The following is a 72,089-nucleotide window of genomic DNA, read 5'->3' on the forward strand; positions in this document are numbered from 1 at the left end:
TCAATTACAGTAGAGCTACATCAACTGTACTTAAAATGAAATAAAAAATTCTAATTTTGAAAACTGAATTACAGTAGAGCTACATCAAGACTGTACTTAAATGTAATAAAAATTTCTAAATTGAAAACTCAATTACATAGAGCTACATCAAGACTGTACTTAGGTTGTTAATAAATTTCTAAATTTTGAAAACCGACTACACATGAGAGAGCTACATCAAGACTGTACTTAAAATGTATAAAATTTCTAAATTTAAAACTCAATTACAGTAGAGCTACATCAAGACTGTACTTAGGTTGTAATAAAAATTTCTAAATTTTGAAAACCCGACTACACATGAGAGAGCTACATCAAGACTGTACTTAAAATGTAATAAAAATTTCTAAAATTTGAAAACTCAATTACAGTAGAGCTACATCAAGACTGTACTTAAAATGTAATAAAAATTTCTAAATTTTGAAAACTCAATTACAGTAGAGCTACATCAAGACTGTACTTTATTTGTTATAAAAATTTCTAAATTTTGAAAACTGAATTACATGAGAGTGCTACACATCAAGACTGTTCTTAAAATGAAGTAAGAATTTCTAAATTTTGAAAACTCAATTACAGTAGAGCTACATCAAGACTGTACTTAAGGTGTAATAAAATTTCTAAATTTTGAAAACCCGACTACACATGAGAGAGCTACATCAAGACTGTACTTAAAATGTAATAAAAATCTCTAAGTTTTGAAAACTCAATTACAGTAGAGCTACATCAAGACTGTACTTAAAATGTAATAAAAATTTCTAAATTTGAAAACTCAATTACAGTAGAGCTACATCAAGACTGTACTTAGTTGTAATAAAATTTCTAAATTTTGAAAACCAACTACACATGAAGAGCTACCTCAAGACTGTACTTAAAATGTAATAAAAATTTCTAAATTTTGAAAACTCAATTACAGTAGAGCTACATCAAGACTGTACTTAAATGTAATAAAAATTCTAAATTTGAAAACTCAATTACAGAGAGCTACATCAAGACTGTACTTAAAATGAAGTAAGAATTTCTAATTTTGAAAACTGAATTACAGTAGAGCTACATCAAGACTGTACTTAAAATGTAATAAATTTCTAAATTTTGAAAACTCAATTAGAGTAGAGCTACCTCAAGACTGTACTTAGGTTGTAATAAAAATTTCTAAATTTTGAAAACCCGACTACACATGAGAGAGCTACATCAAGACTGTACTTAAAATGTAATAAAGTTTCTAAATTTGAAAACTCAATTACAGTAGAGCTACATCAAGACTGTACTTAAAATGAAGTAAGAATTTCTATTTTGAAAACTGAATTACAGTAGAGCTACATCAAGACTGTACTTAAAATGTAATAAAATTTCTAAATTTGAAAACTCAATTAGAGTAGAGCTACCTCAAGACTGTACTTAGGTTGTAATAAAAATTTCTAAATTTTGAAAACCCGACTACACATGAGAGAGCTACATCAAGACTGTACTTAAAATTTAATAAAAATTTCTAAATTTTGAAAACTCAATTAGAGTAGAGCTACCTCAAGACTGTACTTAAAATGTAATAAAAATCTCTAAGTTTTGAAAACTCAATTACAGTAGAGCTACATCAAGACTGTACTTAAAATGTAATAAAAATCTCTAAGTTTTGAAAACTCAATTACAGTAGAGCTACATCAAGACTGTACTTAAAATGTAATAAAAATCCCTAAGTTTTGAAAACTCAATTACAGTAGAGCTACATCAGACTGTACTTAAAATGTAATAAAATTTCTAAATTTTTAAAACTCAATTACAGTACAGCTACATCAAGACTGTACTTTCGATTGTTATAAAAATTCTAAATTTTTAAAACTCAATTACAGTACAGCTACATCAAGACTGTACTAAGTTGTTATAAAATTTCTAATATTGAAAACTGAATTACGTAGAGCCACATCAGACCTGTACTTAAAATGTAATAAAAATTTCTAAATTTTGAAAACTCAATTACAGTAGAGCTACATCAAGACTGTACTTAAAATGAAGTAAGAATTTCTAATTTTTGAAAACTCATTGCAGTAGAGCTACATCAAGACTGTACTTAAAATGTAATAAAATCTCTAAGTTTTGAAAACTCAATAACAGTAGAGCTACCTCAAGACTGTACTTAAAATGTAATAAAATCTCTAAGTTTTGAAACCCAATTACAGTAGAGCTACATCAAGACTGTTCTTAAAATGAAGTAAGAATTTCTAAGTTTGAAAATTGAATTACAGTAAGCTACCTCAAGACTGTACTTAAAATGTAATAAAAATTTCTAAATTTGAAAACTCAATTACAGGACAGCTACATAAGACTGTCCTTTATTGTTATAAAAAATTTCTAAATTTGAAAACTGAATTACATGAGGTGCTACATCAAGACTGTTCTTAAAATGAAGTAAGAATTTCTAATTTTGAAAACTCAATTACAGTAGAGCTACATCAAGACTGTACTAAGGTTGTAATAAAAATTTCTAAATTTTGAAAACCCGACTACACATGAGAGAGCTACATCAAGACTGTACTTAAAATGTAATAAAAATCTCTAAGTTTTGAAAACTCAATTACAGTAGAGTTACATCAAGACTGTACTTAAAATGTAATAAAAATTTCTAAATTTTTAAAACTCAATTACATTAGAGCTACCTCAAGACTGTACTTAAAATGTAATAAAAATTTCTAAATTTGAAAACTCAATTACAGTAGAGCTACATCAAGACTGTACTTTAGTTGTTATAAAAATTTCTAAATTTTAAAAACTGAATTACATGAGAGTGCTACATCAAGACTGTACTTAAAATAAAGTAAGAATTTTTAATTTTGAAAACTGAATTACAGTAGAGCTACATCAAGACTGTACTTAAAATGTAATAAAAATCTCTAAGTTTTGAAAACTCAATTACAGTAGAGCTACATCAAGACTGTACTTAAAATGTAATAAAAATCCCTAAGTTTTGAAAACTCAATTACAGTAGAGCTACATCAAGACTGTACTTAAAATGTAATAAAAATTTCTAAATTTTTAAAACTCAATTACAGTACAGCTACATCAAGACTGTACTTTAGTTGTTATAAAAATTTCTAAATTTTTAAAACTCAATTACAGTACAGCTACATCAAGACTGTACTTTAGTTGTTATAAAAATTTCTAAATATTGAAAACTGAATTACAGTAGAGCAACATCAAGACTGTACTTAAAATGTAATAAAAATTTCTAAATTTTGAAAACTCAATTACAGTAGAGCTACATCAAGACTGTACTTAAAATGAAGTAAGAATTTCTAATTTTGAAAACTGAATTGCAGTAGAGCTACATCAAGACTGTACTTAAAATGTAATAAAAATCTCTAAGTTTTGAAAACTCAATAACAGTAGAGCTACATCAAGACTGTACTTAAAATGTAATAAAAATCTCTAAGTTTTGAAAACTCAATTACAGTAGAGCTACATCAAGACTGTTCTTAAAATGAAGTAAGAATTTCTAATTTTGAAAATTGAATTACAGTAGAGCTACCTCAAGACTGTACTTAAAATGTAATAAAAATTTCTAAATTTGAAAAGTCAATTACAGGACAGCTACATCAAGACTGTCCTTTATTTGTTATAAAAATTTCTAAATTTTGAAAACTGAATTACATGAGAGTGCTACATCAAGACTGTTCTTAAAATGAAGTAAGAATTTCTAAATTTTGAAAACTCAATTACAGTAGAGCTACATCAAGACTGTACTAAGGTTGTAATAAAAATTTCTAAATTTTGAAAACCCGACTACACATGAGAGAGCTACATCAAGACTGTACTTAAAATGTAATAAAAATCTCTAAGTTTTGAAAACTCAATTACAGTAGAGTTACATCAAGACTGTACTTAAAATGTAATAAAAATTTCTAAATTTTTAAAACTCAATTACATTAGAGCTACCTCAAGACTGTACTTAAAATGTAATAAAAATTTCTAAATTTGAAAACTCAATTACAGTAGAGCTACATCAAGACTGTACTTTAGTTGTTATAAAAATTTCTAAATTTTAAAAACTGAATTACATGAGAGTGCTACATCAAGACTGTACTTAAAATAAAGTAAGAATTTTTAATTTTGAAAACTGAATTACAGTAGAGCTACAAAGACTGTTCTTAAAATGAAGTAAGAATTTCTAATTTTGAAAATTGAATTACAGTAGAGCTACATCAAGACTGTACTTTAGTTGTTATAAAAATTTCTAAATTTTGAAAACTGAATTACATGAGAGTGCTACATCAAGACTGTACTTAAAATAAAGTAAGAATTTTTAATTTTGAAAACTGAATTACAGTAGAGCTACATCAAGACTGTTCTTAAAATGAAGTAAGAATTTCTAATTTTGAAAATTGAATTACAGTAGAGCTACCTCAAGACTGTACTTAAAATGTAATAAAAATTTCTAAATTTGAAAAGTCAATTACAGTACAGCTACATCAAGACTGTACTTTATTTGTTATAAAAATTTCTAAATTTTGAAAACTGAATTACATGAGAGTGCTACATCAAGACTGTTCTTAAAATGAAGTAAGAATTTCTAAATTTTGAAAACTCAATTACAGTAGAGCTACATCAAGACTGTACTAAGGTTGTAATAAAAATTTCTAAATTTTGAAAACCCGACTACACATGAGAGAGCTACATCAAGACTGTACTTAAAATGTAATAAAAATCTCTATGTTTTGAAAACTCAATTACAGTAGAGTTACATCAAGACTGTACTTAAAATGTAATAAAAATTTCTAAATTTTTAAAACTCAATTACATTAGAGCTACCTCAAGACTGTACTTAAAATGTAATAAAAATTTCTAAATTTGAAAACTCAATTACAGTAGAGCTACATCAAGACTGTACTTTAGTTGTTATAAAAATTTCTAAATTTTAAAAACTGAATTACATGAGAGTGCTACATCAAGACTGTACTTAAAATAAAGTAAGAATTTTTAATTTTGAAAACTGAATTACAGTAGAGCTACATCAAGACTGTTCTTAAAATGAAGTAAGAATTTCTAATTTTGAAAACTGAATTACAGTAGAGCTACATCAAGACTGTACTTTAGTTGTTATAAAAATTTCTAAATTTTGAAAACTGAATTACATGAGAGTGCTACATCAAGACTGTTCTTAAAATGAAGTAAGAATTTCTAAATTTTGAAAACTCAATCACAGTAGAGCTACATCAAGACTGTTCTTAAAATGAAGTAAGAATTTCTAATTTTGAAAACTGAATTACAGTAGAGCTACATCAAGACTGTACTTTAGTTGTTATAAAAATTTCTAAATTTTGAAAACTGAATTACATGAGAGTGCTACATCAAGACTGTTCTTAAAATGAAGTAAGAATTTCTAAATTTTGAAAACTCAATTACAGTAGAGCTACATCAAGACTGTACTTAAAATGTAATAAAAATTTCTAAATTTGAAAACTCAATTAGAGTAGAGCTACCTCAAGAATGTACTTAGGTTTTAATATAAATTTCTAAATTTTGAAAACTCAATTACAGTAGAGCTACATCAAGACTGTACTTAAAATGAAGTAAGAATTTTTAATTTTGAAAACTCAATTACAGTAGAGCTACATCAAGACTGTACTTAAAATGAAGTAAGAATTTCTTATTTTGAAAACTCAATTACAGTAGAGCTACATCAAGACTGTACTTAGGTTGTAATAAAAATTTCTAAATTTTGAAAACCCGACTACACATGAGAGAGCTACATCAAGACTGTTCTTAAAATGAAGTAAGAATTTCTAAATTTTGAAAACTGAATTACAGTAGAGCTATCTCAAGATAGCTATCTATCCTATTTTCGGATAGATACCTACACTCTATGATAGGGAAATTGCAATGCTTGTTAGACAATGCTGAATCTCCGGTCACGACAGAGTTTTTGGTGTATAGACGACGATACTCGACTTACACGGTAGGACACCGCGCACCGTGCATCTTCACTGATGTGAGGTCAATTTCACCTGAATCTGTTGGTCGATTTCTTTCTATTTAATTTATATTTAAGCTCCCTGGTTCCTTGGCCCTTTGGCTCTTGGCTCTTTGGCCCTTTGGCTACTTGTCCCCTTGTCTTCTTGGCTCATTGGCTCCTTGGCTTCTTGGCTCCTTGGCTCCTTAACTATTTGGCGATTTGGCTTAGAAAATTATCGTATTATATTAAAAAATTGAATACGTAGCTATTGTTTTTATTTATTAGTATTGTAAACTCTAGTTGCAGCTTTAACAAAGTCTATAAATTGATCTGCATCTTTGTGTGTATACCTCCACATAAAATCGGCCAAGTGCGAAGAAAACAAGTATTTTTTGACACCAAAAGCCGGCAAATTCGTTTTAGCTTGACGCCAGTGGCGTTCTATCTTATTAATATGATCACCATTGCTGTTCACAAAATCAACTGAATGATTTTCCTTTAATAATAAATAAAAAAAAGCTTTGTTTTCACAATGACATATGTTATAAAAGATGTCATTTTCGCATCTGTTGTGCAACATGATATGCACCCAGACCACCTGATAAGTTACTTTCGATTTCAGACTTTTCACTTTCAACTTAGAATTCTTCGTTCTTTCTAAGCACTTCATTGGGATTCTTTTAAAGAACGAAGCATTGTTGTTATCAAAGTAAAACTTGTTGATCGTACCACAGCCTTTTTAGACCACGCTTATTAATGGATTAATTTTATAAAAACTTAATGGTCGTCTAACGAGATTTATAATTTTTGATTTGAATACAAGTTCACTTTCATCAAAATAACCCGTCAAATCTTTTTGAGCGCCTAATCAAACCGGGTGTTAAACCGACAGTTTTGCCTGGCAATGTTGTCGACCTGTTGAGCCGTGTATCTTGTCAGGCAGGGCCCCTAATGGTAACGTACTTCTGTTTTTCTAATTTCAAAATGAGAGCGTTTTTAATTGGTAAACTTAGAGAATGGGAACAATATGAACTTTAATTATAGCTTTTGTCAGGATATTTAAATCCAGAGGCATAAATACGCCACCCTGGATAACAACGAGCCAAAGTCAACTTGCAGAACTTATTTACCCATTCATCATTGTGTCTCATCAAAATAGAATTACAGCTTCCCAATTGCTTGAACGCGACATGTTATGCTTTTCCAAGCAAAAGGTACGTTCGATTGGTTTGCTTTAAAATTTCAAATTTCATTTAAATCAGATCGAGGTTTAATATAATGACTAGAAAAAGAATTTCGAACCTTCTTTCACCCTTTCAGTCCCATGCGACCGCACTGCGGTTCCTTTGGACCCGTCGTTTTTTCCCAGAGGACTGCATAGCGGTCCCTAATTTATTTTTTAAATTGTGATGTTTTGGCGGGAAATAAAGAGATGTCTTTAAACAGGTTTCAAAGAAGATAGGATAGCGCGTCGTGTGCAAAAAAACACGTAAAAAAAGCTTGTTCGAGTAAAAAGTTTTGTTTACAAAAGTATTTACAAAAATTTTTGCAAGCAAAATCTGTGAGGCCGAAAATGGGATTTTTTACAACTTCTATCAATCATTATGATTTTTCTATGAGGGCTAGTCAAACAATTCTTTTTTCAGTTAGTAGATACTGTTGCGCTTAACATTTATCAGAAGAATGAATGGGTTTAAATAATTTTTTCATAAAAAAAATTACCATTGAATGGCAAATAATTGCTGTTTTCAAATTTTTATTTGCCTTTCTCTGGTCACGTGACACGCTGATGACGTCATTTTGCAAATTTTTTTCTTTCAAAATGATCCTCATACTATAAGTGAAAAAGGGTGAAAACTTGAGAGGACTAAGTTTAGTGATTCCAGAGATATTGAAGAATGAGTGAATGCATTCAAAAACTCGTTTTACGGCTCTGGGAAAGTAGCTGTGAAAACTCTGGGACTGAAAGGGTTCACCAAGATAATCCAATTTTGAAACCTTTGAAATTTCAACGGATTCGTTCTTTATTTAAATCTGTCTATTTTTCTTACTAACAACACAGTCAGCGAAGCGTTATCGCCATCAGTGATGAAGAAGACAAAAAAGAGCAAATAAAAAAGACATCGTCAAAGAAGAAAATGATTACGTCCGTTGTCGAGGTTGAAATACAGTGCGACCCACGGACTAAAGTTTGTGTGAATGTAAAAACGATGGAGATAATAAAAGATAAATGTTTTTAAATATTTCCTGTCAGCTTCTTGTGTAATTCCCTTTTGGTCATTTGTAAGGTGTTTTAAAGTTTCAAATTTAGACCATTTTTGTGCGACTTAGAAGACTTTGAGTAATTTTCACTCATGTGACTTTGTCAGAGGCTATCCATTGTTGAATCTTGTATACTCATGATGAAGGAATTCCAGGAAACACAGTAAAAGTGAATACGTAGAAGCGAACTTCAGTTCTAAGAAATCTTCTGTAACTAGCATAAAAAACGTCTACCATATTAGATAAGAAAAACGTGGTGTAAAAAGACTAAGTTCTAACAAAATGACGTAATGTTCCGAAGTAAACAAATATGGCGGCTTTAAATATAAACAAAGTAGCGAGGCGAGCGTCATATAGCTCAACACCCCCACTTGACGCTAAGTCCGTTAACGTCCGAAAAGTTGTTGGTTGAAAGACTCCAATAGGTGCTTCTTTGGAGGCTTGGTGAAAACGTCGGCTACGTTTGAATTGGAAGGCACATAATCGATTGCAATACGATTGTCATTATAACAGTCACGTATGAAATGAAAACGAATATCTATGTGCTTTGATTTTGGTCGGTTGACAGGATTCTTGACGAGAGCGATAGCACCTTGGTTGTCACATTGAATAATTGTCGATTTCTTGATCTCGTCGATAGCTGATTGGTTTGCGCTTTTGATAATGGCAGAATTTGGTTCGTAGATTTCGCGTAGAATCTGTGTCAGGAAAATGGTTTCTTGGCACGTGATCGACATTGCCATGTACTCGGCTTCACATGTGGATAGCGCCACCGATGGTTGTTTCTTTGATTTCCAGCTTATGATTGGGCCATGTTCATTCAGGTTTGTACAGTAACCTGTGATACTTCGACGATCGTCGGTAGATGAAGCCCAATCAGCATCACTAAAAGCATTTAATCTCAGTCCCTTTTTGCTTTTGTGGAATTTCAGTTTATAGTCAACAGTTCCTTTGACATAACGAAATACATGTTTGAGCATGATCCAATCACCAGGAGTTGGATTAGAAAGATGTTGCGATAACTTGGTTATGCAGTAGCTGAGGTCTGGTCGGGTGCACGTCATTGCATAAATAAGGCTGCCTACCATCTGTCGGTATAGTTTGGTATCTTCCTCGTTGGATTCACCTTGGTTGTCGTTGTAGGCATTCGGGTTGGTTTCACAAGGAGTTTTTCTTGGTTTGCATTTCTCGAAATTAAACTTCTTGAGCATGTTAGTAAGGTATCTTGATTGTGACATTGTGATTGAATCTGGGTTGACTTCGAAATCGATACCAACAAAAGATGAGAGTTCACCCAGGTCCTTCATGTTGAACTTTGCGCTGAGTTGCGATTTGATCGATTTCATTGAGACTGCTGAACTGGAGGCGATGATGATATCGTCAACCCATACTAATAAAATGACTGTTTCGGATTTCTCGGTTTTGTAGAATAAACATGGGTCGGCAGATGACTGTTTGAAATTAAGTTCACTTAGGAATTCTTGGAGAAGACAGTTCCAGTTCCGTCCGCTTTGTTTCAATCCATAGAGCGATTTGTTAAGTTTCCACACTAGCTTCTCACCATTTACTTTGAAGCCTTCAGGTTGTTCAACATAAACATCACATTCGATTGGTGCATGCAGATAGGCACCTTTCACATCCATCTGGTGCATCATCCAATCATTCTGAATAGCTAATTGTGTCAAGATTCTAACAGATTCCATCCTTGCTGTTGGTGAGAATGTCTCTGCATAATCAATACCTTCTTTCTGGGTATAGCCTTTTGCTACGTAGCGAGCTTTGAAGATGGGTGTTTCTGGGTCCCCTTTGATCGTGTACACCCATTTACCTCCAACTGTTTGTTTGCCATCTGGTAACTCTGTAAGGGTGAAGGTTTCGTTCGATTTTAACGTTTGGATTTCTGCTTCCATGGCCGACTGCCATTGCTTTGACTGATTTCCGTTGATAGCCTCATGGAAGGTGGGTGGTCCATTGACATGGTTGATACAATCATAGAGATCTAAATGTTCAGAGTTCACAGGGTCTCCGTAACGCTCAGGTTGTTTTCTCTCACGGGTAGGGTATCGTTTTGGGGCTTCTTGGTTGTCCGTATTGGTTGTTGACTGGTCTTCCGGCTCTGGGTTGTTAAACAAATGGTTTGGTACGGTTGGTGGTTCTGATGTGCTGAACTGATCTGTGAATTTTACCACTCTGTACTTCTTCACAGTTCTGTCATCTGGAAAATATACGAGATAGGACGGGCTTTCTTTGTCATACCCGATGAAGTGACCCTTTTTCGAGCGAGGATCTAACTTTTTCTGTTCCGGTTGTAGAAATGCATAGCACACAGTACCGAAGATGTGCATCTTGGAAAGATTTGGCTTCGTTCCAGTGATAAGACCGAATGGGGTATTCTGGATTCGTTTGACGTAACAACGATTACGAATGTGGGTGGCTGTCATTATGGCGTACGTCCAGAGGTACTTGGGTAGATTGGACTCGATAAGCATGGATCTTCCCATTTCGAAAAGTGTGCGCCAATTGCGTTCAGCCGTTCCGTTTTGATGTGGGGAGTACGGTGCGGATAATTCATGCTTGATAGAGTGGTTAACTAGAATTTCACGAAGTTCCTTTGAAATATACTCTCCTCCGTTATCACTTCTCATTTTCTTGACGTCACCTACAGGAAATACATCTTCAAAAAAGTTCAAAGTTTTCACCTTACCGAAAGGTGCAATGTCAGCTAGAAATTTCTTAACTGCTTTTGGTGCATCAGACTTTGCTTTCAAGAAGTATGTAAAGAGGTTACCGGAAAAATCATCAGTAAATATTATGGCGTATCGATAACCATCCTTTGCTGCTGGTTCGATGGGGCCAGCAAGGTCTGTGTGGACCAATTCAAACGGTTCGGTTGCACGAATATCAGGTTCACGGTTTCTCTGGTTACATTGCTTGGCAAGGACGCATATTTCACAATCGAAAGTCTCATGATTGCAGATATGCATACCCGACACAACTTTCTCTAACTTTTCGATGTCGTGGGTATTACAATGGCCAAGAATTTTGTGCCACATTTCAAGGCTTTCTCGTCGGTTTTGGGATGAGTAAGATTTGTAGAGGTAATAGAGACGATTCCTCTCTTCGATTTGGAATACGGTACCGTCTGGAGTAATGAGTTCTGCATACTGTTCATAGAATCTCACTGATGCTCCGAATTTGGTTGCTGCTCTAACAGAAAATATATTTTGGGGGAATGAAGGTATGTAAAGTACATCTCTCAGTTGAACATTGACAGTTTCCCCTTCTTTCGTCACAAGTTTCACGATAACAGTTCCTCTCTTTAATGCAATGTTATTAACTCGACTTCCATCAGCAAGTTCGATGTGGTGGTTTGCTGGGTTGAAGGTGGGGTCCTCCTCAATGAAGCCATCATCATGGTTAATTATATGGGTAGTGGCTCCACAGTCTACTAAAAAGTTCTCACCACTAGCATACGTGTTTCGGTTATCGCTGGCTTTAAAAATGAATGAAAACGAATGTTCATTACCGTCATTGCTGGGTACGGACGCTGCAGTTTTGGAGTGGTCAGTTGTTGGTTTGGTTTCATTTTGTTGTTTCTTTCTACACGACTGGTTGGTATGGGATGATGATCTGCAGGTACTACACCATTTCTTTTTTGGTTTACGACATTCAAACGCTCTATGTCCCGCAATACCGCAATTGTAACAAGTGAACGTTTTTGAGTCCCTCGTTTTCAATACAGATTCTTTGGTACTCTTTTCGGTCGATGAACGAATTAACTCTATTTCCTCGAAATTTCTGAGGGTTTGCTTGAACTTGAGAAACGTATCAACTTTTTCTGATTGGGTGATAATGGCGACAAAAGGTTTGTATTCGTCAGATAAACCTTTCAAGACCATAGCAATTAACAAAGCATCACTTATCTGTTCATTAGCAGACCGCAATGACATGGCCGCTTTTTCTGCTCTCATAAGGTAATCTGTTATGTTCTCGGTAGTTCCTTTTTGTAACGTTGTTAATTGGTTGTACAATGTAATAACTCTTGGTTTGCTATCACCAGCATAAAATTCTCGAAGAATCTTGAACGCCTTTCGACCATTATCTTTTGCTTCCCTGATGACTAGGGAGAGAGATCGGTCATCCAAAAATTGGATAAGTTCTGAAAATGCTGTCTCGTTCTTGTCGGCATTAACATCATCATTTTCCCCAACAAGAATGTCTTTGAGTTTCCTTAACTTCATGTAGCCTAAAATCTTAGTTTCCCAGATTTCAAACTTTCTCTCATCTCCATCGAATGTAAGATTTTTCCATTGGGTACTGGGCCCATAACCTGTTGAATCTTGTATACTCATGATGAAGGAATTCCAGGAAACACAGTAAAAGTGAATACGTAGAAGCGAACTTCAGTTCTAAGAAATCTTCTGTAACTAGCATAAAAAACGTCTACCATATTAGATAAGAAAAACGTGGTGTAAAAAGACTAAGTTCTAACAAAATGACGTAATGTTCCGAAGTAAACAAATATGGCGGCTTTAAATATAAACAAAGTAGCGAGGCGAGCGTCATATAGCTCAACATCCATTTCTATCTTTGACTTGTTACTTCAATTAAAGAAGAAAAGGAAGCAACGTCTTCTACCACCGAAACGCCCTAATTTTAGTTAAGCCGTAAAAGACCTTAAGTCAGATCCTAAACCAATCCTTAAGAATTTTTTTTTTGCCTAAGAGATGTTGGCAAGCCGTTAAAACATCGGCCCCCCAACATCATTTTGGTGGGTGGAATGACGATTGAAAGTACTTTCGTTCTCAAAATTGGAAATTTTCACATGAAATAGAATACTTCGTTCATTTATAAGCATCCATTATGGAATTGTTTTTAAAGAACGAAGCATCATTCTGATGAAAAAAAATCGTCACACCTTTTTAAACCACGCCCATTTTGGTTTGAAGCCAACCTTTTAGATTTGGAACTTGCTCAATTAGGAAAAAGAAAATTAAGTAAGGCCTCTCTACCACCGAAACACTCTTATTCTAGTTAGGCTGCAATAGACCTTAAGCCAGAACCTAAACCGATCCTTAATCAAGATTTTTTGCCTAAGATAGGCCCGTAACCCACTAAGCCGTTATCGTTATGGATAAAAAGACAATTCAAAGTACTTTCGTTTTTGGACTTGGAAAGTTTCACATGAAACAGAATACTTCGTTCTTTATTAAGCACCCATTATGGAAATGTTCTTAAAGAACGAAGCATCATTCTAATAAAAAAATATTTTTTATCAACGTAGCCACACTTTTTTAGATCAAAACCAATTTTTTTAGCTACGAATACTTCGTTTTTTAAAAGCACATGAATCGTAATGTTCTTAAAGAACGAAGAATACTTGCATACAGAATTTATTCAAAATTGTAGACTTCATCCTCACCAGATCTCATTGGTGAATCTTTTATTTCATAACTTATACCATTAATTTTTACTGTTGTTAAATATATTATAAAATTTAAACACAAAATTTGTAATTATCAAAGTTAAAATATGGAAAATAATATTTCCCAGTACTCAACAAAAAGCAATGTCAATATACAACATTTTTATCTACTTAAATTTAGTCTATTGGAAACAGTTTCATTTTATTTCGGATGGTGCTTATTTTTCCTTCGTAATCCGGAAACGATTGTCGAAACGCATCGAAGGAAAACCATTTTGGTGGCAAACCAAGAATCAAGGTCACTGTCAGAAAATTTGGTTGGCAGCTTTCATTACCAGCCGAACCACTACATTCAACAAAAATCTTCGACAGTTCTCTCATCGTCAACAGTTCTTTTTCGACGTTCAGAAATTCGACGAGGCTTGAGTAGAAGTCTGCTAAAGATACTGCCGTTACAGGTACTGCCTCCAGTCTCAGAATCTTTGGTGTATTGATTACAATTGATTGAGCATCTTCAGCATGACGTTTACGATCTGAATGAGTAAAAGATAGAGAATCAAACGAATTAGAATCAATTCTATTAAAATATGAAAGTCTTGCCCTTGCCAATGCCACGAGAAATAAAATTCAACGTAAAATAGATTCACTTTAAAAATCTGAACTGGAGATCTTAACATAAAGCTGCTTGACCAAAGGCAATCTCACCGTGTGAAGATAATTGGAGTAAGGGTGTCAAGGGATTGATTACTGGTAACAATGGTGTTGGATGCTTGTCTAAAAGTGAAAACAAAACATATATACACTACAAGGAAAATTGATTTCGTAAACAAGTTCCTCTGAGCTATTTGATATATGAGATAATCCATAAATAACTAACCTTGCACGGTGAGTTGTTGTTCTATTGCAGATTGATCCATTGTCAAGGGTCCCAGCTGGCACACAACGTTCTTTTAACATTTATCTAACGTTCACAACGTCCATATAACGTTAGATGAACGTTAAAATAACGCTGTGTGCCAGTTGGGTACTATGGGTCTCCTCTCTGAAAAAAGAAATTGAAACCATGCCAACTTTGGATTTCAAACCTACGAGTTAAAATACCAATTGAGGAGAAAATACAGCGTTTTACTTGCCTTTGGGACTTTCAAAAGGTACTTAACAATTTACCAAGTATTGGAGGACATGTAAGCTGCAATGTTTCATTTTCGTTTTCGTTTTGGTCATTTGCTTCGTTGAATACGTTCGCTGAAAAAATAATAGACAACGACATTAAAAAATCTGAAATTTTAATATTTTAAAATCTTAAAAACCCAAGAAAGGCATACAGTTTGTTCACACTTGAAAATGTTTAGAAAGTAAACAAAAGGAGAAGGCATTTAAATCACGCCAAAAAGAGAACTAAATTTGCTTACCAGAAAGGGATTCTTCATTACTTGAAACGATGTTGACGTTGTTTCGTCTGGTGACTTTTGAATGAAATTGAATAATTTCCGAATCTGGTGAATCTGAATCTTGTAAAATAGAATAATTAAAACATTTTCAGTAGAGGGACAGAATCGAAATTTTACTTCTTAAAACAGAGGTTTAGGAATTATTTTCTTTGGCTAAAACAAATAACTTGACTGAAATGGAACTTACCATCAGCTGGACTCGGCCTAGAATTTTGGGAAGCATCGAAAAAGATGTCGTCGTCGGAATCTGAAGATAAAGATAAAATGATAAAGGTCATTAAAAGAAAAGTAGGTGTTCTTGCCTTGAAGAGATAATTCAAATTTTAACTAACAGAAGGGTAAATATGTTGGAAAATTACTTCTCTGGTATAAAAAACAAAAACTTACCATTCTTTACGCTGCTAGGGCTAGGCATCGGGGTCATTGGTGGCATGGGTGTTTTCATTGGGCTGAACGGAATTTGACTTGCTACAAGTGGAAATTTGGGCGTTGAACAAGAGGGAGTGTCGGTTGGTTGTGATTCGGAATGTTGACCTGTGAATTAGAAAGTAAGGAGAGTTTTCATTTAGTTTCAATGTCTATCCTAATTTGAACAAGTTTCTGAATAGACAAGTCTCATATTGTACAGTCATACCACTTAGCAATAAAGTTTTTGAAGCTCAGCATTCAAGTACACGAAAGGACATTAATTACTTGATTCAATTTCGTCATCTGTGTTTTCTTCAGAAGTCGAAGCTGTACAAGTGATTATAGCGTTGGCACTCTTTTCGTCGATGTCCAATTTAAGACGAGCTTTGGCGTCCACGCCAGGGGGTAACTCATAAAAGCGATCTTCTGGATCGATCAAGTTTTTGTTCTCGTTGATGACAGATATGATCCACATTAAACATTCGAAAGTGTGTTTCAAAATCCAATTTGGTGCACCAATCTCCTTCTCTGGCAGCTCTGAAGTTTCAAATTGGGAAAGTCTGCATTGAATGGACCTTTCGTCGTCCTGAAAGTCAGGCATTCTTTGGCACGTTATGTACATGCTACCGTTCATTTGGGTTGTTCTAGGGGCGTGATTTTTGACAGCCTGACTAAAATATCCTCCTTGAAGAATAGTCTTCAGTTGGTCAGGTGCCATGGTATCATATACCCATTCGTCGACAAAGAGGAGCTCAGTTCTTTTTGTGATCAGCATTGCTCCAAAACTTTTTTTCTTCGTAAGGACAGCGATGTTTATTTCGGGAATTAGACCGATGAGAACATTTGCCCATGACGATTTTTCTGAATCATTTTCACCTGGTAAAAAAACGTTGTAAACGTGTCTTAAAACTTAATATCAAAACGAGAACATATCGAATTGAATTCAAACCTTTTGTTATTCTAAAGTTTTTTTTGAATTTCTTTTTGTGTCAAGTTGTTCCTAAAATAAATTTAAAAAAATGGTCCATTGACTTCTTCCTTGCAAAGGTTACAAAAGTGTTTATATCTCACCGATGGTCACCAATTTGGAGATCTTGTGTGGTAGCTGGTGGCACAAAAGACATTGGTAGAGTTTGTTCAAGAATTGAACCTTTTCAGCCAAGGTTGGAAAACTATTCTCGAGCAACGTTGCGAAATAGCCACCGTCACAAACTGTACCTCGATCAAAATTTTGGTAGCATCTTGGACCAAACTTGCCGAAATCGTCTTCTTTGAAGGGGAACTTGACAAAGGTTCTTGATGATAGCTTCAGAAACCAGCCGTTGTTGATCTCGATGAAGTCGTAATCGAATTCGATAGAAGGTAACACCTGATTGGTATTGAAAACAAAAAAACACTGAATAGCTTCCAAAAACGACTGGCGCTACCATCGCAAAATAGACAAACGATCTAATGGTGTCCTATTGAGAAGGGTAAAACTCTTGGCGTTACCTTCACATACTCAGCTTCCATGCGAGCTTTGATTTTGTCTCGAAATCGCATGATCTGCTCTCCTTTTTTTTTGTTTGCACATAAAATTTCCAAGTAGTCTTCAACTGTAAAATGGTACGAAAAAGCGAATGTTGCTTAGAAATAAAAAGGTACTCCTTCCGTAAGCTACTAGGAAAATTTTGTCAATGCTATGACAAAATTTTCGATAATTAACCTTTTATTAGGTTTATACCATTGGGCTCTTTTTGGTAAATGGCACCATTGTGGATTCTGTGCTTCAATTTCATCATCAGTTTTTTACAGAATTCAACCGTCTGCCCCAAGGCTGTTTCTTTTCCGGCTCGAAAGTGGCTGACTCAGGTTCTTCGTCGTCAAAGGTGTGCCTCAAACCTTTTCACGAAGCTTGGTTGAGACTTTTTGTAGCTTTTTAGCGAATTTTGGCTCGCAACACCGAATTTTTGTTGGCACATAACCATGAGGTAGCTGAGAGTTGATAAATTCGTTCTTATGGTCCTATATGAAAGTAAGCAAACATGGCCTCAGTTCATTGTGTTGAAAAAGTCAACAAGCAAACAAAAAGATTCAGTAAAACAAAGGATACGAAAAATAAGCTTTATCTGATTTAAAGGCTACCAAATCTGTCCTCTTCCCTAATCGAATTTCCAGATGGCAAACTTTTTGAAAAATACAAACCATTGCCTTGACAATCTGTTTCAGCTTTGACAGTATAGCATCAGTCTTTTTCAGCACTTTTTCGTTTCTTGTTTTCAAGGCAGAGGGCGTTATGTCGAGATCACCCTGATCGTAAATCACGTCAAAGATTTTGTTTGGAGTGATTCTATCCGTTTTGTGGGCAACTATGAAGTATGCAACACCAAAACTTGTCTTGTCATTGTCATTCTAAGTCGTGGTGGCTCCTGTGTAACTTGACACAAAGAAATTTAAACCAGAAACTCCATTCAAGGCACTGTCTGCCTTTGATTGGGTATGTTGTAAATTTTGTCCGCTCCATGGAACATTAAGCATTGCACGACAAGCGATGACCTGTTCTGACTCATCAATCTAAGAGAAATCATTTAAATGACATGCTAACCCATGGAAGAAACGACTGCCGAATAATGCAAAACAAAATATTCTTAAAAAACGAATATCTACCAAATGACATAGGCGTGTTAGTGCCTGGAGACGAATATACCACACCCTTAAAGTAGTAAAATATCAAATTCAAAGTTCCCATCGGGTTATTTTTTTAAAAAGAATTGAGTTACACTGCTCAAAAATATATTGCTTAACGGTCTAAAGCACTTTCCAAGCAAAAAGAACGGCTAAAACAACGTACTGAGTCATGGTTTATGAGCCATGGACGGCTTAAGACAATTTCTATGTCCGTATGGGTGTGGACCTGAAGACGAAATTACCACACCCTTAAAGTAGTAAAATATCAAATTCAAAGTTCCCACCGGTTAGTAAAAAAAAAATTGAGTTCCACTACTCAAAAAAGTATGGCTTAATGCATGTCCCAAATTATTCAAAATCTACTTTTCGTTTTCGCCCCCAACTCCACCCCTTAAACCATAACAAATTATACATTTTTGGAAAGCGTATTTGGATATAGAATGTTGGATTTGGTGTTACTTAATTTTTTTCTCAGCATAAATTAGAGTTTTTTTAAGAAAACCTAATTAAAAAAGTTGAATATCTCAAGAACTAATGCTTGAAACGTTATGAAATTTAGACCAATGATATAACTCATCAAGAGGAGGAGAAGTAGTTTAAAAAAAAATGAAAATTAGCTGATGTCAGCATTTTATTGCAAAAATTCGAATTTCTGCAATTTCTGCTGACGTCATCAATTTTGGGAAATACTTTCAATTTTTTTGAATCATCTCAATCTGCTCTATCACTGGTCCAAATTTCATAAAGTTTTGATTTATATTTCTTGATATATTCAACCTTTTCGTATTTATGACGTCATAAATTATGACGTCATAAGCAGGTTTTCTTAAAATATCTGTAACTATACTCAGAAAAAAGTTAAGTAACAATGAATCTGATACTACATTAGATCATATAATGAAATGGAAACCTTCATAAATGAGCTAAATGATGCTTTGGACCAAGCGTTACCGACGCCGAGATCAAAAAATGGAAAATTTGTTCCTAAATCGCCGCATGACTTCACATACTAGAAGAAATTTTCCTCGTAGCTAAAAGAAGCAAAAATACACTATCAGAATCCATATCGCTTCAAAGCTTGGAAAAAGCTTTATACTTTGTCGATAATGTTCAACAACAAAAAATTGTGTTCTGTAAATTCCGTGTTTTTTTCCTCGTTTTTTTTCATTAAGTTTGATTTTTCATGTATGAATTCCAAAAAAGAGGGATAAAAAATTTATAATACCAAAATTTTGAAGCAAAAATTCATGGATTTCCGATACCGAAACAATTTCAGAATTCCGAAAAACCGAAGGAATTCTGCCCGATTTCCAAAATTCCGATGAAAAAAGGGTCGGGCCTCAGTACGTTGTTTTAGCATTTCTTTTTGCTTGGAAAGTGCTTTAGACCGTTAAGCCCTATTTTTTGAGCAGTGGAATTCAATTATTTTTGAAAAAAATATCGGTGTGACAACTTAGAATTTGATATTTTACTACTTTAAGGGTGTGGTAAATTCGTATTCAGGTCCTACCACACCCATATGGACATAGATAGGGACCGCAATGATTTTTTCAAATTGTTTTTAGCGCATTGAAACCATGCTCATTGGAAAGAGCATCAAAAAAGAAAAAAAATGAGGGGTCATTCATCAAAATCGGCCAAGCCGTTCTCGAGATATGAAATTTTCTATCTCCTGAAAATGACCCTTTTTTTGGAACGATTTTCGAGGATTTTTGTAAAAATCATAGTTAAATAGGTTTAAAAGTGAAAATCCGGGGGTTATGTCGAAAAATACATTTTTTGCAATAACTTTACTTCTATTAATGCTATAACATTGAAACTTGGCACGAAGGTTCTCAAGACAAAGTTTTAATTTTTTATCAATTCTTTTTCTTCAAAATTCTCGTTTGCCGTACGAATGAATCGAAAATATCCTGTATGCCGGAGAGCTGGCAGATTGTCACTCTCCGTGGACTTTGAACTTTCGAATTGTAAACAAACACGCGCTCGACAATTCTGTAGAATTTCTCGAATACCAATAAACTTTGAGCCAAAAAAGACAGCAGAGCGCGGTTGAAAATGTTAATTTTTATTAACAAAGAATATGTAAAAAAGGTTGAAATTTCATATTATCTTTGTCTTAATGCCGGGGAGGACAGCTAAAGCCCTCAAAAGTGGCTTTTTCCCAGAAAAAACTGAATAATTTTTGTAGGATTTGATTGGGTCAATGAGACAAAAAAAACAAACAGCGCTGATCTCTTCCAGTTCCAAAAATGTATAACATCATGGGGGTTTGAGGACGCGCTCACCTGTCTAAATCCAATTTTCTGTTGGTAGGTCGTCTGCCATTCAAAATTTTACAAAATTGCTCATATTTTCATAAAAAATAAAGTTATGGCCACCAAACTTTTACAGGACATAATATTCAATGATAAGAATGCTTCTAAAACTTATCCCATGGTTATAGGTGGTCTAAAACCTAAAAACAACATTTTGGTCGATTCCAACCATTTTACCCCCGTCTTTCGCGGTCCCTAACATAGAATTAGTCTTAAGCCGTCCATGACTCATAAGCCATGACTCAGTACATTGTTTTAGCCGTTCTTTTTTCTTGGAAAGTGCTTTATACCGTTAAGTTACCCGAGGGGTCGATGGTATCCCATTCAAAAATATTTTCATTTATTTGACTTGACGAATTTACGGTACAGCTTTTTAAGTTGAATGCATCTACTTGTTTGGACGGTAACGGTCGGAAAGAGGGTGGGACGTATATAATGAAACGGTCAATGAGTCCATCCCCGTTATTTAACGATTCCAATATATTTGCCATGTTATTAACTTGTATGGATCCTACAACATTAAAAAAAGGAGAGTCAAATTACTGTGACAAATTCAATATAATTTTTATAATCATTAACAGTGTAATTTGATTTAAAATACTAATTTTAGAGGGTAAAACCTTAAACAAAATCATACCGTAGATTTTAATGCTTGACAGTTCTTGAGAATCTTTTTGAATGAATGCAAATTCTAACGTGAGATATTTTTTGTAATTAAAAGTTAATATTTACCCAAAATGCCAAATGCAGTGTGTGGTGGGATACAGCGATCGTTTAAAGTCGCGTAATTTACTTTGCATTTTTCCCCGGAGAAAAAAGCCGGCACAAATTCTGACATTGACCATTGCCATGTTCTTTGTCTTCTTTAAGGGCTCTGACCATAGTCAGAAAATTGATTTTAGTATCTGAACATAAAAGTTATGTTTTAGATTCTTTAACACTTTTAACAAAGAATTGCCTTTATAAATTGCTTTTTAATCAAACCCCTTAAGAGTAATTAAGAACTTAATTGCAAAAATGACGTTATGAACTTTAAAAAGACGTTGATAATACAGGGTGTCCCTAATTAAAGTATCGAGTTTGAACATGCGATTGAGTAGAAAAGTTTGTGTGTGTTATCGCTAAAATATAAGAACGTTCTCCATCACACAGGCTTATTACAAAAAGTAGTTACAACGTATAAATTAATCGTAATGACAAAGAAAAAAGAGGGAGAGCTTGAACATCGCGCAGAATTGACGTTACAGTTTTTGACATCAAACAAATCCGGGGGTTTTGACGTAGATTTTTGACGTCAAAAAATTAGAAGTTGCAAATTTTTTAATTTTTCCTTCCCCTTGTTTATTACACTGCTTCCTGTGTATAATGTTTTCAGACATAAATTTGATATTTTTGAATCACTGAATCTATCCTCTTTTAAGAAATACCAAACTTGCTTAGATTTGTAAGTTTGTAAAAACGTTTGAAGCGATAATGTAAAGGTTACTTTTTTTACATGTTTTTGAAAATTTGACAAACTTTAAGAGAGCAGGAACGATACAAGTTGAGTAGCTTTCAATTTCCCACCCCTCTAAAGAGAAAGTTTAGCCCTTTCTCTTTTCAACGGTGTATAAATTTATGTATCGATTAAGACAATTTCCATCGACTTTTTTGTCCTAAAGATAGGCACTGTCACTCTGACGAAAAAAAAAAAGGCTGATAAATTCTGACGTTAATGACAAAAATGATGACAGAGATTTAAGTATATTTGGACAATTTTCCCACCCATCGCAAGTGAAAGAGGATAAAAAATGCTAAAAAATGATATATAAAAAAGTACAGGTTGTAATCCAATTTCCATCGATTTTTTTGCCTTGAAGTTATATCTTTTTTCAAATGCTGTAACGTCAATTTTAACTTCACGTTTCAATGGAAGCGCAATTTCGAAAAAGAAATCCCTTTTTTTTACAAATCACCAACACATATCTACTCTCATTCTCTTTAGCATTTTTTACTTCTAAAATAAATAAAACTTACTGGTTATCCTTGGGAGTTTTTGATGTCCAAAAATGAATCACCATTAATAAAAACAAAGTTTAGATAAATAAAGCGTCCCATCGAAAACTGAATTTCGAAGGGAGGAAAGTCTGTAGTGAAAACTGAAGCAAACAAAGCATTCCATGTCTATACATACATACCTCTTACAACCATATCTCAATGTAATAAATTTTATAACTTTCTGTTTTCAAAGTCTTTTCAAAATATGAATAAGATCACAATATTTTAGGTTTAATTTTTAGAAAATGTTTCCTTCTCAAAACCAAACTCACAAATGAATTCAATGTTTTGATTGCAACATTTTCGAATCTTTCGAATGCGTGACGCAATTTGATTGGTAGAAAATAGAACTCGCGCGAAAAACAATGCAACGACTTCATTTTTTAGATGACAAAAATTGCAACATCAATTCTGCGCGATGAATACAATTTTGTGAACACGCACATAAAACTTTCTACTCAATCGCATGTTCAAACTCGATACTTTAATTAGGGACACCCTGTATGTTGCATCAGCTTCTTTTATAAAAAGTGCTAAGTTTTAATGGGTAATTAACTTTTTTGTTTCGAACTTTTTTCAAACTGTCCGCAAAGAATTGAACTATTTTGAATTTTGCGGAAAATTTTTCTAAAAAGATGTGTCAAAAGTTATGACTGTTTTTTTAAGCAAAATCCAGATGAAAAATTGATGAAAAACCACTATTTTCAAGATTTCGAGACAAAGAAGAATTTACAAAAATTTTCCGCAAAAATTTTTATTGTTCGGTAAAGGATACACCATCTACTGCGAAAAATTTTTCAAAATGTTTTTTCTTCGCCGAAACTAAGCTCTTCAAAGTTGAAATACTCTTCCTCGCAAAAGTCTTCATTTTCTTCTTCATCAAATTTTTTCAATGCAATTTTTGAATTTTCAGATTCAGGAATAGTTTGTCTAATAGAAAATGTATAACATGCCATAGTTTTGTTGGTTACATCAGTCAGAAAACACATTTTAAACATGGCAATTATGAAAAATTCACTACGGTCAGTGCCCTTAACCATCTGTCTTAGATATTCATACATGGAATGCAACGGTTGAGAGTATATTCAGAAAGTAATAGCCGATATTTGTACCAACCGCTGTTGATTTATTATTGATGAAACTGAACAAATCATGTGATACTATTGTCGAAAGATCCACTGCAGAGTCCACTAAACGTTTATGCAACTTCGCCCAAGTTTCAACGGTTTGATTGTCGACGAGGTTAGTAATAGTAGACATCGCTGATAATGTAAAAATTATCAATAATTTTCAATTAGTTTTAATTTCAATTAGTTTTAATTTCAATCTTTGTCTTATTTTTTAACCAGAGGTCAAGGGTAGTACCTAGAGAGTACTACCGTGAAATCGAATCCTTAAGCACTTTAGGCGTAAAAACTTTCGCGAACAGAAACGGTTTTTCTTGACAAAATAGAAAATCTGTAAGACTTTTAAATAAAATGTAACACTTATGGCACTTTTAGGCATTATAAGTAAAAAAACAAAAGTTATAAGCCAATTCAAGAAGTCCCTCTAAGCCACTTTTTCCATGTGAAAATTTTCATTTTTGCGTCTTAATTCGCGAAAGTTTATGCTCACGAAAAAATTTTTTTCATCAAATCCGTAAAAGTAAATGTCGTAAATTTTGCGATTCTTAGACCTCGCGAAAGTTTCTGGCAAAACTTTGTACGCCAAAAGTACAATTACAAGATAATTTAGCAAAATTTGTGTAGAATTGGGTGGAAATCGACCCTTGCTTACAGCCCTTAGAGTGAAATTTCTATCATATTTTCTCATTTCGACCCAACTTACATAAGTCGTCAGCCAGGTAGCCCCCATCACAAACGTCGACCTATTCCCACGTTTTAAATAAAGGTTTAAAAAAAGGAGCGAGAATTTTTCGTTAAAGGTTGTATTTTTAGTTTTATTTGGGTTCAAAGTCACTCGTCCGCCAACTAACTCCATCTAACTGGCCCATCCACTCTAATCCTGTAGCGAATTTTATTTTATAATAACCGTCTATATTGTAGGAGCGCGATTTTGTAAGGGAGAGACAACCAATAATGTTAACTTACCGAATGAGATATATGTCGGAAAGTGTTATTCATTTTTTCAATTTCGTTTGATTTGTAAAATATACACGGATCAGTGTAGCAGGAGTCTAATTACCTGAAAAAAATTGAAAATATGAAGATATTAAGATTGATGTAATTGAAAATTGAGAGGAAAAGTAAAATTACGTAATGTACAATGTGGTACTTACTTAGAGTCACTTTTACCACTTTCATTTTAAATATGTTATACATTACATAATATCCTTTGGTTAGCCTGGATATCCAGACCGTAAACTATTTCACCGTCTAGTTTTTTAAAATCTTGTCTCAGGTTTACGATCTGGTCGAAGTAACTCGTCTGCAGGGATATCTGTCCCTGCATATGCGAGTGTCTCTAATTGGTCAGTACGCGCCCAATCACTGAGCAGAATTTTCGCGGGGTTTTTGATATTTTTCGATGCACGCGCATAATTTATGGAAAAAGCTGACCTTGCAAAAAAAGATAAACAAACGAAAAAGAAAACACAAGTTCATTTCTAAACAAAATGGCCGCTGGAAAGGAGCCTTTATGAATGTTGCTGATGCTTTGATGTACTTTAAAGTGGTTTTGAAAGTTTATTGAGTTTGTAAAAGAGGTTTTATGGTAAGTAATTATGTGTGTCTGCCTGGGTTTCCAAAGTTTTGAGATTCTGTCAACAAGGGTTTACTCACAGACTGTGTCATTCAAAACTGTATCAGACTTTTTTAGTTGCACCAGACTCTAAAATTTTAGAAACTTTGTATGTTGAGGTAAGAGTTTTTTTTCTGAAATTTTGAGTCTGGATACCCAGGCTATCCTTTGGTGAGTGATATCATTATCATCAAAAAAAATTAAACTCTGGTTCGTTTTATCGGGTGATTAAAACAGGACGGTATCTTGACTTACGTATATCATCCTATCATGAATAATACATAAAAATATTTAGAGAGCTTACCTGGAGAGGATAAGTGCAGATTATGTTAGTGTCGTGTTAGTGATCTGAACGACTCAGTGTTCACTTTCAGCATGTCTAATTTTGCTGAAATTTTGCCTGCAAGCTTGTTTCGTCAGTACCTAATATTTGTCAAAATATTGAGTCATTAGCATTTTCCAATCGCTAGATACAGTATCCTAGGGCTGTTTAGGCACGATACCAACACGTAGCAAAAATTACCTTCTGTCCCAAAATTACAAATCACGTGGAGTTTCATTTCCAAAATTTAAGCAAAAAGATTTAAAGTGAAAAAGGTTAGAGGGGGAAGAGTGTCCTATATTCGGTATTTTCAAAAATGACGAAGTCATAACGTGGCGATAACGTCATAAATGATGCCAAATTTTTCATCAATGATGCCAAAATTTCCATCAAAGACGCCTGAGAGAGTGGCCAGAAGCGAAATTCCTTACGAAATTCTTTAGTAACTCCTTTGGATATATATATTCCCATGAACATATAAACGACTGACATCCATCTCCTTTGTCTTTTTGTAGAAAAGGCTGCTAGCTTCGTTGCCGCCTCGTTAAAAGGATAAAACGAAACAATACATTCTGACGATATACCACTTGGGAATACCTTGCTAACAACGTCAAAACTTCGACAAAAGTCTCTGTTGTTCTACTCTTCTCAAGTCGTTTATCTATATCATAACGAAGATAACAGAGGCAAAATCATCGAAAGCTTGTCAAAACTCCGACTAATATTTCTAAATTTTGACTTAAAAGTGTCTAATAATTTCCGAAAGTGTCACATTCTAATTTCGATTTTCTTATGAAACAGGCTCTCAACTTTGGCAAGCTATTTTTTTCAAGGGGGGGAAGGGGTTTCAGGGGGTACCCGATTCCGTAATTCCGCCAATTTTTTCTCCAATTTCCGTCAAACCGTCTTAAATTGAACCAAAATTCCGTCACCGAAAATTCCTTTGAAATTCAATATTTTTGTCGAAAATTCCGCAAATTTTGAAAATCTTTTACCATTTCCGAGATTCCGCAAATTTTTTTGCTAAATTCCGTTTTTCCGCACTAAAATTGTCTAATTTTCCGTCTCCGCCAGAGAACCCAATTTCCGTAATTCCGTCTAAATTTTCGCCAAATTCCGCCACTCCGTCCGAAAAAAGGACCGATTCCGCTCCTCCGCCAACCATGAAACCCCCCCTTTCAAGTCATAAAAAAAGTTATTCGAGTGACAAAAGGGATTCAAAAGTATACACGCAGTTGAAATTCTGCATTTCAGAGTTGAAAATGTTGATAAAATATATTGCAAACTTGTGAAAAAATTCGTAAATAATTTTTTTGTACATTAGGAGCAATGTTCAAGCTCTATCAATCCTTTTACCTTAATAATTCAAAGAAATAAAATTATGACGGAATATTGTCGGATTTTTCATACCAATTTTGAAATACAGGTGGCAACGAGGCTCGCTTCAAAGAGACAATAATAGATAGACGTCCAGTCTTTTTTAAATGTTCATGATATTCCATAGCCTGATACTTCTAGACAGTTTTTCAATAGTTTTTACATGGACAATACTCAGGCAGTTCAACTTAATGTGAAATGGATAAGACATGTCCCGGAGGGGCACTCGATTTTGAAAACGACCGTACGTTCGGCCAAAAATCAGGTCTCTAAAAAAAAAGAAAATCGACCCTTATAGTGCAATTTTGCGAAATTATGACGTAATAACATGCTAATAACACAAATCTAGTACTGGTGATACCGAAACTGGTGCTTTTGAAAGGATTTAAATTGCCTTTGCTCCAAAGCTCTTTCTCTTCTTTAGCTGGCACGGCTAGGGGGTGTGGTACAATTGGATCTGATGCCTTATCATTAACCAAAGTATGACAATGGATATTCTTGCAAGCAGAAATTGCCTTGTTACATCCTTGATTTCCTTTTTTGCCCCCATCCTTGACGACAATTTTTCTTCAGTTTCGTTTTCAATATTTCATTTTCGTTGTCAATTTTTTATTTTCGTCGTTAAAAAATTAAAGGAGAATCTAAATGGCACTAATGGGCTTCCGTACATCTACAACACAACGTTGTTCCAGCGTCTATCTAATGTTGACAACGTCCATATAACATTCGATGTACGTTGAAACAACGTATGGCAGACGGGTAGACTGTAATTCATAGCAATGCGTATCAGAAATAGTAAAAATCTTCTTCATAAAAGAAGTCTTTTGAAGAGCTTTACCTTTGTTTTTCAATTCTTTTCCTGGCGGTGGTTGTGGTTTTCAGGCTGATGGATTCTTGGTCAAAGCACAACAATGGAAATTATTGCAAGCTGAAATTGCCTTGCTACATCCAGGTTCTCCCTTTTTGTCTTCCCATCCATGGCGACAACAATATCCATCTCTACCACACCATTGTGGACAGGGTCCGCCTTTGGCAACCTCCTAAACAGTATTTACCTGTGAATTTAAAGAATAAGTTGGACGTTGAATGTTATTGCATTTTACACTTAATCGGTCTACTCTAGTGATATATGAAGACAACAGACAGTCAGAAGTTTTAGTAACATTCAACTTGACTCAACAGTATATTCTTTGCCACGGAATGCCTTTGGACACCAAGGAGATTTAACCTTTCCGAGTTGAAACAAAAACTATGGTTTTACTCTCTAGGAGGTGTTGTTTATTGAAAAACGTAATTTATCTTTTAGTAAGTTAAACCACACTGTTCTGTTTCCAACCAGTTCCGAACGTAAAATACTGAAAGTGAGTAAGTATATTCATCTGGTGGGTGTCGGTGGACCCGGGAGTGAGGGAGTCTGTCCCCTTTTCTATTTGCGCTAAATCTGGGAGGTCGAATGCTGAGGTGGAGCACCACGCCTACTCTCACTTCGCAGTGGCTTACTACTTAGATCAGATTACCCAATCTAAGCTACTCATTCGATGAGTTGGCAGCGACCGGGGATCGAACCTACAATATTTGGACTGTGAGGCGGACGCTCTATCGACTGAGCATAAATTACCACGTAAAATATATTAGATTGAAAGTTTTCTTCACCTTTGTTTTTGAGTTCTTTGGTTTATTTGTCTTCTGGTGGTGCTGCTGGTGTCTCACTGATAGGAGTACAACAATGGAATCTTTTACATGCTGCAGTAGCCTTATTACAACCACGGTCTTTTCCCCATCCTTAGTGACAACAATATCCGTCTTTACCGCACCATTGTGGACAAGGTACGCCTTTACAGCTACAACCTCCCCAACAGTCTTTACCTGTGATAAAAGATAATGGATTTTGTTAAAGAATTCCACCGACTGAAATCTGTTTTTAATGAGCTTGAAAAATTATTTGGTGATTTTTCTTGTAACAGGCCTCATAAAACAAGCGGCACATTAGCCGAAGTTTTGACGCAAATAAATACCTGGTTCTCGATATACGTACGTCAAGATTTTTTTCCAATCGGAAACATTTTCTTATGGGACATTAAAAAGTGTTCTTCTAAAAAGTTACCTTTGTTCTTGATGTCCTTGTCGGCTTCTGAAATAAGAATGTCCTGGGTGGAAAATTTTCGGAAAATTATTAGCGGGGGGGGGGGGGTGGACGGCTATTAGGTACCCGAGAGTAGCTGCACGGTAGAAGTTATCAGCAGTAAATATACGGACGTTCTTATATTCCTGGGGTTTCTTATTCTCCATTCTCTTCAGAACTTTACCAGCAATAGTGATGGTATAGATATATTTCCCTTTGTTGTCTTTATCTTGTTTGATAACCACAGCAATCCATTTATTTTCCAGAAATTTTATCGAATGTTTAAAAAAGCTACGTAGATGACAAATTTAGTTACTTTAAATACTTTAGTTATGTGTATGCGAGTGTAAAAAATCATTTTTTCCAAGCTTGCTCTACCTACCAGTGTTTTGGAATTTCAACTTGATAATCTTGACTTTGGCTGGTACGTAGTATTCATAATTTGGCTATTTTGAATTCTTTCACCTTGGGTTTTGGTTTCTGGAAAACTTCTTTGCCATTCAAGGTGATAGAGTATATGTAGTTATTACCAAATTGTTTGACCTAGTTATGTAAAATAAGGAAAAAAGAGATTATGTAGTTATTTCTAGTACTGTCATTTCCCCTCGTTATTAAAGGATCTTTCGTGAGACGCAACCGCATCTAATTGGTGTGTTTGGTTCAAAGTAAGATAGATAGGACTTTGATCTTTTTGAGAGAGAGCCCACAAATAACGCCTGGCAATAAATATTTATTGCCAAAAAGCTGACGTTTTAGGCAGAACTCATAATCCCCAAAATAGGCAAAAAATTGATGATTTTCAAAAGTCAACAAAATTGATTTATAAATAATTGATAAATTTCGAAATTTAGTATTTTTGACAGGCCTATTTTGAAAACTTATTTAGGAAGCCCCCCCCCTCCCAAGTCGACCCGCGATTCACGTATTCACGCGCGAAAAAAAACATTTTCACGTTCACGCGCCTATTTTGCTTTTATATCTTTGGTTAAAACGATCGTGACCTTATTGGGTTAAATATATGACCTTTTTTATGGTTTCTTTAAGCAATTTGACCTATTTTTATGCCAAATATTTCCGCTAATGTGAAGTTTTCTGCAGTTTTGTGACCTAATTCTCGATAGCGTCGACCTTTTAAAGCATTATTTACAGCTATTTGAGCTTTAATAAAGCAATTTTTTAGGTTACAAAGAAATACCCCTCTGAGGCAGTGTTTGGTGTGGGATTTGCTGCCTCGCAGACCCGTAAGAAGTCCTTTGTAATTTCAAATCGAGGTAGTCCCAATCATATGGTTTGAAAGGTCTTAGACTTTAACACAATCTCAAGGTGGAGCGGTAGTACAAGCAGAGGGCGCAAATTACAATATTTGAGCCCTATGTCATGGAAGAAAATGTACAGAAAACAACAACGCAAGTGAAGTGAGCGCGAAATTTTTTGACTCTCAGTCCTTTTATGACTGAAAAACGCGGCCTTAAGACGCTATTGTTAGTCAAGTATGCCTTGTTTGGTCGTACACAATTTTTTTGAAAATTTTTGATTTTATTTAACACTGACCATTTGTTGCCAAAAATCTGGTACGGTGAGCGACGTACCTGCCGTACCCGGTGCGGCATTCCAAGAGTTTCGCCCAAGAGAAAACTTTTAAAATTTAAATGCCTAGATTGCTTGAAAACGCATCATGTGTATCATTATCTATGAGAATTTCTTTTTAATTGTTCGATGCTGCATATATACAAGACGTTCTAGAACTACCCTAAACTACTTACTTTGCATTGCAAATTATTAAAAGAGCAATAATCCTCTAGATCTCTAAGTTAACGCGGTATCATTTTGTGTATTGTATTGTAGTAACAATATAAGTGACTACGGAGAGACGACCATTATTAAACGCTGACGGAGAAAATTTTCTCTAGACTATTTGTTTTGGCTAAAGACGCTCTCGTTGGATGCAGTATTTGCATCACAAAAATTGTCATTAAAAATGAAAAAATACGCCCTCAAAAAAATAACAGAAAATATTTGTTTAGATATCTGTGAGAATTTTAATGTTATAAATTTTTGATTCCTTTGAATGACTTAACCATGACAATAACTTAAATATGACAATAAGTTAATCCAAAACTATGCGAACAAAGCGAGCAAGAAATTTTTACAGATTTAGGTATCGAGGTATCGAGATATATTTTTAGAGTTTCATTGTGTTTTAGACAATGATTTGCTTTTCATGTTCACGCTAAAAATCTCGATTCACGAATTCACGGTGGAAAATTCTTATTTTCACGTTCACGCTGATATCTGAATTCACGTATTCACATGCTAAAAAAGTCCAATTCACGTATTCACGTCACAAAAAAGCCTCATTCACGTTTCACGCCAGCCCCTGGGGGAGCCCCATTTAGGCAGAAAGGGGTAACGAAATTAGAAGGTGTATTTTAGGCGCTCCATCTTCCTCCCAAAAAAACTACCGCTATACCTGTTGTATTCCAATTGTGGCAATTTTGTTTGGTGGTATTTCAGGGTAATTGTAATACGAGGGATACGAGCTCCAATTTAACAACAATTGTTAGTTGGGTCAACAGATATTCTCATGATGTTAGACCAGACTCTCGGTTTAATGTCTAATTGTAACGAGAATGCCTTCTTTATAATCGGGATACCCATAATGAAATTGTTTCGCTTTGGATCAGTTGCTGTTTAAGAAAGATTGTGAAAAATTTCAATTTCTGGATTATTTGTGTAAACATTTTTAGATTGGTATATTGTTTATAAAGTTGTTTTAATTAATTCAATAGCATTTTTGGACATTTTTTGTAAAACCAAGCCGAGGAACAAGTTAATGTTTTTACTACGCCGACTTAGAAATAATAATAGTGTACAGTATTTCATTTGTAGCGGTTCAAATAGATTTTTCTCATTATCAAGTCTGCATTGCATCACTATTCTACATTTTTCCAGGATACGAAGCCGAGATTTAAAGATGCACTAAGGTATAACACTTATGCCCATAAGCCACACTTACTTCGAACATTGTGGAAAGCTTCTTCAGAACCAGTTGTCTCCGTTTTATTGAGATGAACATATTTCACAATTAAAAGAGAAATAAGTTAGCACGTAATTCTGTCGTCAAAATGGTTGAATTATTATCCAATACATAAGTGATCAGATAATGATCACCATGCCATGTGATATCCATTGATTTATATTCGTTGACATTGTACTTCATCTCGTTTTTAACTTCGTAGAATTGAATTCCTTAAGTGAAGAGTGTTTTGTACTGGCATCCAAGTGGTGCTCATCTTATCACCGATGTAAACTGGTAGAATGGTAGAATGTCCTGGTGATATATGATGCTGAAATGAAAGTCATTAGTTTTAAACTTTCTAAGCTTGTTAATTGTAACCGGCAAACAGAAATCCTTTACAACACCCCTGTCTCGGTGCCCCGGTAGAACTTTTTTCCCCAGTGTGGATGAAAATTTCTATCAAAATACCAATGGGGATAGAAAATCTATTGTTTCCAATTCGAAAATTCCAGTGGGGATGGTTTTGGAGTGCAATTTTTTACATTCAGTTTTCAATGGAGATAAAACCATTGAGCAATTTTGCAGTGGGGTTGAAATTGTAGGATATTTTTTCCACCGGGGACGATTTTTTGGCCTTTCTACCGGGGGAGGCGGGGTCCACCGGGTCTGTGACACAGGGGTGTCTTACATCTAGACGGAACGGTCACACTTTTTGATTTAATCAAAATCTGACTTATAAATTGTCGTCTCTACTACATATTTGGAGTAGGATAATAAAGTATGAGATTAATAAGTCAGAGCACCAGGTTTGCAGCCTTTGTTAAAAATGATAATGGTCAGTGTAACCCGGGTTCTAAACTGTTACATTAGCTCGAATGTTAAATCTTATCAATCACGAAAATGAAAAAGGTTAAGTTGGTGAATTATCAAGAAAAGAATTGCAAGAAAGAAACAATAAGAAGACTTACAAGTATAGGGTGCAACAACCGAAAAAAACTGATACTTTGAACAACGAAGCTGTTTCACCAAGATATGACAATGACATTGGTAATAAACGCCAAGATTTTCATAATTATCAACAATCAAAGGACTGTGACACATTCACTTGAATCTCTTGAACAATTTTTTTGTTTTGATCAAGTACCAAATAAGAGGTTTGGTTCAAAGGCTGGTGATATTTGAACGTGCACCCTTCTACATAGTGATCCCGTCTTCGTTGAACTCTTTGTAGTTTGGTGAGGTGAGGATTTCTGAGGAATAAAAGTATGGAAAAATTAAGTACGGCCAACATCTTAAGAATCATTGACAGAGTCAAATATCAGCTTAACTCATAAAAACTTTGTGGCACTCCAAAATTTCCAATTTAATGTTCTATACAACAACATAAACGTTAAAGATTGAAAGAGCTTTGCTTGTTGAAATCAAAGTACCTAGCTCAACGTAAAGCATGGATTTTCCCGATAAAAATCTTTCTTCACCAAACTGGACCATTGAAAATCACCAGTCCCAAGATAATAACTGTACACGTGAATAGGTAGTACTTGATCCAAGATTACATGAGTGGTCACCATAGGTGGTGGCGTTGCTTCCGTCCCATTGAGGATGATCTTGATTTATTCAGCCAAACTTCCATTTCTAGGGGATACGTAGTTACAACCAATGACAGCGAGTCGTTGATTAGCAAGTCTTTGAAGCATGGGAGTGCTGGTGAAATTGACGTGATTACCTAAGATTAGAAATCAAATATTCAACAAGACTCCTCAATATAAGATCTTCACGTACCTTCATAAGAAGATTGATGTTTACTTCGTAGTTTAAGCTTGTTGGGGTTAAGGCCCGGGGAGGGGGGTAAGGTCGTATTAGAAATTCAGAGAGTGTGTATTTGCTAAAGTCTTATCAGACCAGGATTTCCTTTTATTTTCAAAAGGCTTTTAAAGCAACATACTTTAAAAGCAGCATAAATTAAAACAAAAGGCCAAGGGCATGAAGGCCCAGAGTTTAAAAACCAATAACAGGGCTTTCTCATATCTAGTTTGTTTTCGCTTCCTTGAAGGCCGGGTTTTATTCCTTACTAGCCTGGGGTCCACTTAAAAGCTTTTTTATAGACTGGATGGCACGATTAAGTGACCTGGTAGTATATATGGTAATATGCTTTTGCCTAGGCGAAGTTGTTTTTTGAAGGTAAAAACAGCATGAAGCAAAATGTTTTTATTTGAGAATAAGGGATTGAAAACCTGTTAATCGTGTTTGTTCTCATTTTTAATTATATCTTTCAACTCCACGTAGTTTTTTGTTGTTTGGAATTTCTGTGTTTTTCATTCAAAATGGCGACCTTGCCAAATGCTCCTAGTTTACTTCAATGGACTCAGCGTCATAAAAAACTATCAAAAAGTAAAGTTCAGCCAAAATTAGAACATGTACAAGAAATGAGAGTTAAATAGCAATATTAATGTATTTATTTCTTTTAAACCGAGCGAACTCAAGGAATTTGAATTGGCTGAGTAAGCTGTAAGATGGGTCGAATTCAAATCTGTCGAGTCGAGTAAACCGAGTATATGCCGTGTATATCAATGTAAGCCGAGTAGATTCAAGTTTAGCCGATTTTTCCGTATATAAATCAGTGTAACAGAGTTGAGAAAATCAATATAAGCTGAATTTTCAAAGTAAATCCGTGAAAGCTGAGAATAGATGCGCAAGTTCGCTGATTTATAACTATTGTTGCACTCCACCTGATGATGATGCAATGATACCTAAAACAGAATAAATAAAAAATAAAACAACATTCATCTGTTGATGTGATTTTATGCAATTGATTGAGCCCCCTACAAAGAATAATTACTTAATTTTATTACTGCCAAGGAGTTTCATTAATTATATAACATAAATATTTGTTGCATCTCCTTTCTATGAAGCTTTTTCTCCCAGACCCCCCTCTTTCGCACTTTAAAGTTAGACCAAGTGATGACTCGCTGTCGCACCACCTTTCAATATAAAAATTATCTTAGTGTTTTTTATTCCCACTGATTCGTAGGGTTTAGAAATCCACAGGGTTGACATGCCAAACAGGCCCTGTTTGGGCCCCACAGGGGGTCCCCGGGCTGAAATGGTCATCAAGGCCCCTTTACAAACGAAAATTTGAAGGTCTGAAATTCTCATATCTAATATGACCAACTGGTAGGGCTTGAAGAGTAGATGAAAAAAGTGGCCTCAGTACGCTCATAGTAAAGGTCAGGTATGTTTTTGGAAAAGTGTTATTATTTAGAATCACTCAAGCATTATCTTCAATTTCAATTTGAGAAAGTGACAGAGAACTCACCTAAAATTGGGTACCAACATTGATCTTCTGTTGCCTATGCCTTTAAGGTTGATTGAGCAGACCAGGACACTGTAAGGAAAACGAAAAGACTATTAGTAACTGTCTGAAAATAAACCCTCTCCAGGGTGGTCATTTTTCACTGATTACACCCAACTCAGTTCTCGCCAAAGTTAAAACTTCTCCTGACTTGTTTTGTGTCAATGCTTTTTTGACGCATCTGGGATTAAAACAAAGATTCTTAAATTTTAGGGTAGACTCAAACCCACTCCCCCTCTTGGGTCACTTTTTGAAAATGGTTTGGCGAGAGGGAATTCTGGGTTATATGATGTAATCCTTCTGGCCTCAGAGTACTGTTGCTCTATTACCACGTTCTTTTGAGAGAAATTGTGACCTGTGTTTCGAACTAGCCAGTCAAACGACAATCAAACCAATAAAATACCAGCAATACTGTAGACCTTTTGATTATACAGCAACAATATAAAAAATCCTATGCATCCCCTATTTTGCATACACGCAATAGATAAGAAAATTTAAACAACTATTGGGGCTGTCCACATTGTATTATTTGTGCACTGAAAATGTTGAAAATTGGGTAGCCCCGTCCCTGTTCATATATAATATAATATATATACCTTCCTATAATATAGGACTAGGCCTCAGTGAAGCTGAGGATCGCAGCACAATAGTTTGACAGAAAAAAAACAATATCAAATTTTACTCAAAATACTACGCCATTTAAGGCGGTCGCAAGCCAAAACATCCCAACCATCAACGTTTATATTAGCAAACCGCAAGGATTTCTTCAACAGCCTTCCAAAAGTGAATTTAGGGCATCCTCTAGGTCTTTTAGAGCGAACCCAACAGGTTAACATCTTACGAGGGAGTCTTTCCCAGGGCATTCTAAGGACATGACCAATCCAACGCAGCTGTTGTTTGACAACATAAGAATCAACCCCTTTGAGATCAACTCTGCGAAGCAAATCATCTGTACTAATGTGCTCTTTCTAGGTGCGAAATCGGTTTACATGACACATAGCACGAACACAACGATTGTAAAAAGCACGTAATTTAAGAAGAATTCTTTCAGAAAGACACCAGCTTTCTGACCCGTAAAGAAGAATGGGAAGAAATAATGCATGTCTCATAAATTTTACCCTTGATTTTAAGTATCTGTGACATTTTTGGCCCCAAAGACAGGAGTGCACCAAACGCATTACTGGACTTTCTAATTCTCGTTTCAACATCCTTGTCGTCTGTACAGTCACTTGAAACGATATATCCAAGATAGCTGAACTCTTGAACGGTTGGTAAGTATCTATCATTGATGATAATGTCTGACAGGTTAGCGTTGTCATAGCAATCTGGTGAAGTGTAGAGTGAATACGGTTTTGAACAGAATAAAACTTCGGTTATAGAGGTCTCCCTTGGTTCAAGGGCACCGGTGTGAATTTCAGTTTCAAAACGATCAAAATGTTCAATCATACCAATAGAACCTTCAACAATATCTTTACGACTCTTGAAAATAACAGCAGTGTCGTCATCGGCGTACTCAGAGTCAAGAAGAGGAAAGGATTCTCCTCTTGCAGTATGTCTTCTCCCGGTCATCTGCGTGTCAGCCTTACTATAGAAAATACACAGATCGCCTATAAATTTTGATCTCCAAGTAATCACGACAGCACATATGAAAAATAAAAATAATATTGGTCCAAGAATGTCTCCTTGCTTTACTCCGATATTGATCTTTATGGACTCGATTTTGTCTATTGAAAATGTAACGGTAAAGTCTTTGTGCAGCGCTTTAAGAAGACTAATCAACTTATTAGGGACTCCAAACTTCGTAAGAATATCCCAGAGTAGCTTTCTTGGAACGCGGTCAAATGCTTTAACCAAGTCTAAGAAAAGCACCCAGGATTCCAAGCCGTGTTCTCGCCTTTTTCTCAGAGCTGATTTAATTGTGAAAACATAGCATCTACACAACCACGGTTTGGGCGGAACCCACATTGTTGTTCATGATCTAGGCATTCGATTATTGGTGATAATCTTGTTTGGATAACAATTGCCATTACTTTGTAAGCAATTTCTAATAACATGATTCCTCTGTAATTTTTGGGCAGAGATAAGTAACCTTTCTTCGGAAGAACGATAAGACGACCAAAGTTCCACTCTTGAGGGATATTTTCAGTGTTCCAAATGTCTAAATATGATGTTTTTGAAAACAATAAAAGTCTCTTGACAGTCCAAAATACTTTTAAAAACACGAGGGACGATTCCTGATTCACCCGGAACTTTATCTTTCAGTTTGAGTGTTGCCGTGCGGATTTCTGCATCGGAGGGTTCATGGTCCAAATTGTTTTGGGTTGGAAGTTGTGGTATTTCATCAACAACATTATGATCGTAATCTCCTTCTCTATCGTACAAAGATTTAAAATGAAGGTGAAAAACTTCGGCGTTTTCTTCAGGAGTATTACATACAGTTCCATTTGAACGTTTCATTTGCTTGGTAGACGACGGTTTAGTCAAAGTTTTGACAAAGTTCCTTTGAGCTTTTAGATAGAGTACCATGCTTGTTCTAAAGCGTATCAAAAATGCCATTTCCAATGCCTCCTCTAAAAAAGTGTAATTTACAAAGTTTAAATTTCAAGAAGGAACCAGACCTATGTGATCGATCCTATCAATCATCGGGATGGCTTGATGACAGATCGATATGTGATTGATGGATCACTTAAAATCCAGATAAGAGATTGATAGAGGATTCAGCCATAAAAAAGTCTTGAGTATCAATCCTTTGCAGATTATTTATCGAGCTAGTAGTTCAATCAAGTATATCAATTGTAAATCGATAGAGCTCGATCTTTAGAAAGAATATCGATAAAATCAATATGATCGATAAAAGATCGATGATAGATAGATGTATAATCGATAATTAATAATAACCTTATAAAATCTTGAGTATCGATCTTTGATCGAACACCTATTCCGATTGATAAGTACTCCATCAATCACATCTCGATCTGTCATCGAGCCATCCCGATGATTGATAGGATGATTGATCCTATCGAGTGCGGGGGTCTGGAAGGAAATTCCAAGGCCCTGATTTTTACGAAAGACTATGTCGCAGGGGTAAAGATGACAAAGTTTAAATAAAAAGGTCTAAGTCCGAAAAAGTCGAACATGTGCCTGTAAAGTTGGATGCATGTAAACAAACTTTTTTCTGTTCCTCACTTTGAGTCTTTTCACTGTTTATCTGCGAGTGAGGTAAATCTATTTTGACGGCCAGAAAAACCAACATACCTTTCAAAAATTAATCCTTATTGTTCATGGCACTTGGAATCAGGAGAGATGTTGCCACAACACGGTTGAATGACAAAAAGAAAATAAACAGAAATTGTATACAAGCATCCTTCTTCTTTCTCTATAAGATTTTGAAAGGAAGTTTCACACAAATCCAACCACGTTGTTGAGAGCAAGCTTGGGTATAGGCTGATTTGATTATAAATAACGAACATTGCGGTCTGAACGAAAATCTAAGCTCTAAACCATGGATTTATCATAGAACTCTGGATAAACTTCAAATAAAACGGTCGAGAGCGAACTGTTGTCTTTCCATTGTTTTAGAAAACAATTGATGTTCTAGCTTTGTCTGCAAAGGACAACTGTCATGGCGGCTCGAAGGTCCCTGATTTTGAAAAATGATTAATAATCCCATTTCTAAAAAGTCCTGTAACTTCTTGTTTTTGTATATTTACCGGACGCAATTTTGAAAATGAAAGCAAGAAAGCTTAACGAATACATTTATGAACTTAGATGTGAAAAAAACTTTATCAAACAAGAAAATTTGAGTAAAAAGCCTAGAATGACGCTGAAAATAAGGTTGGCAATATCTTTCCAATTTTTTCCTGGGAAGAGCTAGGATTGACATATGTTAGACTGGAGTATCTTGGCTTCATAGTGATATAAAAGTCTTTTGGAGGCACGCGTTGGCACGGTGATTTTGGCGAGGTGGAAGTTTGAAATTTTCTGGTGTCAATATTCAATTTCTTATACATAGCATGTTTGTCGCATCTTTCTCACATCTTGAAACGTCATAACGACATATCATTAGCAATCAATTTGATGCATTTGACTCTCTTGAGAGATCTTTAAGTCTCATTTGGGAATTGTATAGCTGTGTTTTGATGAAAAATGCAATAAAAAAATTTACGAAAAATAATTAGTCAATGGAGGAGGGTGAACAATGATGTCATTACTGCGGACAAGGCTAGAACATGAGAAATCGATGAAAAACCAGCTCGTTGTGTATCCAGAGTTCTATGATAAATCCATGCGCTGAACCAAAGTGATAGTGTTTCCTGAACAAAAAATACAGCGCGAAGCTGTAGATCTCAATTATTGTTTTATTTATCTGGTCAAGGCTCTCCATTATAGCTAAACAGCCTGGATGTCTTTTTATTTTATGACAGAATGCGGCTAATAGCTTAGCGTAACACACGGGCACGACCCTCTTGAAAGGCCCAGTACGCTCTTGGCCAAATAGACAAAGAAAAATGTAAAAATAACATACTTGATGCAACCGGGGAATAAGTCTGCGATTCCACTTGGTACAAAACACTTCCATTTGCTATGATGACTTTTAGACGACATGAATAGTTTCCTGAGGAATTGCTGAAGATCTCCATTTCTAGCATTGATATCTGAATGAGGAAGTGATCTTGGTCATCCATCCATTGGACCTTTTCATCCTCAATCGCTAGATGCTGGTGAACACTTGGTCGTTGTAGATGCAGGATAAGTGAACTTCCTCAAACTGAACCTTGTCTCCAATGAAATGAGGTCTACTGGTGAATTTCAATTGATGAACAAAAGACGGTACTGTAGAAAAAAAGAGAAGCCTTGTGGAAATTACTGGTCAGTTCTTGACTCAGCAGCGTTTTTTGTCACACAATGAAAATCAGGAGCTGGCTAAGAAATTACAATTCTACGACCGCCTAAATCCTAAGCTTGGTCGAAATGGAACAGTCTCTCAAGCCACACAAGGCCTACTCGTGTTTGTGAAAGACTATTCTATACCAGACCTTCCTCTTGCTCATGGCAAGGACACAAAAACTATTCAAATTCATATTTTCCTTTTCAATCCCTTTGATCCAATAGCGGGGTTTATATATCTTTATGGTGGTGACGAAACTTTAAGTGACCCATATATGGTTAGTATTCATCTAACCAGTTATAGAATCGTCATATATAACAAAGACATGTAAGGTCGCTAGGTCAGACTCAGGCTTCTGCAACCCTCATTATTTTGATGTCATGGCATTAGTGCTTGAACAGGTTTGGAACTCCGGGTGAGGCATTAAGCAATTATTGAAACGGTCAAGAATGACTGATTGGAGACTTACGAGTTCGATTTGAAATTGGTGAAACAGCTGGTTGTAACGTATCTGTTGGGTCGAACAGATCGCATCTAACATATATCCCTACGTTGTTGTAAGAACTAAACCGGATTGAGCTCACCACGTGCCATCTCTTTCTTTTGACTTGACGATAGTTGTAGGAATTCTACTGTTGGTGTTCATGTTCGAATCAAGGATTGGAAAGAATGTATCTCCTCGTAATAGCTGGTAATATTTGAACGGGCAACCGGGAATTTTGACTCCATTAGATGTTAACCCGGTGGAAAATGGTCTGGTAACAAGTTCTACGAGATAAAAAGTGTTTTGATGGGTTTTGAAATGAAAAAACCTCAGCCAAAATTAATATAATAGCGAACGTCTTATCTTACCAAAAATAATTTAAATAAGATAGATCAAAGAATGTTTTTTTATCAATAATTTTGAAAAAGCTAAATTTCTCTATCCGAATATATGCCCTAAAAACCCATTAAAAGTTACATTGTAAATATTCGGAAGACGGATTAGATTTAGCAATTCTTTCAAACATTCAAAATATAGCAAGGATTACCTGGTGTATTGTAAAACAAACTCCTTTTTGAGCTGACTATCATGTCGTCAATCATGAAAACACAGTAGAAATGACCTTCACTAAGCAAACGATTGAACTTATACGCAGGCAACTGATACATGTTGCCAAAACAATCCCCAGTTTCGTTAGTCTGTGGGTCGATTTTATACAATGTACCGTTGCATTCGATGCCATGTCGTGAACAATCAATCTTCAAGAATAGTTTCCAGTGGAGTTTGTCAGGCTTTCAATTTCCGCAACATCTGAGGTAATGGTGAATATACCATTTAGCCCAAGATTCGACACCCATCGTTAAACTCCTTACCATTTTTCTGTCTTTCATCAAATGCATGGTGACCCCCTTCTTGAACATGGATTGAAATCGACAACCTTGGAGAGGGATTGAGTCACCAGCGAAATAAACATCTTCCCTGGTGATGGGACCAGGCAAGAACTCGGAAACTGTAAAGAGCAAAGAAAATTGATTGTCATTTGGAATGTATCGTATATTGCTATACACATGAGAAAAAATCTGAATTTCAAGGGCTTCAAAAAAGCTTAAGCTTGGACCTTCTTGGAGGAACTATAAATTTCATCAAATTTCCTGTCATAAGTTAGCATAAGTAGTTTTTTCTTTTCGATGTAGCATTAGTATTAAACTTACCAGTGATGTCCAACCTCGACCTAACTGAAGAGGATGTGGATTGGTTATCAATGGTAAAATGCTTCAGTTTGCATCGATAGTAATTATCAGCATCCACATAACATTCGACAACCACTAGATCGATATCGTATAATTCGTCATCCGTTAACTTGGCTTCGGTGTCATCCAGTGACCTGATTTTGACTTTACTTTCAAATAATTGATGAAATTTGAATTACAGCCACTGATTGTCAACGCTTACCAAATGTGTGACAACGGGATAACTAATAAATTCTATTGAACAATAACAGATGATATAAGTTTACTTACCCTTTGCGTGCCGGTACCTTGTTTTTGTACCCCAATCCATTTGCCGAGGGGTAATTTTTTTTAGTAACCTGATTTGCCGATGTCGTATATATACGACATGCAAATTTTAACTCGTGTTGCCGCATGTCGTATATATACGACAAGGATATTTTATTCCTATTTGCCAATGTTTGACATTTGTATTTGACATTTGTTTTATATTTTATGATAGACTAAAATAAACCTGAAATAAATCTTTTGAGCACTTAATATATACTGTCACTATTACTATTTGGATTTTTTTATGTCGGATATATACGACATTGGCAAAATAAGAAAACCATTTTCCTAAAAGCTGATTTCTCGGCAATAGAGCTGCCTCTTTTTTAAAGGCCTCGGCAAATAGGTAAAAAAATTTGATGTCGGATATATACGACATCGGCAAGTAGAGTGAAAATTTGCATGTCGGATATATACGACATCGGCACGGAAAGGGTTAAATTTTGAACCAGATAGAATCATGAAAGTGCTATCTGTTAGAAAATCTGTCCTTCACAAGAAACAAGCATAAACTGATTCATAATAGGATTATAACAAGTAAAAAGTTATATAACTGTTTTTACAATTGTAGCATTTAATAGGGCTTTATATTCAAGTAAAAGTAATGAAAAAAATATTAGAATATTAACCAACCCGGTTGAGTCTGGAAAGTCTGGACACGTGGACTTCGTTATCTGAGGGATAAGTTTAGAATTCAGAAAATTGAGATGACCACAAAATGCAAAATTACTTATTATGAATAGACCAATAATAGCTTACAAACTATTGTTAGGGAGTTAATCTCTAAGAATCTTAGGGGCCAACCTACATATACGAAAAATAGACAGTAAGAACAACAAACTAAAATTTAAGAATAGACTGTTAGGAACAGACTGTTCCGATAAAAATGTGTCGCGACGAAGATTGAAACATCCGATTCAGACGTTAATGTCCTGTTCTCAACCATGTAATCGACTCTGCATGTATAATTAATTGCCATGATATAACATAGCCACTTCAAAGCCAGCTTTAGGATATTGTAGAAGCTAAGTGATATTGTAGAAGCTATCGTTTTGCCAAGAGTTGGACAAAGGTATTTTATTGGAGAGACCAGTTATCAGATGTAACGATGAGAAGTTTAATTCTTTGATGAACATGAATTTGAATCTGCAAAGGTTCGCAACCGTCATTTCACCAATGAAATAGAAACGCCTTTCAAATAACATTGTGAAATAGGGATCTGAAAAACATAATTTGTAAAATCCAATATAACTTTAGAATACTATAGAATTAATAGGATGGAAGACTTAGATTAGACTTGTTAGATTAGATATGGTCCAAATTCTTTTTCACACAGCACATTTCACACTTTGTTGTCAATTTTAGTACGACCAATAAATACCCACAAATTCAAGAAGTGTGTCAAAAAGGAACGTTAAAAAGGCGATCAAATCTGATCAAATATAACAATCTACGATTCCTTCTTAGTTGTGAACACATTTTATATTATAGGACTTACAAGTTAAGTTAGAGACGGTCGAGGTCTCAGAGAAAACATGCTCTGTGGGACGAATTTGGATCGACAGCTTTACATTTGTAATGAAACCCAGCTTCTTCAAGGGAATTGATAATAATGAAATCCATCGTGAGGCTTTCCTCGGCAAGATGATTTGATTGAGTAGCTATTTCCACTAGGATATCTTCGTTTTCATCCATTACAACGAATAAAGCTTTGATTTTTTGATGGAACAAATATTTGCAGCCAGAAGTTGTCAGTCCACTTTTATTGAAGCTCGCAACATTCGGAACGGTTTCGAAACCTATAAAAAGAACTAGATGTTGAATGGACCTACCTGATGATGAAAGTTAGATAGCAATAAGGAGAAAAATGAAAACAATCAGTCAGAAAATAAAAAAATCAGTCATAAAATCGTTTAGCAAAAATGCGTAACGCATTAAATTTCACCATTGATTGTTGATGGGGGTGAGGTAAGGGGAGTGGCAAAAAAGAAATAGAAAGCTCATGTTGCAAAAATCAGTTTTATTGGCAATCAAATCATGTTCGATTGTGGGTATTGTTATCAATAATGGTTTTGTGCGAAAAAACAAAGAAATATAAAGAAAAAGTCCAATGAAAATCTGCAAAAACGGCCATTTCTGGCATATTTCCAGTATTACCAACCTCCGAGGTAGGTCCAAAAATCTTTTACCTTTGCATTAATTGGCAGATAAGTATCGATGGTTTTGATTTTCTTTCGTTGTTCATCTTGTTAAAAAATGGAGGATCGTTGATTGTCACTGCTTTGGTAGCGCAATATAATCTACAATAGGTCCTCAACTTCGAACTTGATAAATCTTATATGAAATAAAATAGAAATGATTGAATAGGACACCCACGTACCGTTTAAAGCTAGATTTTAGAAGGTTTCCAAAGATGAGACTTCTTTATACATTATTGTATAATGTACAATATCAAATATATGCAATGTTTGGTGATGAAGTTTACCAGGTTTCTTATATGGATTTGATTCCCAAGTTCGTTTCTTATGGTAATTAAAATATCCTTTTATCTAGGAGATGGTAGATCTAAACGAACCAGTCATATTATGCATATGACAACCAATGAGTGATACCTAGATTGTATTTTAAAGTTTTACCTTTGAAATTATCTTCCAAACTGTCTTTTAAGCTCACAGGACGTCAAAGCTTGATGTTGATGGGATCTTATAGCATTGGAAAGGGACTTTCCATTTTAAAAAAGATAAACATTTAGAGAAGTTTGAATAGAATTATATTGCCAACCAGGTTGATGCTTCTAGCTTTATTGGCTGCTTTGGGCTTAACGACTCCAGTATAAAATGTGCTGAAGAATTTCAAATAAATAGAAAAAGTAGTTGACTAATTTCTACGAACCAGCCCACTAGCCGTCTTTCATTGAAGCTTGATCTTGATTGGGTATTATATCATACATTCGAAAAAGGCCAAGAAGGAGAAGATATACACTGCAAAGACAGTAGCAGCATGTAAAAAGATGGTACTTTTAGTTTTACATTCATCTAGTTTAGGCTCGGAAAATCTCTTAATAATATTAAGTAAAATTTCATGTAAACTAAATATATACCATTTAAAACTTTCGCCAGCCTTCAAATGACGATATAGGTTTTTGGTTCATTTTTGTAGAATAAACCTATACCAAATTTGATGAAAGTGTTAATAAGATATGAATCAATTTTATTTGTTGAGAAAACTTCAAAGAAAAAGAGAGCTTTCATTCATAACTGGTTAACAACTGAAAAGTCGAACTATAAATGAAAATCTCAATTAATTTTGCTCGAAATGAAAAATATATTGTAAAGAGAGTTTAGTTTAGTTACGTATTACAATATGCTACTGGTCTAGGAATGAGAGATAAGAGATTATTTTTTGTGTACATGATGAGCTGAATCACATAAACTTTGCCCAGTGCTTGATCCAATGCATTTTGAAATATGATATCTATTTTTAAAAGAAAAACTTCAAGGTAAAAGAGAACTTTCATTCATAACAGGTTAACAACTGAAAAGTCGAACTATAAATGAAAATTTCAATTAATTTTGCTCGAAATGAAAAATATATTGTAAAGAGAGTTTAGTTTAGTTACGTACTACAATATGCTACTGGTCTAGAAATAAGAAATAAGAGATTATTGTTTTGTGTACATGATGAGCTGAACCACATAAACTTTGCCCAGTGCTTAATCCAATGTATTTTGAAATATAATATCTTTTTTTAAAAGAACAACTTCAAGGTAAAAGAAAACTTTCATTCATAACAGGTTAACAACTGAAAAGTCGAACTATAAATGAAAATTTCAATTAATTTTGCTCGAAATGAAAAATATATTGTAAAGAGAGTTTAGTTTAGTTACGTACTACAATATGCTACTGGTCTAGAAATAAGAAATAAGAGATTATTTTTTGTGTACATCCCCGTGTCAATTCCAGACAGACTTAAGTCCATTTTTTCGAAAATTGAGTTAAGACCATAATTCCCTAGTTCAGCATGCACGTTTTTCCAAAATGGCCTTAAATCCACAGAATTCTTATAGGAAAGGGGTGTATTTTGCAATTCAAAAAAATAAGAATTTATAATGTTCCCTAATATCAACCATAAACAGCCTTAAGTCCTGAATTTTAGGGCAAAAAGTCTTGGGAAGCCTTATGTCTAAATTCTATTTTTCTATGAAGCATTGACATGAAATGTGTAGCCTTAAGTCCAACACATCTGGTTAATGGACTTAAGGTATTTTAAAGCTCGATTTTAGCTTGAAACTTTCTAAGTATGAAGATTTTAAGTTCAATTCAATACAGCCATAAGTCCAAAAAAGGCTATTTTAGAGCCTCTAGAGCAAGCTATTAAAACCTCTTTTTAACCACAAAAAGATAACTGTAATGCCCCCATAATATCAAAAGTATGGACTCTTGGCATTATTTATTTCTTAGTTATCAGCAAATGAAACCTTTAAAGTCAATATCTCAAAATGGAAAAAAATGGACTTAAGGCTGTCTTGAATTGACACGGCGACATGATGAGCTGAATCACATAAACTTTGCCAAGTGCTTGGTCCAATGTATTTTGAAATATAATATCAATTTTTAAAAGAAAAACTTCAAGGTAAAAGAGAACTTTCATTCATAACAGGTTAACAACTGAAAATTCGAACTATAAATGAAAATCTCAACTAATTTTGCTCGAAATGAAAAATATATTGTAAAGAGAGTTTAGTTTAGTTTCGTATTACAATATGCTACTGGTCTAAAAATGAGAAATAAGAGTTTATTTTTTGTGTACATGATGAGCTGAATCACATAAACTTTGCCCAGTGCTTGATCCAATGCATTTTAAAATATAATATCTATTTTTAAAAGAAAAACTTCAAGGAAAAAGAGAACTTTCATTCATCACAGGTAAACAACTGAAAAGTCGAACTATAAATGAAAATCCCAATTGATTTTGCTCGAAATGAAAAATATGTTGTAAAGAGAGTTTAGTTACGAAGTACAATATGCTACTGGTCTAGAAATGAGAAAAAAGAGATTATTTTTTTGTGTACATGATGAGCTGAACCACATAAACTTTGCCCACAATCCTGGCCATAATATTTGAGACAAAAGGGAAATTCCCACGAAATCTTATAACCACAAGTATTTTGGAAGCGCTCTAAATTAGGTTAGACGAATAGAGTTTTAACTCTGAGTTTTAACATTAGACTTAAGACTTAGCACCTTAGAATCTGAGGATTCAAAAGTCCCAGAATGGTCCAACAGGACTCAGAATATAGCCTGAAGCATTGACATGAAATGTGTATCATTAAGTCAAACACATCTGGTTAATGGACTTAAGGTATTTTAAAGCTCGATTTTAGCTTGAAACTTTCTAAGTATGAAGATTTTAAGTTCAATTCAATACAACCATAAGTCCAATAAAGGCTATTAAAACCTCTTTTTAACCACAAAAAGATAACTGTAATGGCCCCATAATATCAAAAGTATGGACTCTTGGCATTACTTATTTCTTAGTTATCAGCAAATGAAACCGTTCAAGTCAATTATCTCAAAATGGAAAAAAATGGACTTAAGGCTGTCTTGAATTGACACGGCGACATGATGAGCTGAATCACATAGACTTTGCCAAGTGCTTGATCCAATGCATTTTGAAATATAATATCTACTTTTAAAAGAAAAACTTCAAGTTAAAAGAGAACTTTCATTCATAACAGGTTAACAACTGAAAAGTCGAACTATAAATGAAAATCTCAACTAATTTTGCTCGAAATGAAAAATATATTGTAAAGAGAGTTTAGTTTAGTTTCGTATTACAATATGCTACTGGTCTAGAAATGAGAAATAAGAGATTATTTTTTTGTGTACATGATGAGCTGAACCACATAAACTTTGCCCAGTGCTTGATCCAATGCATTTTAAAATATAATATCTATTTTTAAAAGAAAAACTTCAAGGAAAAAGAGAACTTTCATTCATAACAGGTTAACAACTGAAAAGTCGAACTATAAATGAAAATCCCAATTAATTTTGCTCGAAATGAAAAATATGTTGTAAAGAGAGTTTAGTTACGTAGTACAATATGCTACTGGTCTAGAAATGAGAAAAAAGAGATTATTTTTTTGTGTACATGATGAGCTGAACCACATAAACTTTGCCCAGTGCTTGATCCAATGTATTTTGAAATATAATATCTATTTTTAAAAGAACAACTTCAAGGTAAAAGAGAACTTTCATTCATAACAGGTTAACAACTGAAAAGTCGAACTATAAATGAAAATCCCAATTAATTTTGCTCGAAATGAAAAATATATTGTAAAGAGAGTTTAGTTTAGTTACGTACTACAATATGCTACTGGTCTAGAAATGAGAAATAAGAGATTATTTTTTGTGTACATCGCCGTGTCAATTCCAGACAGACTTAAGTCCATTTTTTCGAAAATTGAGTTAAGATCATAACCCCCTATTTCAGCATGCACGTTTTTTCAAAATGGCCTTAAATTCACAGAATTCTTATAGGAAAGTGGTGTATTTTGCAATTCAAAAAAATAAGAATTTAGAATGTTCCATAATATCAACCATAAACAGCCTTAAGTCCTGAATTTTAGGGCAAAAAGTCTTGGGAAGCCTTATGTCCAAATTTTATTTTTCTATGAAGCATTGACATGAAATGTGTAGCCTTAAGTCCAACACATCTGGTTAAAGGACTTAAGATATTTTAAAGCTCGATTTTAGCTTGAAACTTTCTAAGTATGAAGATTTTAAGTTCTATTCAATACAGCCATAAGTCCAATAAAGGCTATTTTAGAGCCTCTAGAGCAAGCTATTAAAACCTCTTTTTAACCACAAAAAGATAACTGTAATGCCCCCATAATATCAAAAGTATGGACTCTTGGCATTATTTATTTCTTAGTTATCAGCAAATGAAACCTTTCAAGTCAATTATCTCATAATGGAAAAAAATGGAATTAAGGCTGTCTTGAATTGACACGGCGACATGATGAGCTGAATCACATAAACTTTGCCAAGTGCTTGGTCCAATGTATTTTGAAATATAATATCAATTTTTAAAAGAAAAACTTCAAGGTAAAAGAGAACTTTCATTCATAACAGGTTAACAACTGCAAAGTCGAACTATAAATGAAAATCTCAACTAATTTTGCTCGAAATGAAAAATATATTGTAAAGATAGTTTAGTTTAGTTTCGTTTTACAATATGCTACTGGTCTAAAAATGAGAAATAAGAGATTATTTTTTGTGTACATGATGAACTGAATCACATAAACTTTGCCCAGTGCTTGATCCAATGCATTTTAAAATATAATATCTATTTTTAAAAGAAAAACTTCAAGGAAAAAGAGAACTTTCATTCATAACAGGTTAACAACTGAAAAGTCGAACTATAAATGAAAATCCCAATTAATTTTGCTCGAAATGAAAAATATATTATAAAGAGAGTTTAGTTACGTAGTACAATATGCTACTGGTCTAGAAATGAGAAAAAAGAGATTATTTTTTTGTGTACATGATGAGCTGAACCACATAAACTTTGCCCAGTGCTTGATCCAATGTATTTTGAAATATAATATCTATTTTTAAAAGAACAACTTCAAGGTAAAAAGAGAACTTTCGTTCAAAACAGGTTAACAACTGAAAAGTCGAACTATAAATGAAAATCCCATAATTAATTTTGCTCGAAATGAAAAATATATTGTAAAGAGAGTTTAGTTTAGTTACGTACTACAATATGCTACTGGTCTAGAAATGAGAAATAAGAGATTATTTTTTGTGTACATCGCCGTGTCAATTCCAGACCAGACTTAAGTCCATTTTTTCGAAAATTGAGTTAAGATCATAACCCCCTATTTCAGCATGCACGTTTTTCCAAAATGGCCTTAAATCCACAGAATTCTTAAAAGAAAGTGGTGTATTTTGCAATTCAAAAAAATAAGAATTTAGAATGTTCCATAATATCAACCATAAACAGCCTTATGTCCTGAATTTTAGGGCAAAATGTCTTGGGAAGCCTTATGTCCAAATTTTATTTTTCTATGAAGCATTGACATGAAATGTGTAGCCTTAAGTCCAACACATCTGGTTAATGGACTTAAGATATTTTAAAGCTGGATTTTAGCTGGAAACTTTCTAAGATTGAAGATTTTAAGTTCAATTCAATACAGCCATAAGTCCAATAAAGGCTATTTCACAGCCTTTAGAGCAAGCTATTAAAACCTCTTTTTAACCACAAAAAGATAACTGTAATGCCCCCATAATATCAAAAGTATGGACTCTTGGCATTATTTATTTCTTAGTTATCAGCAAATGAAACCTTTCAAGTCAATTATCTCAAAATGGAAAAAAATGGAATTAAGGCTTTCTTGAATTGACACGGCGACATGATGAGCTGAATCACATAAACTTTGCCAAGTGCTTGATCCAATGCATTTTGAAATATAATATCTACTTTTAAAAGAAAAACTTCAAGTTAAAAGAGAACTTTCATTCATAACAGGTTAACAACTGAAAAGTCGAACTATAAATGAAAATCCCAATTAATTTTGCTCGAAATGAAAAATATATTGTAAAGAGAGTTTAGTTACGTAGTACAATATGCTACTGGTCTAGAAATGAGAAAAAAGAGATTATTTTTTTGTGTACATGATGAGCTGAACCACATAAACTTTGCCCAGTGCTTGATCCAATGTATTTTGAAATATATCTATTTTTAAAAGAACAACTTCAAGGTAAAAGAGAACTTTCATTTATAACAGGTTAACAACTGAAAAGTCGAACTATAAATGAAACTCCCAATTAATTTTGCTCGAAATAAAAAATATATTGTAAAGAGAGTTTAGTTTAGTTACGTACTACAATATGCTACTGGTCTAGAAATTAGAAATAAGAGATTATTTTTTGTGTACATCGCCGTGTCAATTCCAGACAGACTTAAGTCCATTTTTTCGAAAATTGAGTTAAGATCATAACCCCCTATTTCAGCATGCAGGTTTTTCCAAAATGGCCTTAAATCCATAAAATTCTTATAGGAAAGTGGTGTATTTTGCAATTCAAAAAATAACAATTTAGAATGTTCCATAATATCAACCATAAACAGCCTTAAGTCCTGAATTTTAGGGCAAAAAGTCTTGGGAAGCCTTATGTCCAAATTTTATTTTTCTATGAAGCATTGACATGAAATGTGTAGCCTTAAGTCCAACACATCCGGTTAATGGACTTAAGATATTTTAAAGCTCGATTTTAGCTTGAAACTTTCTAAGTATGAAGATTTTAAGTTCAATTCAATACAGCCATAAGTCCAATAAAGGCTATTTTAGAGCCTCTAGAGCAAGCTATTAAAACCTCTTTTTAACCACAAAAAGATAACTGTAATGCCCCATAATATCAAAAGTATGGACTCTTGGCATTATTTATTTCTAGTTATTCAGCAATGAAACCTTTCAAAGTCAATTATTCATAATTGGAAAAAAATGGAATTAAGGCTGTCTTGAATTGACACGGCGACATGATGCTGAATCACATAAACTTGCCAAGTGCTTGGTCCAATGTATTTGAATATAATATCAATTTTTTAAAGAAAAACTTCAAGGTAAAAGCAAACTTCATTCATAACAGGTTAACAACTGCAAATCGAACTATAAATGAAAATCTCAACTATTTTGCTCGAAATGAAAAATATTGTAAAGATAGGGTTAGTTTTCGTTTTTACAATATGCTATGTCTAAAAGAGAAATAAAGATTATTTTTTGTACTGATGAACTGAATCACAAAAACTTTGCCAGTGCTTGATCGCATTTAAAATATAATATCTATTTTAAAAGAAAAACTTCAAGGAAAAGAGAACTTCATTTAACAGGTAAAACTGAAAAGTCGAACTATAAATGAAAATCCCAATTAATTTGTCGAAATGAAAATAATTGTAAAGAGTTTAGTTTACAGTACAATAACTGGTCTAGAAATAGAAAAAGAGATATTTTTTGTGTAGATGAGCTGAATAAACTGCCGTTGATCCAATGTATTTAAATATAATATCTATTTTTAAAAGAAAACAGGTAAAAGAAGACTTTCATTCATAACGGTTAAAACTGAAAGTCGAACTTAATGAAATCCCATAATTAATTTTGCTCGAAATGAAAAAATATATTGTAAAGAGAGTTTAGTTTAGTTACGTACTACAATATGCTACTGGTCTAGAAATGAGAAATAAGAGATTATTTTTGTGTACATCGCCGTGTCAATTCAGGACCAGCTTAAGTCCTTTTTGAAAATTGAGTTAAGCATAACCCCTATTCAGCATGCCGTTTTTCCAAAATGGCTTAAATCCACAGAATTCTTAAAAGAAGGTGGTATTTGCAATTCAAAAAAAAAGAATTTTAGAATGTCCATAATACAACCACCAGCCTTTATGTCCTGAATTTTAGGGCAAAATTCTTGGGAAGCCTTATGTCCAAATTTTTATTTTCTATGAAGCATGACATGAAATGTGTAGCCTTAAGTCCAACACATCTGTTAATGGACTTAAGGTATTTTTAAAGCTCGATTTTAGCTGAACTTCTAATTGATGAAGATTTTAAGTTCAATTCAATACAGCCATAAGTCCAATAAGCTTTTTACGCCTTTAGAGCAAGCTATTAAAAACCTCTTTTTAACCACAAAAAGAACTGTAATGCCCCCATATATCAAAAGTAGGACTCTTGGCATTATTTTTCTTAGTTATCAGCAAATGAAACCTTTCAAGTCATTTCTCTCAAAATGGAAAAAAATGGAATTAAGGCTTCTTGAATTGAACGGCGACATGATGAGCTGACCATAAACTTTGCCAAGTGCTTGATCCATGCATTTGAAATATATATCTACTTTAAAAGAAAAACTTCAAGTTAAAGAGAACTTTCATTCATAACAGGTTACAACTGAAAAGTCGAACTATAATGCAAATCCAATTAATTTTTGCTCGAAATGAAAAATATATTGTAAAGAGATTTAGTTACGAAATATGCTACTGGTCTAGAAATGAAAAAAAGAGATTATTTTTTTGTGTACATGATGAGCTGAACCACATAACTTTGCCCAGTGCTGATCCAATGTATTTTGAAATATCTATTTTTAAAAGAACAACTTCAAGGTAAAGAGAACTTTCATTTTATACAGGTTAACACTGAAAAGTCGAACTATAATGAAACTCCCAATTAATTTTGCTCGAAATAAAAAATTTATTGTAAGAAGAGTTTAGTTTAGTTACGTACTACAATATGCTATGGTCTAGAGATTATTTTTGTTACATCCCGTGTCAATTCCAGACAGGACTTAAGTCCATTTTTTCGAAAAATTGAGTTAAGATCAACCCCATTTCAGCATGCAGGTTTTCCAAAATGGCCTTAAATCCATAAATTTTATAGGAAAGTGGTGTATTTTAATTCAAAAAATACAATTTAGAATGCCATAATCAACATAAACAGCTTAAGTCCTAATTTAGGGAAAAAGTCTTGGACCTATGGTCCAATTTTATTTCTATGAACCTGACATGAATGTGTACCTTAGTCCAACACATCCGGGAATGATATTTTAAAGCTCGATTTTAGCTGAAAACTTTCTAAGTATGAAGATTTTAAGTTCAATTCAATACAGCCATAAGTCCAATAAAGGCTATTTTAGAGCCTCTAGAGCAAGCTATTAAAACCTCTTTTAACCCAAAAAGATAACTGTAATGCCCCCATAATATCAAAAGTATGGACTCTTGGCATTATTTAATTCTTAGTTATCAACAAATGAAACCTTTCAAGTCAATTATCTCAAAATGGAAAAAAATGGAATAAGGCTTTCTTGAATTACACGGCGACTGATGAGCGATCACCTAAAAACTTGCCAAGTGCTTGATCCAATGCATTTTGAAAATAATATCTACTTTTAAAAGAAAAATTCAAATTAAAAGAGAACTTTCATTCATAACAGGTTAACAACTGAAAAGTAACTATAATGAAATCTCAATAATTTGCTCGAATGAAAATATATTGTAAGAGAGTTTAGTTTAGTACGTAGTCGATATGCTACTGGTAGAATGAGAAAAAGGATTATTTTGTGTCATGATGAGCTGAACCAATAAACTTTGCCCCGTGCTTGATCCAATGTATTTTGAAAGAAATATTCTTTTAAAAGAAAACTTAAGGTAAAAGAGAATTTCATTCATAACGGTTACAATGAAAGTCAAACTATAAATGAAAACCCAATTAATTTTGCCGATGAAATATATTGTAAAGAAGTTTGTTTAGTTACGTACTACAATATGCTACTGTCTAGAAATTAGAAAAAGAGATATTTTTTGTGTACATCGCGTTCAATTCCAGCAGACTTAAGTCCATTTTCGAAAATTGAGTTAAGATCATACCCCCTATTTCAGCAGCACGTTTTTCAAAATGGCCTTAAATTCACAGAATTTATAGGAAAGTGGTGGTTTTTGCAATTCAAAAAAATAGAATTTAGAATGTTTCCATAATATCAACCATAAACAGCCTTAAGTCCTGAATTTTAGGGCAAAAAGTCTTGGGAAGCCTTATGTCCAAATTTTTTTTTCTTGAAGCATGACATGAAATGTGTAGCCTTAAGTCCAACACATCTAGTAAATGGACTTAAGATATTTTAAGCTCGATTTTAGCTTGAACTTTCTAATATGAAGATTTTAAGTTCATTTCAAATACAGCCATAAGTCCAATAAAGGCTATTTTAGAAGCCTCTAGGCAAGTTTAAAACCTCTTTTTTACCACAAAAAGATAACTGTAATGCCCCCATAATATCAAAAATATGGACTCTTGGCATTATTATTTTAGTACAGCAAATGAACATTTCAAGTCAATTATCTCATAATGGAAAAAAATGGAATTAAGGCTTGTCTTGAATTGACACGGCGACATGATGAGCTGATCACATAACTTTGCCAAGTGCTTGGTCCAATGTATTTTGAAAATATCAATTTTTAAAAGAAAAACTTCAAGGTAAAAGAGAACTTTCTTCTAAAGTGTTAACAACTGCAAAGCGAATATAAGAAAATCTCAACTAATTTTGCTCAAATGAAAAAATATTTAAATAGTTAGTTTAGTTTCGTTTTTACAATATGCTACTGTCTAAATGAGAATTAAGAGGATATTTTTGTGTACATGAGAGCTGAATCACATAAACTTTGCCCAGTGCTGATCAATGCATTTTAAAATATAATATCATTTTAAAGAAAAACTTCAAGGAAAAAGAGAATTTCATTCATAACAGGTTAAAACTGAAAAGTCGAACTCAATGAAACCCCAATTAATTTTGCTCCAAATGAAAAATATATTGTAAAGAGAGTTAGTTACGTACTACAATATGCTACTGTCTAGAAAGAGAAAAAAGAGATTATTTTTTGTGTTACATTGAGCTGAACCACATAAACTTTCAGTGGTTGATCCAATTATTTGAAATATATATCTATTTTAAAAGAACAACTCAAGGTAAAAAGAATTTTATTCATAACGGTTACAACTGAAAAGTCGAACTATAAATGAAAATCCCAATTAATTTTGCTCGAAATGCAAAAATATATTGTAAAGAGAGTTTAGTTGTTTACGTACTACAATATGCTACGGTCTAGAATGAGAAATAAGAGATTATTTTTTGTTGTACATCGCCGTGTCAATTCAGACAGACCTTAAGTCCATTTTTTCGAAAATTGAGTTTAAGATCTAACCCCCTATTTCAGCATGCACGTTTTTCCAAAATGGCCTTAAATCCACAGAATCTTATAGGAAGTGGTGTATTTTGCAATTCAAAAAAATTAAAAATTTAGGTTTCCATTAATATCAACCAAAACAGCCTTAAGTCCTGAATTTTAGGGCAAAAGTCTTGGGAAGCTTATGTCCAAATTTTATTTTTCTATGAAGCATTGACATGAAATGTGTACCTTAAGTCCAACCCCTAGTTAATGGACTTAAGATATTTTTTAAAGCTCGATTTTTTGAAACTTTAAGTATGAAGATTTTAAGTTCAATTCAATACCGCCATAAGTCCAATAAAGGCTATTTTAGAGCCTCTAGAGCAAGCTATTAAACCTCTTTTAACCACAAAAAGATACTGTAATGCCCCCATAATATCAAAAATAGGACTCTTGGCTTATTTATTTCTTAGTTATCAGCAAATGAAACCTTCAAGTCAATTCTATGGAAAAAAAATGGAATTAAGGCTTCTTGAATTGACACGGCGCATGATGAGCTGAATCACATAAAACTTTGCCAAGTGCTGGTCCAAGGTATTTTGAAATATAATATCAATTTTTAAAGAAAAACTTCAAGGTTAAAGAGAACTTCATTCATAAGGTTAACAACTGCAAAGTCGAACTTAAATGAAAAATCTCAACTAATTTTGCTCGAAATAAAATATATTGTAGATAGTTTAGTTTAGTTTCGTTTTACAATATGCTACTGGTCTAAAAATGAGAAATAAGAGATTATTTTTTGTGACATGATGAGTGAATCACTTAAACTTTGCCCAGTGCTTGATCCAATGCATTTTACATATAATACTATTTTTAAAAGAAAAACTTCAAGAAAAGAGAACTTTCATCATAACAGGTTAAAAATGAAAAGTCGAACTAAATGAAAATCCCAATTAATTTTGCTCGAAATGAAAAATATATTGTAAAGCGAGTTGTTACGTAGTACAATATGCTATGTCTAGAAATGAGAAAAAAGAGATTATTTTTGTGTACATGATGAGCTGAACCACATAAACTTGCCCCGTGCTTGATCCAATGTTTTGAAATATCTCTATTTTAAAAGAACAACTTCAAGGAAAAGAGACTTTCATTTATAACAGGTTAACAACTGAAAAGTCGAACTATAAATGAAACTTCCCAATTAATTTTGCTCGAAATAAAAAATATATTGTAAGAGGTTTAGTTTAGTACGTACTACAATATGCTACTGGTCTAGAATTAGAAATAAGCGATTTTTTTTGTGTACATCGCCGTGTCAATTCCAGACAGCCTTAAGTCCCTTTTTTCGAATTGAGTTAAGATCTAACCCCTATTTCAGCATGCAGGTTTTTCCAAAATGGCCTTAAATCCATAAATTCTTATAGGAAAGTGGTGTATTTTGCATTCCAAAAATAACAATTTAGAAGTTCCCTAATATCAACCTAAACAGCCTTAAGTCCGAATTTTAGGCAAAAAGTCTGGACGCCTTATGTCCAAATTTATTTTTCTATGAAGCATTGACATGAAATGTGTAGCCTTAAGCCCAACACATCTGGTTAATGGACTTAAGATATTTTAAAGCTCGATTTTAGCTTGAAACTTTCTAAGTATGAAGATTTTAAGTTCATTCAATACAGCATAAGTCCAATAAAGGCTATTTTAGAGCCTCTAGAGCAAGCTATTAAAACCTCTTTTTAACCACAAAAAGATAACTGTAATGCCCCATAATATCAAAAGTATGGACCTCTGGCATTATTTATTCTTAGTTATCACAAATGAAACCTTTCAAGTTCAATTATCTCAAAATGGGAAAAAAATGGAATTAAGGCTTTCTTGAATTGACACGGCGCATGATGAGCTGAATCACATAAAACTTGCCAGTGTTGATCCAATGCATTTTGAAATATTATCTATTTTAAAGAAAACTTCAAATTAAAGAGAACTTTCATTCATAACAGGTTAAAAACTGCAAAGTCGAAATAAATGAAAATCTCAACTAATTTTGCTCGAAAATGAAATTATGTAGATATTTAGTTTAGTTTCGTTTTACAATAGCTACTGGTCTAAAATGAGAACATACGAGATTATTTTTTGTACATGATAGCTGAATCACATAAACTTTGCCCAGTGCTTGATCCAATGCATTTTGAAATATAATATCTATTTTTAAAAGAAAAACTTCAGGAAAAAGAGAACTTTCATCATAACAGGTTAACAATGAAAGTCGAACTATATGAAAATCCCCCAATTAATTTTGCTCGAATGAAAAATATTTAAGAGAGTTTTAGTTACGTAGTACAATATGCTACTGGTTAGAAATGAGAAAAAGAGATTTTTTTTGTGTACATGATGAGCTGACACATAAACTTTGCCCAGTGCTTGATCAAAGTATTTGAAATATATCTATTTTATGCCAATATAACCCTCAAAAAATATTTTTGAAACAATTTTTGCGAACTCTGATAAAGTGTTACTTATAATTATATCCATCTTTTTTTCTTGCCAATGCACCAAAAAATATTTTTGACATCAATTACAAAAAACTTGATAAAGGTGTTAATTAGAAATAAATCCATTTTATTTTTTAGAAAACTGCAAGGAAAAAGAGAACTTTGATTCATAACAAGTTAACAACTGAAAATTGATCAATTTTATGAATTATTTTATCATTTTCTGAGAAGAACTTTCAACCAGAAGGGAGGGTACAGATTTGAAACTTGTTGTTAAAGTTATGGACTTTTCCTTTAGAAAATGAGATTTAAAATTTCATTATCAAAGAAGAAAACAAGTAGCCCCAGATAGCCAGAACTTTTGTGTCTCCTAATCCTCGTTGACATGAAAAATAAATCTTGTCATATTTTGAGAAGGAGAGCTGACCAGACTTCCAAACACAAGTAAACAAAACAAAAAGAAGATTAAAAAGCCAGCTAAGGTATTTGTAATATATAATGTCATTACATTGGTTACTAGAACTTGTTCCTTAGAAATTCTTGATATAATTCTGAGATATAAATATTTCAAATTAGATAAGAAAACAGAGAATTAGAAATTTTGTGTCTCCTATCTCTTAAATGACAACAAAAGTGAAAATTATTATATTTTAAGCAGGAGAATCAGTCAGACTTTCAGACAGAAGTAAAAAACCAGCTTGAAAACCATTTGTTAGAAAGTTATTCATTTCAGAGACTCCCCCTAAACTTTCCCCTAAGAAATTCTTAATATGATAAAATCAGATTTCAAGTCAGGAAAGAAAGAAATCAAAGATCCAGAAATTTTGTGTCTCCTAATCCTCGATGACAAAAAAAAAAGAATTTTATCATATTTTGAGAAGGAGATTTAACCAGACTTTTAACCAGAAGAAATCATAGAACCAAAAATTTTGTGTCCCCTAATCCTCAGTGACAAAAAAAGTGAATTTTATCATATTTTGAGAAGGAGATTTAACCAGACTTTCAACCAGAAGAAATCAGACAGCCAAAAAATTTGTGTCTCCTATACTCCTATGACAGAAAAAGTGAATTTTGTCATGTTTTGAGCAAGAGATTTGACCAGACTTTAGAAAACGTAAATATAAAAACAAAAGTGATACCTCACACAACCAGACTTTTTACTGCAGCTTTGATATCTTGACACATCTCTCTTTCTTTCTGTTTTGAAAAACCATTACGTGTATGTTATTTTCCTTTTATTTACTGCGTGTGCGTTCGGTCGAATCGTCCTGAATGGAATAAAAGAAATTTGAATTGCACGCGCGAAAAATGATATGTTTTATTACTCTTTTGTGATTGGACGAAATACGCGTCAATGATTGGCTATTAAAACTAGACGTCAAGACACCAATCAAAACATTACCATATAAGGTAATGATTACAAAAAGCAGCGCACGCTTTGGAAATCAGACAAAAACATTGGGAATTTTTCTAAATAGATTTTTTGTTGACTTGAATGTGATGTGGGGTATCAAGTCTCATATTTTTTGATGCTTTAATAATCAACATGACAAGCGAAAAAAAAAAACAGTGGATGTACAAAGGAATTATTTAAACAAACAGCAAGTGAAACTTCTACTAATCTTTAAAAAGCTTTGAAAAATTTCTCACTGTTTTGTAATTCTGTAAAATTGTGCATTTCTTTCTAGTTAGAATTGAGCTTATCTCTTATTGGCAACAGACAGGGATTGAAAAATTTGCTCTTAGAGCGATTCCTAGCATGTTATATTACAGTTTTGGACGTTTGTTTATGAGTTTGGTCGTAATTATTTGGTCGGTATTCATTTATACCAACATTTTCAAGCTGGTTTCTAAGACATTTCTTAAATAAGAGACCGAGTTTGTTTTTAGTTCTTTCCAAGGTTTTAAACCCTTCGTTCTAATAATATTGCTTGATGAAAGAGATTTAGTTTCAAATTTCCATATCCTTTTTTATCCTTGGATAAGATGAATTTCTAAGTTTCTTGAATGTCTTGAAAATAGAAGATATGTTAATTAGGCGAGACCAATTTAATTTCTTGTTCTACGGACAGATCGTTAGAAAAATATGGGTCGGTCAGTCGGCAAAATAAGAATAAATTTTTCATTTATCAGGGTTGGTAAGGTACTGAGAAAATTTTCCAAAAAGTATCTGCATCAAAAATTCACTTTGTTTTTTATCTTCAATGAAGATCATAATAAAATTTTAGTGTATGGAATGCTTTTCATGATTTTTCAATTTCTTGAATTAATTTCAGCTTTATTCAGTTTAATTCTTACAAATAACTAGTGTGTAAAATATATTGTAGTGGAAATTCGATATTATTATTTTTTTTGATTTTAGCAAAATTAGGGTCGGTCGGGCCCGTAGAACAACAAATTAAATTGGTCTCGCCTTATGTGGTAAATAACTTCCAAACTTGTATTCGTATTTTTATTCTTTAGGGAATATTCAAATGAGCAAAGGAGAAAATCGTGAAGATTTCCTATCTGTAATTTTACATTTGCTGAATAAAGACTTATTGGGAAACTACTTTTTGTGCTAAGCAGCAAAGTTGTATACAAATGACCTGGAATGTCAAAGGTACGCACTATGATTTTATGATTCATATTACACCTTTATTACATTTGCTGCATAAGCCGCATAAGGGACTGATGCAGGGCATTGCTAACCATTCGAAATTATTGCAAACAGTCAATGAAAATCAATCAAAATTTCTTTATTCTGAGTTCATTTTATGGTAAACATTACTACTCATCTTTGGTGTAACAGAATGGCACAACGTAAAACACTTTCTGTAAATGCAATTTTAAAGTGCTAACTTTGAACAATCTCAGTAAATATTTCTTATTTTTGCTTTGGTCTTTCTTACAGCTTTAGATTGGAGGAAATCAACAGCATTGGACAACTCACTAATGATTACGAATAAAAGGACATTACAGAAAGGACAACAAACAAGTGAAAATAACTTTTGTAGAAATAAATTTGATTTAAAGACCTTAATTTTCCTTGTCTGAGTTAGCTTTTTTTTGTTAAAGAAAGTTACTATCTCTCGAGCTTCTCTAAAACGTAACGGTCTACATATACACAATGATTTGTCTTTAAGATTTTATTCCTCTGGGGCTTGGAAATCAGAAAAGTCCCAGAAAATGAACCAAATAAAAGTCACTTTAAGTTTTCATATGTCTTTTTCATACTGGTGGAAAATATCCTGAAAAAAATCAGACCTGACGCTAAGGTAGGATTAACCATGAACATATAAACGACTGGACATCTATCTTTTATTGTCTCTTTGAAGCGAGCTTCGTTGCCGCCTGTATTTCAAAATTGCTATAAAAAATCCGACAATAATCCGTCGTAATTTTATTTCTTTGAATTGTTTAGGTAAAATGATTGATAGAGCTTGAACATTACTCCTAATGCACAAAAAAAATATTTTCAAATTTTTTCACGAGTTTGCAATACATTTTATCAACATTTTCAACTCTGAAATGCAGAATTTCAACTGCGTGTATACTTTTGAATCCCTTTTGTCACTCCAATAATTTTTCTTATGACTTGAAAAAAATAGCTCGCCAAAGTTGAGAGCCTGTGTCATAAGAATATCGAAATTAGAATGTGACACTCTCTAAAATTATTAGACACTTTTAAGTCAAAATTTGGAAATATTAGTCGGAGTTTTGACAAGCTGACGATGATTTTGCCTCTGTTATCTTTGTTATGATATAGATAAAAGACTTGAGAAAAGTAGAACAACAGAGACTTTTGTCGAAATTTTGACGTTGTTAGCAAGGTATGCCCAAGAGGTATACCATCAGAATTTATTGTTTCATTTGATGATTTTAACGAGGCGGCAACGAAGCTAGCAGTGTTATCTTCAAAAATACAAAGGAGATGGATGTCCAGTCGTTTATATGTTCATGGATTAACTAAGCTCCGATATAAACTCGAACTAGAAATCTCTTCCTTTCCTGTTTAAACCTATGTAAAATCTTTCATCGCGCTCATATTATCTTTGAAATACTGTCATTTTCCACTTCCCGCACTATGATTCCACTGATTTTTCCGGGTTCCTTCCAATATTTTTCCCGGGCTAGCCTGATTGGAAAGGGCTTTATCTAAAGAAGAAAACTTTGTGTTCACTCACGAAAATAAAACTCACTTAACTTTCCGAAGCTCATTTTTCATTGAGAAACCCAGAGTCCTCGTTCTTTTTTCGTTAGTAAGGCGGCAATGTATCGCGGGAAGTGGAATCTTTATGCGAAACGACACTACATCACGGTCAGAAAACGACGGAACAGAAGTCTTAGCAATTTTTTTTTCATGGGATAACTTTTCATAAAGAAAATATTTTTTTGAGCTCATTTACAAAATTCTCAGACTTCGCGTAGACTTGATTTCGGAGATGTTCCCGTTTAATGAAATACTTTGACTTTGTGACTTTTACTGCTTAGTCTTCCATGTCAGGAAGTTTAAAACTTCCTTCAAGAATATATTGCAAATATGGCTTTTTTGTGAATTTTCTTTTGGATTAAAATTTGCCTTTTTATCAATAATCTACAAAACTACACTAATCGTCGAAAAATTTATCCTGTTTCTGCCTTTAAAAGTAACAGATTTCTTTATTTTCAGACCCTTTCACGAAAATATCAATTATTAATCTTGACTTCTTCGAAGTAGGTTTTGGCTTTATTTACGACCCCAAAATTTTTTTTCAAAGATGGTTTTTCAAATGGAGTAATTCTGGTTTTATTTCAGATCCCATAAAGTCCCACCAAGTCTCGCCTAAGATCCCTAAATGTTGAAATTGGAGTTCTTCCCGATCAAAAAGGAGTAGAAATCTAAAATTTTCACTGGGTATTCATTTTATTGTTCTGTATCGGATAAAAAAAGATGCTCTGATCAAGCATCAAAGATTTTTCTTTACGCTGTGTCAATAAAACCAAGTGTAGAGCTCTCACAATGTCTGTTAGTTTTTTTGTTAGTTTAAATCTAATTTTTATAATGTTTGAAAATCAGATTTGAAATTTGACAGTGAAATCTCCCTACTTTTAGTGAGATATTGAAAATTGACCCTTTTCATATTAGGCCTATTAGGGGCAGTTTTAAACTAGGGGGTGTTCCTGTACCACCACTTAACTTTTCCTCTAGGGTGAAAATAAAAAAGTGTAGCGTTTCCGGAATGCGGGTGAAGGAAAAAAGCTTTCATGCGGCCGGCCGCATTTCTGCTGTTTTTGATAACTTAAGATCATTGAAATTTTTTTAATAAAGATAACTTTTCTGTACAAACAGTACGAAGTAAGCCCTGAATACTAATGTATCAACTACTAACGAACAAAACTTGATTTACAAGTGGGAATATATCTAACCAAACGACGTTTGATATCTTGAACGGTCAACTTGATTGTCTTTATCATGAACCCAAAGTCTGCGGCCGTGTCAGAAAATTTTTTATTTTCCGCCCGGCCGGTTTCCGGAAACACTACATTTTTTTAATTCTCGCCTCGTGGGTCTTTTTGGATGATATTTGGCAAACAAAATCCTTGTCATATAAGGTAACTATTAACAAATTTTTTTTTATTCGATGATGTCACTCACCATGCCCGAAGTCAGCAAAAACTAAAAATTACCTTTGTTCTTTTGAATGGCTATTGTATTCTGAAAAAGTATTTCAAAAAATAATTCAATAAATTACGGCTTAAACGATATATTTGACATTGGAAATGTGTCAAGCAATGCTGCTTCCCGGGCAGTTTCTCAAGAACCAAAATAATTATGAACTTTTTTCTGTAAAAGGTCACTATATTGAGTTATATTTAGTTATACAGTTATTGTCCACACTATGTTTGGGTCACTTGCCATTCGGTCAAAGTTGGCTTTCATACCACTTTCGATTTGAATCTGTCGAATGTGTGAATATGACGCTAGATTCATTTTGGTTGTAATATTCATCCACTGTAATACATAGTACGTACGCACTAGGGGGAGGGGGTCTTCTCAATAAAGCGCATGCTTGCGTACAAGGGGAGGGGCCAAAGAAAAATGGATTTAGTAATTTGGAATTTTCGTCGTTTTATTTTGAGAGGAAACTTACAAAGTGAACGCCAATAGGCACGAATTTGATTGGCTGGAGATCTGTTCTTCTATTTTTTATATGCATTGCACTTATTAGCATATCTAGGCTCCGATATGGCAAAAAAATTAAGCATGTGGTAAACATTACCTTAGCCTACATTTTCCGTTTTTGGCTGGGATTTTACGGATTTTACGGAGTTCCCCATAGATGTTGATAAAGATATAAACATCCTTCAATACACTCTTCTCGAGATGCATAAATTTATTGTTGTCCTCGTTTTCAAACAGATTTCCATTGATATGAAATTATACATTTAAACCAATTTAAATTCCCAAAAGGCAAACATTAACTCTAAATCAAAAGTACTTGATATTCAAAATGTCTCATGAGGTGTAAACAACACAATTATCATTTGGAATATGTAATTTTATAGCAATGAAATCTGTTTGAAAACGAGGACAACAATAAATTTATGCATCTCGAGAAGAGTGTATTATTTTTCAATTTTTTAATAAAAATATACATGTATCATCAAAATCATTTATCCAAAAATCTAAATCTACCTGTCAACCAAAAAGTGTGGCTTGCTTGAGTAAAGAGTTGATCCGAGCTGGACATTTTCTAAAAACCTGGGTATCTAGGAAGTGATTCGTTGTTCGTTGATATCAAGGGCATGTTTGTTAGTTTACGATACGATTTCTCATTTCTTATGTATTGCGTCTAAAGGCGAGGATGAGGAGTTCGTTCAAGTGGTAATATTTGGAGAAATTCAGGTTCATTGGCATTTTGAGCTCAAGTATTTTGATTCGGGTCGATTTGTTTGTTTTGAACGCATTAAATTCCTTGACTTATAAGAATTTACATTAAAACGGTGGCGAAGTTTCTGTGATTAATCTGTTCCTATTACGTACAGCAAAACGATCAATAATTTTCCTCAATGAGACGCTTGCGTCGTGTTGAGACTGGTTGAGAAGACCTCCTGGACTCGACGACCCTATAACAAGTAAAGATGAGGATGAGTCATGAGTATGGGTGTATTAATTAACCTCGAAATGCTTAACACACCCCTGTCTCACAGTCCCGCCAAAATAGTTTTTCTCGCAGTGGGGATCAAAAATTAGAAATAGAAAATGTTCAAAATTCTATTGTTCCAAAGTCAAAACATCCAATGTGGAAGGTTTTGCAATTTTATCCATTAAATTTCAAATGGGGATGAAATCAATGTCAATTTACCAGTGGGGCTGAAACTTACCAGTGGGGCTAGGGTCCCACTTGGCTGCCACACGGGAGGTGTCTTAATCAAGATAAGAATGACACAAATATTCGTCTCTTCTTTTTGTTTTTACCTGAAGTTTTTTTGGGTCACGGTGGAAAATATCCCAGTTCAACCCAGTTCGATTTCACTTATACTTTGTTCTGTGCTCACCATGATGGACATCATCTGCAAATTGATATTGATAGTAAACTAAGGCCGGACTGAATGATTAAATGACGTTATGTCTTGGCGGTGATATCAATAAAATCCTTCGACATTAGTATGTTTTACTGAAATGTCAGAGAAAAGAGAAGAAAATTATCAGCAATTGACATCCCTAAAGTATTACTCATCAATTTTGTATCAGATTTCTTACCTCAAGGTTGGAAATGTTTATTGTTAGATACTAAGATTTTTAAGGAAGAGAATAATTATCATCCTATCACTAGGGTAGGGCGTCAACAGTCATTTTTGGGGCAAATTCAAAAAATTCAAGATGTAGTGTTTTTTTATGAAAATTTAACCTATTGTGAGGCATTCTGCGCAATCTTTAAGGTCAGAAGACCAAAATTGGCCAAACCCCCCTGGGGGTACTGATTCGCACTACAGGCAAAAATTGGAAAAAATGGCATTTTCTGGCCTTTTCAGGCCTGTGAATATGTCAAAACTATTGCAAATCTTATTTTTTTCATTTACTGTACTAAACTTTATGAAGAAACAACAAAATAATCATATTGGGTTGAAAATTATGCCCATTGGAGCCCTAAAACGAGCTGTTTTAACCCAATTTTTGGTAGCAAAATGCTTTTTAATCTCCTGGGAAAACAAAATCATTTGAGTCTGGAATTGAGTCATTATGGAAATGAAATCTCTGTTAAAATGCTACATATTTCCATCCAATACGTCATAATTGACTAAATATTTTGTATATATGTTACATTAAACAAGTATTATGAATTTAGAATCCTTTAATTTAGAAATACTAGTTGAAACAAATTATAGCAAAAATTCTATTCCACTCAACAATTCTTTATAGCCCACATCCATTCTCAAGACTTGTTCCGTCAAAAAAAGATGGGATTTTGGCATGAAATATTATATACATTTTAAAACTGGCCTCCATTAAAAAATTGTTGTCCCAGAGACATCTTATACCTAAATAGTTTTTAGCCCTGGAGTATTTACAGAACAATATCACTGCAAAAAGATTATAGGCCCAAAACTATTGCCGTTCTAGAAAGGTTTTTAGACAAAAATTGGGTTTATGCTTGAGATGTTGAATTTTAGCCAGTTTTAGCAGGAATTTCATTTCCATAATGGTGGATGTAAACAAATCCCAGACTCAAATTCATTTGTTTTCCCAGGAGAATTGATGATGGCAGGAACCACATAACAGCCATATGGAATTATTATGATGACATTTAGCATTCCTTATGGGCAAAAGAGACCAGATTTGATAGCAATGAGTTTGCCTCAAAAGGCTTACGGTTTTTGGAAACTTTGCAACTGTCGCCGACTATGCCATCTAGTTTCACGGTAGCCGATACCCTTCAAAAGCTTCAGGAGCTAAGAATACTGACTGAAAGTGTTGCTTAGATTGTTTGGGAATACTTTTACACCATTTTTGATGTTGTAGCTGCTTCTGGAAAACATTATCATCAAAAATACTTCAAAATTGTATATATTGGATTTTTTTAGCCGAAAATCATGATTTTTGGCAAAAGTGACCGATATTTACATGTCTATTTTCTGAAAAAAATGTTGCGTGCTGACAGCGTGGAAATCTAAAAAGTTGCGCGCTGGAAAGGTTAATGCAATTAACACCAAATTTTGACTGGAGTTGTAAATTAATGATTCTGAAATATTTGTTCAAAAGTTTTCAGAAAATTTGAATGACGTCATTTGTTGTCGGGAAAAATTAAAATACGTCAAAAAATGCTGACGTCATCATGAATTTTAATTTTTTTTTTCATGAGATATTTTAGAATCGTTAATTTACATCTCCAGTCAAAATTTTGCTTTGATTGTAGTAAGTTAATCGGAATTATCGCTTTTCTTCAATAGTGACGTCGTTTAAATTGTCTTTTTGACGTGTATTATATAACGTCAAAATCAGTTTTTGGCCGATATCTTGAGATTGGCTTGATGTAAAATTTTGACCCAGCCCTTTTCGAAATCCTCTCGTTGATACGATTCTTTTGACTTGTATATGAAAATTAATGAAGAATGGGAAGCGGTGTGCGTCACGCAAAATATATTTGGAACATGCCTTGTTTCAGCCGAGTTCTCACAGCCCTGGTAAAAATTCTTGATAAGTTCTTGATAAGATCTTATCAAGAAACTTTGCAAGTTCTTGTTCAGTTTCTTACTACGAACGTGCCAAGATCCTTTAAGATCTTTAAAGATCTGATAAGATTCTTTTGTAAGATGCTAATAAGATTCTTGTCTGTTACAGCGATTCAAGATTCTTACCGAATCTTAGAACAACTATCCTTGGATGAAATCTTTAACTTAACCACGCGAGATAGTTTTGATCAGCGTTACATCGATTCAAGATTCTTACCGAATCTTAGGACAACTATCCTTGGTGACTAGGTGACTAGCCTCGGTGAGCTCCAAACCCCTGACCCAAGAACTTTTGTAGTGACGAGTAAACAGTCTAACTGACGAGTTAGGCTAACTGTCTAGATCGCTATTTATCCGGTATTAAACTCCACCCCATTGTATTCTTCGCCCTTACTTGTCAGCGCTAAATTACTCATTGTGGTGTATACAATATAGACTCTGTTGTGTAGCAATCTACTAATTTGCCGTAATTCTACAGATGTCTGTAGAAATATGAAATCTACATATTTTGTAGAATAATAATTCTACCCTATATACCCTATTTGTATGGTTGTATGTAAATTTGATATTTAAATTCTTTAAAAAAAGTCAAAATCGAAGATTTTATCATAACCACAAATTTACGTGTTATTGTGTTTATTCAACAAGATTCTTAACCCGAACTTTATAAGAAACACTAAGAATCTTAAAGTTTCTTTGCATATTTGTCAATTAAGATTTGGAAAGTCTCTTTATAAGAACTTGATAAGAAACGCTAAGAATCTTAAAGTTTCTTTGCATATTTGTCAATTAAGATTTGGAAAGTCTCTTTATAAGAACTTGATAAGAAACACAAAGAATCTTAAAGTCTCTTAGCATATTTTTCAATTAAGATTTGGAAAGTCTCTTTATAAGAACTTGATAAGAAACACAAAGAATCTTAAACTATTTTATGGTTGCAAGATTTCATAAGATTTCATAAGATTTCATAAGATTCTTCTTACGAACTTAATAAGAAACCTAAATTCTCTTACTATGAATGTGTGCGAAGAAACTTGACAATTCTTAACAATTTCTTGACACGATCTTTAAAGATCTTTTTGTAATAAGAAATTTTCAAGATTACATAAGAATCTTTGTAAGATCTTACAAAGATCTCTTAAGATTCTTACTTGTTAAAGATCTTTAAAGATCTTTAACGATCTTTTCAGATCTTATCAAGAATTTTTACCAGGGAGGTCACTGAGACAGAGGTGTCAGAAATTCTCACCGGGTCACTGAGACAGGGGTGTCAGAAATTCTCACAGGTCACTGAGACAGAGGTGTCAGAAATTCTCACCGGGTCACTGAGACAGGAGTGTCAGAAATTCTCCCAGGTCACTGAGACAGAGGTGTCAGAAATTCTCACCGGGTCACTGAGACAGGGGTGTCAGAAATTCTCACCGGGTCACTGAGACAGGGGTGTCAGAATTTTCACAGGTCACTGAGACAGAGGTGTCAGAAATTCTCACCGGGTCACTGAGACAAAGTTGTCAGAAATTCTCACAGGTCACTGAGATAGAGGCGTCAGAAATTCTCACCGGGTCAGATACTTTCTGTTAGCGTGTGATTTCTAAAATCTTCAGTTTGTGATGTTTTTGCCACCGGAGGAAGCCTCAAGCTTCTGAGGATGGCATTCATAGCTTCACCCATAAGGAAGTTGGGCAAACATCTCATAATTTCGCGCGCGTTTTTCACCGGGTCACTGAGACTGAGACTTTTAGTTCCGCTTAACGGTAGCATTCTTATCTTACTTTCTCTCTATTGTTTTATCATCATCAAAAAGACTTTTCCGGAGTTATTTTGATCTGATTACTCATTTTTCATCGTCAGTTTGTTTTTTTCTTATCCCTGGAGAGTTAAATGAATCTAAGGAAATTCCCATTTCCGGGAAATTCCTTTTTTATACCACAAGTAGTTATTAAGCGCTCTTCGTAGGCTAAAAATATTACTCTACTCAAAGTATTCGAACAGTTACGTTGCTAAACGTGTACATTAGTAAAATAACATATGAAGAGCAATATCTTCAGTTATATACGCTTTTTATAGTAAAAACCAGTAAGTCATCTGATTCTGGTTGGGCTGCTCTTAAATTTACATGAGTTTTTCAGCCTTAAAAGTCAATATTAATTAAAATGGAAACATGTACTTCTCAGTAATTTCTTAAATACAGATTCTTCTTAATTTGTTCTTAGGTTTTGGCCAAATTTCAGTCTTGTATTCTTATGAAATTGTTTTTATAAAAAACGTGTAAGACAAGGAACGGATATCCCTCTAAGTAGACTGTAAATCACTCCCTTGACACATTTGTTAGCATTTGAAAGAATTTTGTCTCAGATGAGAGGTCACTCTTAACAAAAATTATTGTAGCGCTAAGAGCATTCCTTTTGAACGCAAATTCAACTCTATGTGTTCGTTTTGCTGCGGTGGCACCTTAATGAAAGTTATGGCTAGTTAGATTTTTTGAAGTCTTGGGATACAAGTATTTCACATTTTGGAATTTTGGTCTAAAGCGTAAGCAAGATATTACATAATTCGTGTACAAGATATTACATAATAATGTGTGTACGCCCAACGTGACCACAAGGCTATAGAACCATCCTTTGATGTGGATTTGGGATGTTTTTCAGATTTGTTTGCCTCTTATTATTCGTTTATAACTAATTTAGTCTAATAATATTTATATTAATTTTAATGTATATATCTTGGTTCAAGTATATTGTATCTCAATTGTAAAAAAAATTCCAGTGAAACGTAACGTCAGAATATTTTATAACGTATTGTTTTGAGAAGTCCCTCCTCTGAGAGGGGGCCACCATTGAGTTTAAAGCCCGGAGGGCTAGAGTCGAACCTCTAACCTTTCTCAGGCAAGAAAAGGTATTTACTTGAACCTCGAAACCAACCTTTTTGTAGGCGAAATCGGGGTTGAACTACCAGTATTGTTCTATATATACTTTTACTTGAGCCCCAAAACCATCTTTTTTGTGACGAAATCAGGGCCACCCCAAATCCAACCTTTTAAAAGCCAGATCGGGGCTACATCGAAATTGGATATTTCTAAAAAGGGCTATAATTATCCCGGATGAATAAAGATCTGCCCCACACGTCCCTGTTTTTCAAATTTAAGCCGCTATATATCCATCTTTTAATGAGAAAGAGGAACATTATTGTTACTTTATACACTTTTACTTGAGCCCCCCGAAACCAACCTTTTATTTTGTAGGCAAAATCGGGGTTGAAATACCAGTATTGTTATACTTTTACTTGAGCCCCGAAATCATAAACTTTTTGTAAGCCAAATCGGGGCTCAATCAAGTAAAAGCATATATAGAGAGTTTAAGGTATAAACCCCCCGGTGAGTGACGGAAAATCATGATTTAAAAAAACTGTTGGGGTCAAAGCCTTAACCCTTTCTCTATCGAAAACTGCCATTTTTGGCTCTTGGGAAATTCCCCAAATCGCACAAGTGGCTATAACGCCGAACATACCTACACGCTAGCAAGTGGTCCTTGTGACTTTAGTCCATGTGATTTTTGGACTTCCAAGGACTTGAAATGATTGAAAATGAGTGAAACTCTGCACACTGGTCGTGGGTGCCCAGGGAACTTGGAAATATTGTTTATTTGACAAAACATTCTCAAATTAGGTCAAATTGACAGTCTTTTTGAGAAATTTGAAAAGAAAAAATCTTGAAACCTCGTTTTCTCGAATACCACTTTTCGATCTCCTGGCAAAGATTGACGCAGACCCAAGTGCTCAAACAACA

At 33.9% G+C, this 72,089-nt stretch overlaps 1 long non-coding RNA gene across 1 annotated transcript; it reads right to left on the minus strand.

Moving 5' to 3' along the window:
* Positions 1–40,012: 40,012 nt before the first annotated feature.
* On the minus strand, positions 40,013–41,442 carry LOC136816634 (uncharacterized). The gene is made up of 3 exons (XR_010847948.1): positions 41,399–41,442; positions 40,837–41,135; positions 40,013–40,312 (listed from the first exon to the last, which is right to left on the minus strand). It is a non-coding gene; the product is annotated as an uncharacterized lncRNA (long non-coding RNA).
* Positions 41,443–72,089: the final 30,647 nt, after the last annotated feature.

The sequence above is a fragment of the Clytia hemisphaerica genome, unplaced genomic scaffold, assembly GCF_902728285.1.
Source record: "Clytia hemisphaerica strain Z4C2 unplaced genomic scaffold, Clytia hemisphaerica genome assembly, whole genome shotgun sequence".
In the NCBI taxonomy this organism is placed as follows: Eukaryota; Metazoa; Cnidaria; class Hydrozoa; order Leptothecata; family Clytiidae; genus Clytia; species Clytia hemisphaerica.